The following is a 72,089-nucleotide window of genomic DNA, read 5'->3' as shown; positions in this document are numbered from 1 at the left end:
ATCCCACTGCTGTCCAGGGCGTCTCCAGACATGGATTCGACCTGGAACCTCATTGACTGGAGTGGAATTGTCTTCGGTGACGTGTTCCACTTCGAACTGAAACCCGATGACCAGCGAAGAAGTGTCTGGAGGCACTGCAGACAGTGATGGAATACCAATCTGATTGTCGCCCACCCAACAACCAGGAGTAATATGGTCTGGGATGCCATTTCGTTTCATAGCAGGATCCCTTTGTTTGTCATCGGTATGTCGACGATATTCTGTGTCCCCTTCTGTTGTCCTACATGGCAAGCTTTGCTGGACCTAGATTTCAGAAAGATAATGTCCGCTCGCACACGACGGAAGTTTCTACTGCCTGTCTCGATATTTTCCCAACCCTACCTTAGCCGGCAAGGTTGCTGGATCTCTCTCCAGCTGAGAACATTCAGAGCATTATGGGTATGGCCGTCCTACCATCTCGTCATTTTTACATTCTAACGCGCCATCTGGACAGAAGTGTACGCGATATTCCTCAAGAGTGTATCGAACAATCCCGTCACTCAATGCCTAGCTGAATAACCGCTTGTATTAGGACCAGAGGTGGGCCAATGTGTTATTGAATTGCTCAATTTGTGGTGCTATTTCTCTTCAAACCATCCGTTTTTTCTGAAATTGTAATTTTTTTTTCTGTACGTGTGCATCGCATTTACAGCTTTCTGTTCCATTCCGATAATTCCTTCATGAGGCAATAGTTTCAGTTTTTTTTTTTTTTTTTTTTTGATGTGTCAGCACACAACAATGTAACAACCTATATGTTCGATCTAGTCCCTGATGCTACCTCTATTACTCTATTACACGGTCTTTATATTGCGATAGCCGCCAAGCCCCCAGACTTTGGCTGATTAAGTCTTTGATTGAGAGCAGTTACCAGCGGCGGTATCTATAGTGACGTCTCAGATTGATGTCTCTGGCGAGTGCTTTGGACGACAACTCGCCTTTCTCCAGTTCGTCACGTGATGTACCGTTACTATTTCCGGTAAACACGAAGAGCGCCCAAATTGCCACAAAAGAGAGTCTTATGCCAGCACTTACCAACATGCAGACTTGTACCCTGATGAGCAGTTAACTTGTGACGCCACCGAGCTGTCGACATCCAGATAGTATTTGTGGCTGGTCGGTCAGTACTTAGGTAATGCGAACAGATAAATGTCCCTTTTCTTATCCAAGGTAGAATTTCACGCTATTTTCCCTCAGTTATATTCGTGCTGAATTGTATTTTCAGCCGATTCAGTGAGTTCAATTTCTTTTTCCTGGTTTATCTCGAGCTACACTTTGGACTAGCGTGTTTTATAGTTTTGTGGTATTTGTCGTATTGCTCTCTCTCATGTATGAGTCCGATCGGCATTCTAGAGATGAGATTAGGTGTGATTCTGAGATACACACGTCCCAATTTGCGTCCCATTCGGATTGTGATGCGCCACTTGTCTGTCTTACAGTGTATATGAGCTCTGACTCACAGAGACTTAAGTTTGCTATATGGCCGAATGACATGGGACACCTTTCAGTATATGCTATACAGGCTGAGCCACCTAACTCTCTAATCTCAGATTACTCTCGTTCCGTTGAAGACAATTGTAATCTGTTTTCATCTATACAAAAAGTCACCAGGGCACATCATGCAGACAGCAATGTGTTCTCGCAACTTCATATATCGACGAGACGTTACACACGAATCTTCGTCTGTTTCGCAACTTCATTAATAACTGGCATTCAGGGATGAGCTTTGTTTTTATAAATGGGAGTAAATCATTTTTGCACCAGACTAATGTACTTCGATAAGATAAATGCTGGTATGTAACTATTTTGCAGATCTACGAAATCATGGGAGAAATGCGTTAGATATAGAGATGTTTTTCTCCTGTTAATTCCACCCGATAGTTTGCGCCACTCACCAAGGAAACTGCTGCCGTTGGGTAAGGCGCAGTGTCATGGGTGTCTGTCGAGTTTCAAAAAGTCGTAAAGGTCGTTATTTTCGCACCAGAGCTTTTTATTGTCAATATTTATGCCCATTTTAGTATTTCGCGTGAACCATACGCTCGTTGTTATGACTACCAGGTACTTGGATACCAGATACTGTTCTTTTGTAAGAGTGGCCAGAAGGACTCGTAATATTCCATGTTCTTATGGAATAAAATTATTGTACCTTCAGAGTTCCGCACTTTCTGATTCAGAAGGAGAAGGGTGATTATGCCCGCAGAACATTACTTTTGATTCTGGTCTTCACTGTTTCTCAGAAGCTGCCACAGGTATGTACCACCAGTTAAGATGTTTTTCAGTGTAACAGCGTCTCTGCGGACAGGTGAACAGAAAAGAAGAACAATGTCATTTCTCAAGTAAGCGCCTTTTTCCGTTGCGCAGAGCAGATACAAAATCCCAAGAACACTCGGTAACAAAACAAACGTCCTCCATTCAAAATGGTTCAAACGGCTCTGAGCACTATAGGACTTAACATCTGAGGTCATCAGTCCCGTAGGCGTAGAATTACTTAAACCGAACTAACCTGAGGACATCACACAAATCCAAGCCCGAGGCAAGATTCGAACCTGCAACCGTAGCAGCAGCGCGGTTCCGGCCTGAAGGGCCTAGAACCGCTCGCCCACAGCGGCCGGCCTCCATTCAACAAACATGATTAAAAGCTAAAGGAACCTATCGTTTACTCAGCAGTTTTCCTCCACCACGTCTTCAGGATTTACCTTCTCAACGAGTACACAGCATTACGTGTGGAACTGCTTTTGGTGTTCTAGGCGATGTGGAACAAGATGCACAATCTCATTAAGATGTTTGTCATTTGCTGAGAAACCTTTAGTGACTTACACACAATACAGCAAAAATCAGAGAAATTAACACGAAATATATAGAACTACCACACCTACGGACAATAGCAGATAAAACTTTTGTCTCTTTGCTGGGTACACGATCAAGTGGAAATCTGGAGAAACTAACAAACCGATAAAGGGGTCACAACAGCAGCACAAAAAGACACAGTGTGCTATTCTCGCTGTTCAGTTGTAGAACGAAGGATACGCAGAAGGAGCAGTGTTTAGCGGCGAGGGTCGATAGGCTGCATTTAGCAAAACCAACTAGGCGCCTTCGGCATGCCTCATACCGGTCACTGCGAGGGATGAAGTGACCGAGACCCGCCCCAACTAGAATACTGATCATATATACATGCTTTCACAAATGACTGAAAGATCCTCCAAGCTACAGTGCTTGTGGCGAACGAATAACTAAAATCTACGTTTTAACTCCGAGCATTTTATATTTTATCGAAACAGTGGAAGCAGACTTATATCAGGAAGAGTCTATTATTTAACTGACGACAAGGAGAACATGAAAGAAATTTGTCTAATGTCAGGAAGGAGGTTTTGATATCTTACAGAGTCTCTAACGCATCTTTGTTATGCCAATGATCATCCAGGAACTTTTTTCTGCTGTATTATGTTAAATCTTTCATCATTAATACGTCATTGTAGAACTGACGAAAAATGTATAGAATATGAGCTCGCGCAGGTGACTGAATATATACACTCCTGGAAATGGAAAAAAGAACACACTGACACCGGTGTGTCAGACCCACCATACTTGCTCCGGACACTGCGAGAGGGCTGTACAAGCAATGATCACACGCACGGCACAGCGGACACACCAGGAACCGCGGTGTTGGCCGTCGAATGGCGCTAGCTGCGCAGCATTTGTGCACCGCCGCCGTCAGTGTCAGCCAGTTTGCCGTGGCATACGGAGCTCCATCGCAGTCTTTAACACTGGTAGCATGCCGCGACAGCGTGGACGTGAACCGTATGTGCAGTTGACGGACTTTGAGCGAGGGCGTATAGTGGGCATGCGGGAGGCCGGGTGGACGTACCGCCGAATTGCTCAACACGTGGGGCGTGAGGTCTCCACAGTACACCGATGTTGTCGCCAGTGGTCGGCGGAAGGTGCACGTGCCCGTCGACCTGGGACCGGACCGCAGCGACGCACGGATGCACGCCAAGACCGTAGGATCCTACGCAGTGCCGTAGGGGACCGCACCGCCACTTCCCAGCAAATTAGGGACACTGTTGCTCCTGGGGTATCGGCGAGGACCATTCGCAACCGTCTCCATGAAGCTGGGCTACGGTCCCGCACACCGTTAGGCCGTCTTCCGCTCACGCTCCAACATCGTGCAGCCCGCCTCCAGTGGCGTCGCGACAGGCGTGAACGGAGGGACGAATGGAGACGTGCCGTCTTCAGCGATGAGAGTCGCTTCTGCCTTGGTGCCAATGATGGTCGTATGCGTGTTTGGCGCCGTGCAGGTGAGCGCCACAATCAGGACTGCATACGACCGAGGCACACAGGGCCAACACCCGGCATCATGGTGTGGGGAGCGATCTCCTACACTGGCCGTGCACCACTGGTGATCGTCGAGGGGACACTGAATAGTGCACGGTACATCCAAACCGTCATCGAACCCATCGTTCTACCATTCCTAGACTGGCAAGGGAACTTGCTGTTCCAACAGGACAATGCACGTCCGCATGTATCCCGTGCCACCCAACGTGCTCTAGAAGGTGTAAGTCAACAACCCTGGCCAGCAAGATGTCCGGATCTGTCCCCCATTGAGCATGTTTGGGACTGGATGAAGCGTCGTCTCACGCGGTCTGCTCGTCCAGCACGAACGCTGGTCCAACTGAGGCGCCAGGTGGAAATGGCATGGCAAGCCGTTCCACAGGACTACATCCAGCATCTCTACGATCGTCTCCATGGGAGAATAGCAGCCTGCATTGCTGCGAAAGGTGGATATACACTGTACTAGTGCCGAGATTGTGCATGCTCTGTTGCCTGTGTCTATGTGCCTGTGGTTCTGTCAGTGTGATCATGTGATGTATCTGACCCCAGGAATGTGTCAATAAAGTTTCCCCTTCCTGGGACAATGAATTCACGGTGTTCTTATTTCAATTTCCAGGAGTGTATATATATATATATATATATATATATATATATATATATATATATATATATATATATATGTGTGTGTGTGTGTGTGTGTGTGTGTGTGTTTGTGTGTGTGTCGCACACGAATACTTTTTATGCAATCATTATTATAGCTTATATTTAAAGCGCTATTGTCTTATTCCTTAAAACCGCGCTCATCTCGTAAGATTAATGTACTGGTGTCCTGAGATCTGTGGCTAAATAAGTATATCATCGTCAGCATGATTATCATCATCATCATCATAACCATCATCACCACAATCAATCACCATTACACATTAAATCCGTTTAGAAGTCTACATCGGAATTTTTCTGCAACACGTGAGACATCATATGCTGTTAGCTTCTTCAGCCTGATGTTGCTTTTGAAACATCAGACCCATATCAACGCAAACACTGCAGATTAACTAGAGAATTTCGATTTCGGTTTAATTCAGTTTCGAACGATGTGCTTTTTGGGGTCAGTGTTCACAGGAAGAGCTGCTGCTTACTAGAACGAAAATTTGCTCCTGCACTCCGTAATGAAACCTCCTGAGAAACTGAGTGTGTGCTTTGAGTCGCGACTCAAACCTAGGCCTTCCCTTTGTCGACACAGAGTTCTGATCTTGGAGAGGCGTTCGACAAATTGTTCTTCTAGCATGGAGCCACTTTTCGAAACCCGTTTGCGCTAGTGATTTAATTGTGTCAGCGGGAGACTTTGGTTGTTAGCTTTTGTAACCATTTGAAACGTTATGTCAACGGTATGTTTTTCTGAGAGGGGGCGAGATACCAACGTTTTTCCGAAATAATTTTTTATATGAATCCAGTGCTGTACAAAACCAGAATCAACAAGAAAAGACACACTTCTAATAGATCTAAACATGTTTTGAGTGACTGCTTAAATTGAAAACCATAGACAACGTTACACTAAATGCATTCAGGATAACTACCGCTGGAGTATCAGTCGAAAGTACTGGTTAAGGGCCAGTGGGCTGGAACAAACAAGTGTATGTAACTTGGAATGAGGATATGGATAATCTCTGGTATTTTTTCTGTTATTAATTTATATTTGAGTGAACCCCTGGCCCATGACACAAAAAGCACTACAGATCACAAGATATCCAAAATTTTTAAAAAAATCTTTATAATATGAATCTATACTACGCGGTTTCAGTTGAAGATAATGAGTATATATTCTATTATCACACAATAAAACTGACAAAGCGAATACTTTATTATTCTGTGGAGAACGAAGCCAAGGGGCATGCTGTTGCATCTTTAAGAAGTGACGATCGAAAACGAAGACTCCAGGAAGGAACTTGGGACACACAAACGTTGATGTGAGAAACCACCGTTAAAACCTGGCAACACGTGGTCTGAAGAAACAAAGCAGGTTCACTGAGAACGAGAGTTAGAATACTTGGCCCAAGTTAACTCTCAGGGATGACGCACGTTAAATGAACATACAGGAAAAGTGTGTACTCTTTAATCCATATTGAACCTGGAATGGTTTGATACGTCCAGAAAATAATCCTAATTTGCTTGATAATCTACCCTGATTCCTCTCCACACACTGTAACAAAATTAAGTTAACTTAAAGGGCTCTTATATAATGTTGTTTACTACTTTATTCATTACAGTGTATTGCATACCCGTAATACAGTAAAGTTCATATTAGGTGTCTCCTATTGGATTTCGTCTCAGGATGCTCGCTTGGCGTCCATTTGATGATTTTATTTATTTTTTTTTTTTTTTTGAGACTCGCCAGCACGAGTGTCTCGTATTGTCATAAATTCACCCTTCATTGCTGGTGGCCGACTAGAGTCAAGACCGCAGCTGAACATTATATGTGCCTTCGGTGTCGACGGCTCAAGATCTTTTTTTGGTCATTCCTACGGTGGTTATCTCCTTGTTACATGAACGGCCACTGGAGGCAGGAGTCTCTGCAGCAGACAGGCTCCATTTTCCATCAGTACATCACTAAGCTGTTTCGTGCATGTCTGAGCCCAAGCTACTTTATCTGTAATGTCGATTTCTATAGAGAGTTGGAGGGCATCGCCATTGGTAGTCCACTTAGTACTATGGCTACCAATTTCTTCATGAATCATTCCGAAAGTCAGGCGCTGGACTTGATACCTTGTAAACCTATGGTGTGGTCCAAGCACGCCAACTACCCCTTTGTCATGTGCACCAATGTTGAGGAACAGCTCGGTGACACTAAGATATCTTAACAGTCTTCAAGACGACAATGAATTTACTATGGAGGTAGAAAAGGATCATCATCTACTCTGTCTAGAGATTATCCTAAGCAGCAATGCCGGTAACCTGGGCGACAGTGTGCATCGAAAATGTACACACGCGGACCGATACACGCACAATCTTTCAAATTATCACCCCAGCCCAAGCCACAAGACGAATAAATGAGCCGAAACGCCTCTTAAGCGAGATGCAACACCTCGAATGCCTTCCGGGGAACAATCGGTTCCGCACTATCTGAGCAAGAAGTGTTACGAAACCTAACATTCAGTGAACTGATACATCAGAAGAAGAACTGGGGGGTATGGTCTTTTTGCCATACATCCTTAGGAAGGCGGACAGGGCCGCCGTATGTTACGCAGTCATGACGTAGAAGCTGTCCGCCCCGATAGCTGAATGGTCGGCGTGACGGACTGCCGTCCTCAGGGCCCGGGTTCAATTTCCGGTTGGTTCGGGGATTTTCGCCGCTCAGGAACTGGGTGTTGTGTTGTCTTCATCATCATTTCAATACCATCCGGCGCGCGGGTCGCCCAATTTGGCGTTGGCTGTAGTAAAACCTGCACCAAGGCGGCCGGACCTGTCCCGGCCAATGACGCTAAACGCTCATTTCCATTTTTCCATGGCGTAAAAGCTATTTACATACTGATCGAGAACTTCAGAAAGTGTCTCAGATGGGCAAAGGACGGAAAGGAGTCTCTCACATTGTCGGGTGGACACCGCATGACAAGTACGTATGGATAAGTGTACAGTAAAATTAACGGACGATCCATCAGTACCAGTATCATCGAACATAATCGGCATTGCGGGCTGGGACAGGTGGAGAAATCGGCCGTGGCAGCACACGCACTGTTTGTAACCAGCCGCTGAAGAAAACTCGGTGATGCAGGTTCTCACTGTGGAGAAGTGCTACCACACCTCCATGTTCAGGAGAATGATTTAATAAAAAGAAAAAAACCGCAAAACAAACGGATCCTGATTGCTAAGATGCAACTAACTACCGTTTCAGGTCAGAAGGGAAAAGCCTCAGCGGTAATAAGCAGGAAGAGCCCTCAGATGTCGCGAAATGGCTGCATATTACCATGGGCTGCTAGAAAGATCATCGGTAATCCTCCATGTGAGCGTGATTTTCTCTTATTTTCCCACTGTGATCATTTAGCGGTACATGTGTGGGAGGAAATACACTACTGGCCATTAAAATTGCTACACCAAGAATAAATACAGATGATAAACGGGTATTCATTGGAAAAATATATTATACTATAACTGACATGTGTTTACATTTTCACGCAATTTGGGTGCATAGATCCTGAGAAATCAGTACTCAGAACAACCACCTCTGATCATAATAACGGCCTTGATAGGCCTGGGCATTGAGTCAAACACAGCTTGGATAGCGTGTACAGGTACAGCTGCCCATGCAGCTTCAACACGATACCACAGTTCATCAAGAGTAGTGACTGGCGTATTGTGATGATCCAGTTACTCGGCCACCATTGACCAGAAGTTTTCAGTTGGTGAGAGATCTGGAGAATGTGCTGACCAGGGCAGCAGGCGACAATTTCTGTATCCAGAAAGGTCAGTACAGGCCTGCGATATGCGGTCGTGCATTATCCTGCTGAAATACAGGGTTTCGCAGGGATAGAATGAAGGATAGAGCCACGGATCTTAACACATCTGAAATGTAACATCCACTGTTCTAAGTGCCGTCAATGCGAACAAGAGGTGACCGAGACGTGTAACCAATGGCACCCCATACCATCACGCCGGATGATACACCAGTATGGCGATGACGAATACACGCTTCCAATGTGCGTTCACCGCGATGTCGCCAAACACGGATGCGACCATCATGATGCTGTAAACAGAACCTGAATTCATCCAAAAGAATGACGTTTTGCCATTCGTGCACCCAGGTTTGTTGTTGGGTACACTATCGCAGGCGCTCCTGTCTGTGATGCAGCGTCAAGGGTAACCGCAGCCATGGTCTCCGAGCTGATAATCCATGCTGCTGCAATCGTCGTCGAACTGTTCGTGCAGATAGTTATTGTCTTGCAAACGTCCCCATCAGGGACAGAGACGTGGCTGCACGATCCGTTACAGCCACGCGGATAAGATGCCAGTCATCTCGACTGCTAGTGATACGAGGCCGTTGGGATCCGTGTTACCCTCCTGAACCCACCGATTCCATATTCTGATGACAGTCATTGGATCTCGACCAACGCGAGCAGCAATGTCGCGATACGATAAACCGCAATGGCGGTAGGCTACAATCCGACCTTTATCAAGGTCGGAACCGTGATGGTACACATTTCTCCTCCTTACACGAGGCATCACAACAACGTTTCAGCAGGAAATGCCGGTCAACTGCTGTTTATGTATGAGAAATCGGTTGGAAACTTTCCTGATGTCAGCACGTTGTAGGTGTCGCCACCGGCGCCAACCTTGTATGAATGCTCTGAAAAATTAATCATTTGCATATCACAGCATCTTCTTCCTGTCGGTTAAATTTCGCGTCTGTAGCACGTCATCTTCCTGGAGTAGCAATTTTAATGGCCAGTAGTGTAACATATAGCCTGTCATCTTTTGTAAAACACGCTCTTGGAATTTCAACAGTAAACATCTCTGTGATGCACAACGCCTCTCTTGTAGCGTTTGCAAGTGCAGTATGACGAGCAGCTCCTTACAGTTCGCGCGCTCACCAAACTATTTGGTGACGAAGCGCAACGCTCTTTTCTGTCTCCTTCACTAATCTTACCTAGGTAAGATTTACAGACTGACGAGTAGGGCTCAGTAATCGGTCGAGTGAGGATTTTGGAGGCTACCTCTATTCCTAGCAACGTTTTCCGAAACTGCTGCGAAGTACGACTAATACATCATTATAAGAGGTGACGCCCTGTAACCTGTCCAAACAACAGAGATAACACATCCGTCTAAGGACGTGTAGGTACGAGAGCGAAACGGAAAATGAGTTTTCTCCCGAACACGTGTCCCTGGACAGCCGTCACCTCGCCTTCGGACATGACTGATCAGGAACACGGGCACCTTCCTCCTGTCGCGGAGCGGTTGCGAAACGTAGCTCTGCGACAAACATATCCCGAGAAAATATTAACATAAATTAGATTACAAAACGGCAGATTGAGATTAAATGTCAAGTACAGCTCGTTCGTGTGGGCCCCCCATGCACTTCCCGTCCTTGGTGCCCCGCCAGCGGGAGGGTCAGTGGTTGGTCACTCCTTGGCGTGCTGCGGCGGAGCGGGACCTAGGAGGACCGTAATAGCTCCTGGGCACCGCCTCACCAAGGCCGACTGGTCACAGCAGACAATGTGTGGAGCCAATTACGGCTCGGGAACGTGTCATTACGAAACTGTTTGGACAATTGCCCGGAGCAGATAATTTCAGAATTAATAGTTGAATTACTGGCGGAATAGCTTCACGTCGTCGTTTTACCTTACGGTTTCCAATGTTTGTGGGCGTGTCCGTCCTTAGCGCAGTGTCGCCGCTCGACTTACTGTGTTTGTACAAAATTACAGAGGGTCAACAAAGTAATGGGAACACTTGAATATAATGCACTTTTATTTTGGTAAGTTTAGCGCCACTGTTACTAAAGCTTTGCATTGGCTGATCAGTCCAAAGCTTGTCCTCTATTTGTTAACGCGTCTTCCTCTAAATCGGGCGGGGCAGTTGACGGTGGGGGGGGGGGGGGGGGGGCTCGGCCGGGACGGAGATCTCTTTCGCTCGACGAATGGGTGTTTGTGTTGTCCCAATCAGTTCCTCTCATCTTCATCGAAGTCGGCGAACTGACGTCAAATAGAAAGTGGAACTATATGGTTACACAGGCCATTTCAAGTCTCAAACATCTGTGATATACTGGGTGATCAAAAAGTCAATATAAATTTGAAAACTGAATAAATCACGGAATAATGTAGATAGAGAGGTACAAATTGACATACATGCTTGGAATGACATGGGGTTTTATTAGAACCAAAAAATACAGAAGTTCAAAAAATGTCCGACATATGGCGCTTCATCTGATCAGAATAGCAATAATTAGCATAACAAAGTGAGACAAATCAAAGATGATGTTCTTTACAGGATATGCTCAATATGTCCACCATCATTCCTCAACAATAGCTGTAGTCGAGGAATAATGCTGTGAACAGCACTTGAAGCATGTCCGGAGTTATGGTGAGGCATTGGCGTCGGATGTTGTCTTTCAGCATCCCTAGAGATGTCGATCGATCACGATACACTTGCGACTTCAGGTAACCCCAAAGCCAATAATCGCACGGACTGAGGTCTGGGGACCTGGGAGGCCAAGCATGACAAAAGTGGCAGCTGAGCACACGATCATCACCAAACGACGCGCGCAAGAGATCTTTCACGCGCCATCCTGCATAAACATCGTACGTTCCAGCAGGTGTTTATCAGCCAGGCTGGGGATGATGCGATTCTGTAACATATCGGCGGACCTCTCATCCGTCACGGTAGCAGTTATAAAACCAGAACAACGCATTTCCTCGAAAAAAAAGGCCCGATAACGGTAGATGTGGTAAATCAAGCCCATACCGTGACTTTCTCGTCGTGCAATGGAGTTTCCACGACAGTTCTGTGATTTTCGGTAGCCCAAATTCTGCAGCTGTGGGCGTTGACAGACCCTCGGAGCGTGAAACGAGCTGCGTCGGTCCACAACACGCTACTCAACGAATCGTCATCTTCTGCCATCTTTTGAAACGCCCACACCGCAAATGCCCTCCGCTTCACTAAATCGCCAGGTAACAGTTCATGATGCCGATGGATTTTGTACAGATAGCATCGGAGAGTACGCCTAAGTGCCAACCAAACAGTAGTGTATGGAATTCCGGTGCGACGTGCGACTGCACGACCGCTGACTTCCCCGTGCATAGACGAACCCGCAACAGTCTCCATTTCGTTCTGAACTACCTCAGCAGCATTACGCCTTGTGCTCGGTCGGCCACTACGGGGTCTATCGTCTAAACAGCCCGTGGCTTCGAACTTCGAAATCCTTCTCGCCACAGCTGCATTTGTCACGGACCTTTACCCGTTCGAATCCCCTTCCTATGGCGATAGGATCGTATCGCTGAACTAGCACATTCCCCATTCTGATAATACAGCTTCACTAAAAGCGCCTTTTGACGTAACTTCAACATGCTGCGACTGCTGGCGCATCTGATTCTCTCTCTTTTTTTTTTTTTCCTTTATTGTATTTCAATTCCCCATCGGGGCGGGCTGGCAGCAGCATATGCGCTGCTCTTCAGCCGAAAGACATAGAACAAAACAATAGAAGACATTTAAAAACAGCAAAGGAGAGAAGAAGGCGTTTTTTTTTTTTTTTCCTTTATTGGATTTCAATTCCCCATCGGGGCGCGATTCTCTCTCTCATTACAGCTCCTTTTATACACGATTGTCACGGGCAGTCACTGACGTTTTGCTGTCCAGCGCCATCTGTCGGACATTTTGTGAACTTTGTTTGTTTTTTGGTTCTAATAAAACTCCATGTCATTCCAAGCATGTTTGTCAATATTTACCTCTCTATCTACATTATTCTGTGGTTTATTAAGTTTTCAAATTTATACTGACTTTTTGATCACCCGGTATGTATGCAGACTGAAGCGATGAATGAAAATTTGTACCAAGGTCGGGATTCGAACCAGGATCTCCTGCTCATTAGGCAGATGTGCTGACCAGTACGCCACTCTGACACGGTGGCTTTGCACAGCTGCACTGATTACCTTAGCACGCCTCCCTCATCAATCCAAATATCCATTTATACCTCAGCCTACTTGGTATTCCACCTAAACTCGAACAGTATTGCAGAGACTCTCCGGGTAAGCTGGAATACCACCTCAGCGTCCAACGAAACGGTTTACACCTCCTGAAAGACAGAAAGACAGACATAGGCGATGTAATCAAATGAGACTACATGATTCCAGAGACATTTTCAAGTCTCAGATATCTATGATGTATATACGCAGACTGAAGTGACGAATAAAAATTTGTGCCAAGGGTGGCATTCGAACCTGGAGCTTCTGCTCACTAGGAAGATGCGCTAACCACCATGTCAGCCTGACACAGTGGCTCTGTACAACTGCACTGACAACCTTTGGTCGCCTGTCCCCTCAAGTAGTGCTTAGCGCGTCTGCCTACTGAGCAGGAGACCTAGGTTTGAATTCCGACCTTGGTAGAAATTTTCATTTGAAGGCTTGCACCAGGCTGTCGAACAACTCCGGACTTGATCTCCCGGTCAATAATGCCATACTACCATTTCACTTCATGGGGTGCTTGAAAATGTAGTGAAAGTTATATTTTCCAATTGTATATGTAGTTCTTCATTAACCGTAATGCAGCTGTGGCATATCTGCTGAATTCACATCGCCTATGAAATAGTTGGTGCGGGGAGAGAATGAACTGGAAGGAGTCCGGGGAAATAAAATGATACTGCAGATCAAACGCGAAAACGTGTCAAATATTGAGTACTCTATCCATCAATAACATTTGAGTACTAAATCGATTACATACATGCACGTTATCCAAGTTGTTTCTTCATTATTACGTCTATGGAGTCGTGTTTATTTAATCACCACCAGCTGAAGGTTATCAATATGCGCATTACGCGTGTGCCGTGAGGGTAATGAAGAAAGGTAAATCGAAAAATGTATTTTATAATCTCTGGCTGGAAAATGAAGATTAGATGGAGGTTAAGGGAAACACCTTTAGTAACCTAGTTTTGAAAACCACCCCAAGTCGCATTTTCTATTTTTTACTGTACGGTTTCGCTATTCAAATGAACAAGAGCATCAACATAATACACAGTTTTAACTTCGCTGACAGCTATAAAGATTAAACTGGTTGTACTATAGTGCTTATACTTACGTTTAAAGTACGGTAAAGTACAGTAGTAAGTGATGACATTGGCAGCGCCAAGATGAAATCTTTGACGCTGCCAGTGTCACAATTTACTTCTGTACTTTAACATATTTTAAAAGTAAGAAAATCGCCTTTAAACTGTATACTCTGATGAAGCTCTTGTTCACCTGAAGAGCGAAACAGGTCAATAAAAAATACAAAGGCTTACTGTGTCTGTTTTCAAAAACTTATTTTTAACAGCCTCTTCCCCCCAGTAGGTAATGCCTGCTCTTGGCACCATTAGTAACATGAAGGATTTTATAAATATTCTTTTCTGGAATAAAGTATTCTGATTAACGCTCGTTTCATTAAAACTAATTTATATTACTTTCCACACCACTCATAAGTTTGTTATTATAGCATGAGTTAACGATGAAAACCTAAAATTATATGCGGCTACACTTATGTAGTATTAACATCAACCATGTTAAAAGGAAATACATAGCTAATATACACATTAAAATATTTTTGCTTCCGATATTAATAAACTCATCTTTAGTTTCAGGCGACAATATTATATTATTAGCCCACAAAATTAAATATAGAGTTGTTACTCGTGTTAATTCATTTAAAATTGATTTGCTTTAATTTAAAATCTTGGCGTGGTTCTTCATTCAGATAATTTTGCCGTTAGGCACACAACAAATTATTTATACTTATAATTAAAATATTGCCGAACTTGTACTCGGTAATTACATTTGGAGTTACCGTGACGCTAAATTAAGCTCGAATCACCAACAACCAGCATCATACCGTTCGATAAACATAAAATCAATCAAACTGATGAAACCCGTCCTATACAATCAAGCTGAAACATTATTTACGTTTCCTACAAGTTCCACAAATCACTTCAGTCGATTGTCGGCAAGGTTCGTTCACAAGGCCGTAGCCACAGCCAGTGCAACTGGTGACCATGAGTACTTAAATTGTAGCTCCCTTTCTTCCATACCCAGATGTGTCCCGCGTTGCAAATGAATTGAAAATAGCCCTTTTGTGTCATAATCTCTAGAGTTGGGTATAGTTGTTAATAGTAAATGCTTGAGCATTGCAGCCTTCTTCTTGCCCACTAACCTAGGAAATTCTCGTTCGACTGAATGTCAAGTAGTTATTCTAATGTGCTAGAATTGCCCTACCAACAAAAAACAGCGCCAGTGACACTGTACTTTAGTATACATTTTATCGTACCTCCTTTAGTTACATGTTTTCTTGTAACTGGATAGCCGACGGTGGCTGCTGTTGTGTTTCTGCACACTTCTTACATTTTCGTAGGTCGTGACCGAGTTTAAGTCACTCTTCTTGTTGTTGTGGTCTTCAGTCCTGAGACTGGTTTGATGCAGCTCTCCATGCTACTCTATCCTGTGCAAGCCTCTTCATCTCCCAGTACCTACTGCAGCATACATCCTTCTGAATCTGCTTAGTGTATTCATCTCTTGGTCTCCCTCTACGATTTTTAACCTCCACGCTGCCCTCCAGTACTAAACTGGTGATCCCTTGATGCCTCAGAACATGTCCTATCAACCGATCCCTTCTTCTAGTCAAGTTGTGCCAGAAACTCCTCTTCTCCCCAATTCTATTCAATACCTCCTTATTAGTTATGTGATCTACCCATCTAATCTTCAGCATTCTTCTGTGGCACCACATTTCGAAAGCTTCTATTCTCTTCTTGTCTAAACTATCTATCGTCCATGTTTCACTTCCATACATGGCTACACTCCACACAAATACTTTCAGAAACGACTTCATGACACTTAAATCAATACTGGATGTTAACAAATTTCTTTTCTTCAAAAACGCTTTCCTTGCTATTGCACTTTATATCCTCTCTACTTCGACCAGCATCAGTTATTTTGCTCCCCGAATAGCAAAACTCCATTACTACTTGAAGTGTCTCATTTCCTAATCTAATGGCCGCAGCATCACCCGACTTAATTCGACTACATTCCATTATCCTCATTTTTCTTTTGTTGATGTTCATCTTATACGCTCCTTTCAAGACACTGTCCATTCCATTCAACTGCTCTTCCATGTCTTTTACTGTCTCTGACAGAATTACAATGTCGTCGGCGAACCTCAAACATTTTATTTCTTCTCCATGGATTTTAATAGTTACTCCGAACTTTTCTTTCGTTTCCTTTACTGCTTGCTCAATATACAGATTGAATAACATCGGGGAGAGGCTACATCCTGTCTCACTCCCTTCCCAACCACTGCTTCCCTTTCATGTCCCTCGACTCTTATAACTGCCATTTGGTTTCCGTACAAATTGTAAATAGCCTTTCGCTCCCTGTATTTTACCCCTGCCACCTTCAGAATTTGAAAGAGAGTATTTCAGTCAACATTGTCAAAAGCTTTCTCTAAGTCTACAAATGCTAGAAACGCAGGTTTGCCTTTCCTTAATCTTTCTTGTAAGATACGTCGTAGGGTCAGTATTGCCTCACGTGTTCCAACAATTCTACGGAATCCAAACTGATCTTCCCCGAGGTCGGTTTCTACCAGTTTTTCCATTCGTCTGTAAAGAATTCGCGCTAGTATTTTGCAGCTGTGACTTATTAAACTGATAGTTCGGTAATTTTCACATCTGTCAACACCTGCTTTCTTTGGGATTGGAATTATTATATTCTTCTTGAAGTCTGAGGGAATTTCCCCTGTCTCATACATCTTGCTCACCAGATGGTAGAGTTTTGTCAGGACTGGCTCTCCCAAGGCTGTCAGTAGTTCTAATGCAATGTTGTCCACTCTCGGGACCTAGTTTCGACTTAGGTCTTTCAGTGCTCTGTCAAACTCTTCACGCAGTATCATATCTCCCATTTCATCTTCATCTACATCCTCTTCCATTTCCATAATATTGTCCTCAAGTACATCACCCTTGTATAGACCCTCTTTGTACTCCTTCCACCTTTCTCCTTTCCCTTCTTTGCTTAGAACTGGGTTTCCAAGTTAGCTCTTGATAAAAATACAAGTGGTTCTCTTTTCTCCAAAGGTCTCTTTAATCTTCCTGTAGGCAGTATCTATCTTACCTCTGGTGAGACAAGCCTCTACATCCTTACATTTGTCCTCTAGCCATCCCTGCTTAGCCATTTTGCCCTTCCTGTCGATCTCTTTTTTGAGACCTTTGTATTTCTTTTTGCCTGCTTCATTTACTGCATTTTTATATTTTCTCTTTTCATCAATTAAGTTCAATATTTCTTCTGTTACCCAAGGATTTCTAGCAGCCCTCGTCTTTTTACCTACTTGATCCTCTGCTGCCTTCACTATTTCATTCCTCAAAGCTACCCTTTCTTCTTCTATTGTATTTCTTTCCCCCATTCCTGTCAATTGTTGCCTTATGCTCTCCCTGAAACTCTGTACAACGTCTGGATCTTTCAGTTTATCCAGGTCCCATCTCCTTAAATTGCCACCTTTTTGCAGTTTCTTCAGTTTTAATCTTCAGTTCATAACCAATAGATTGTGGTCAGAGTCCACATCTGCCCCTGGAAATGTCTTACAATTTAAAATCTGGTTCCTAAATCTCTGTCTTACCATTATATAATCTATCTGAAACCTTCTAGTATCTCCAGGGTTCTTCCATGTATACAACCTTCTTTCATCATTCTTGAACCAAGTGTTAGCTATGGTTAAGTTATGCTCTGTGCAAAATTCTACCAGGCGGCTTCCTTTTTCATTTCTTAGCCCCAATCCATATTCGCCTACTACGTTTCCCTCACTTCCTTTTCCTACTGTCGAATTCCAGTCACCCATGACTATTAAATTTTAATCTCCCTTCACTACCTGAATAATTTCTTTTACTCATCATACATTTCATCAATTTCTTCATCATCTGCAGAGCTAGTTGGCATATAAACTTGTACTACTGTAGTAGCCGTGGGCTTCGTGTCTATCTTGGCCACAATAATGCGTTCACTATGCTGTTTGTAGTAGCTTACCCGCACTCCTATTTTTTTATTCATTATTAAACCTACTCCTGCATTACCCCTATTTGATTTTGTATTTATAACCCTGTATTCACCTGACCAAAAGTCTTGTTCCTCCTGCCACCGAACTTCACTAATTCCCACTATATCTAACTTTAACCTATCCATTTCTCTTTTTAAATTTTCTAACGTACCTGCCCGATTAAGGGATCTGATATTCCACGCTCCGATCCGTAGAATGCCAGTTTCCTTTCTCCTGACAACGATGTCCTCTTGAGTAGTCCCCGCCCGGAGATCCGAATGGGGGACTATTTTACCTCCGGAATATTTTACCCAAGAGGACGTCATCATCATTTAATCATACAGTAAAGCTGCATGCCCTCGGGAAACATTACGGCTGTAGTTTTCCCTTTCCTTTCAGCCGTTCGCAGTACCAGAACAGCAAGGCCATTTTGGTTAGCGTTACAAGACCAGATCAGTCAATTATCCAGACTGTTGCCCCTGCAACTACTGCAACTGCTGCCCCTCTTCAGGAACCACACGTTTGTCTGGCCTCTCAACAGATACCCCTCCGTTGTGGTTGCACCTACGGTACGGCTATCTGTATCGTTGAGGCACGCAAGTCTCCCCACCAACGGCAAGGTCCATGGCTCATAGGGGGGAGGTAAGTCACTCTGTTCTTTCCAAAACAAGTCGGTTATACAGTTAGCGGACAAACGTCTAGCATTATCTACAGTGCCTTCGTCGTTAGTTTAATAACATTGAACATTGTTTTTATCCTCGGATTTTAAATGCTAATTTCAAATGCCTCATGTCTTAGAAGTGAGAAAAATACCAATTACTGAACTCAAACTTTCTTTTTATTAGCATGAGAGTGACATTTTGGACGTTATCTATTTTAGATCTGGACATGACATTACGAGGGCGAGCTGATAAGTACTGCCTCAGAATTCTTTATTCTGTTCTCAATGTCGGTTGATGTATTACATGTAAAGCGTATTAGTCGGTCGATTTTCCGCTCCGCTGATGCAAGTTGCACTCACGGCCGCTAGAGGGCTCCGAATTGAAGCGTCTAAAATGGCGGTGTGCAACATAAGTTGTCGGTGCATGAAAAACAGCATACTGTAATCGAGTCTCTAACCGCAGAAAACCGCCTAATGATTCTGATAACTACGCATTGTCCCAAAGCTCTCGATGAATTTTAAAGCTCTTCACAGTTCTCAGGGATTGAGGGCATGTGACACTATACACGGTGACCTACACGTCATACTGGGAAAACTAAAATGAACTGTCCTACGGACGGTATTCGAGAGGAGCAGACTATGTGCCAGCTCTGGGTTTCTCGCTCTCCCGTCTCTCATCATCATGCAACGCAATCTTCATACCACACTATCATGATACCACATTATCCACATTCTGATTACAGTCATTTGCACTCAACAGAGACACATAAGATGGAGAGGGATCATCTTGAGTGAAGGAAAAAAGTAGTTTCCGGTTTGGTGTCTGAATGACTACTCACGGTTCCCCACGCAAATACATCAGGCGACTTTTTCTTCCTTTATCATTTATCTGTAAGTTGTGATATCCTATGACAACTACATTTACTGTCAAGTGAGGGAAACAAAGGTGTCCCATCCGAGGGTTGGTTTCAACATTGTCAGTGCTTAGTTAAGCCTCTCTCTCACTTTGGAATTGACTTGCCCAGCACACTAACGAATCGTTACTACCAACGAAAGAAGCATGAGTGAAGACAAAATGGCAGAACCACCTGGGGATGCCCCTCGACCTTTGTATTTTTAATATTATAAGAAGCGCGAGAACTTTCATAGAACATTAAATCTTTAACGTCTCCACTACGGCTCTGGACACTAATCAAAAGGAACTGTTCTTCGTTGCTGTATCAGAGCCAACATGAGGAGAAATAACTCCATTTGGGTTTACAATAGCTTCCACAAATCCTAGACCGTTAGCGTAAGTGGACATTACAATTCCTTTTCAAGTAATAGAAGTCATAGGAGGTTTGCCTTCCACCTATCAAGCATTCTCATTAAAATGTCAAAAGATATAACACTGCCAATCTGATAGGTAAGTATATCTATCCATGTACACACATCAAAAAAGGTTTTGCATCACCTTGGTTCTGAGAGTTTCGGACCCTGTAGAACAAATAGGATTAGAGATCAATATAAACATCATTTCCACCCTTTTTATTGCTCATGAAAACCACGCACTGTATGTAGTACCAGACCTTCAAAGGTGGTGGTCCAGATTGTTGTATACACCGGTACCTCTAATACCCAGTAGCATGTCCTCTTGCACTGATGCATGCTTGTATTCTTCGTGGCATACCATCCACAAGTTCATCAAGGGACTGCTGGTGCAGATTGTCCTAATCCTCGACGGCGATTCGGCGTAGATGCCTCGAAGTGGTTGGTGGCTCACGTCGTCCATAAACAGCTCTTTTCAATCTATACCAGGCATGTTTGATAGTGTTCATGTCTGGAGAACATGCTGGGCACTCTAGTCGAGCGATGTCGTCATCCTGAACGAAGTCATTCACAAGATGTGAACGACGGGGGCGCGAACTGTCGTCCATGAAGACGAATGCCTCGCCAATATGCTGCCCATATGGTTGCACTATCGGTCGGACGATGGCATTCACGTATCGTACAGCCGTTACGTCGCCTTCCGTGACCACCAGCGGCGTACGTCGGCCCCACATACTGCCACCCCAAAGCATCAGGGAATTTCCAACTTGCTGCACTCGTTGAATAGTGTGTCTAAGGCGTTCAGCCTGACCGGGTTACCTCCAAACACCTCTCCGAAGATTGTCTGGTTGAAGGCATATGCAACACTCATCGGTGAAGAGAACGTGATGCCAATCCTGGGCTATCTGTACTGCACTGCATGGATTCGTGGTTGCAAAGATGGACCTCGGCATGGACGTCGGCAGTGAAGCTGGGCATGCAGCAGCCTACTGCACACAGTTTGAGTCGTAGCACGACGTCCTGTGACTGCATGAAAAGCATTATTCAACATGGTGGCGTTGCTGTCAGGGTTCCTCCGAGCCATAATCCTTAGGTAGCGGTCATCCACTGCAGTAGTAGCCCTTGCGCGGCCTGAGCGGGGCATGTCATCGACAGTTCCTGTCTTTCTGTATCTCCTCCATGTCCGAACAACATCGTTTTGGTTCACTCCGAGACGCCTGGACACTTCCCTTGTTGAGAGCCCTTCTTCGCACAAAGTAACAATGCGGACGCGATCGAACCACGGTATTGACCGTCTACGCATGGTTGACCTACAGACAACACGAGCCGTGTACCTCCTTCCTGATGGAATGATTGGACCTGATCGGCTGTCGAACCCCGTCCGTCTAATAGGCGCTGCTCGTGCATGGTTGTTCACATCGATGGGCGGGTTTAGGGACATCCCTGAACAGTCAAAGGGACTTTGTGTATGATACAATATCCACAGTCAACGTCTATCTTCGGGAGTTCGGGGAACCGGGGTGATGCAAAACGTTTTTTGATCTGTGTACTTCACTGGGTGATTTAAATAGGCGCAAATATAGCATCGTCTAAGTAGCCCGTTATACCACGCGTATTCGTGGGTTAATTTAGAGTGGCACCAAGACTGATACAATAGAAAAACGTCTCTGTTAGTACTGAAAATGACGTACACTCTGCCTTTAAGGGATATGACATATTTTGTTACGGACACGGATATACTGCAATAGATCGAAAATCTAACAGTAACGTGACTGGAATAACCGTAGATAAGAGAAGGGAAAATAAGAGGTGCAAGGGCTCTGGGAAAAGGCTTTGCAGAGCCAAAAATGTTGTACTAGCGATGACGACAGGACCACAAAAAATAGGGGTAATGACAGGGCCGCAGACGGAATGGGAAGAGATGGGATTGAAGAGGTTGGAGTTGAAGCGGAGGAGATGTAATGTTGGCGGTAAGAGGTGAGGGGATGAAAGTCGGGTGGAGGTGAAAGGGAGGGGACATGTTTATGAGTGTAGGGGTGGGGAGAAGAGGGAAGGGGAGGGAAGGGAATGGGTGGCAAACAGAGAAGAGGGGAAGGAGGGGATCTGGTCAGGGTTCTTCTCGAGAGAAAAAAGTTATACTAGAGATGACTACAAAACAAATTGTGGATAATTATAGCATTATTATAAATACCTCCCTACAGTATCAAATGCACTCTTCTTTGATGCCTCATTGTGTGTTTTATCACTCGAACCCTCTCTAGTCAGGTTAGTTTTGTCATGGCTGGCTCGCTCAAGGACCTCAATAACTTTGAGGGAATGTCGTCTACTCCAGGGCATTGCTTCCACTTAGAGATTTCAGTGCTCTGTGAAGTTCTTCTCGCAGTATAACATCTCACATCTGATCACCACCTCAAGTTTTCTTCCCTTATATAAAGCCTCTACATTTCTTCCACTTTTCAACTTTCTCTTTAATTAAATTCTACACATTCACATATATAAAATTGAATTCTGCTGTTGATAATTTATTCAGATTATTATTTTTCGTCTTGGTTTCCATTCGACTAGTGGCAAAGACTCTGTGAGGCTTCCTTTAGCTCGATCATTGTTTTCTGTAGTGAGCCTCTTCTTCTGCCAATAAATGTTACTTCATCGACATACCCACCTACCTAGGTCTTTGTATCTATGTAGACAGATATTTTGAGTTTCCAAATAGTTGTTTCCACATTAAAGCTGTAGAGCGTTGTAGAAATTGTGTCCCCTAATCAGACTCCGTTACCGATGCTAAATTAAGAACTTAGTGCATCGTGGTCAGCGACTCTCCATATTCTGTATGTTGTTTAGTAGCTGAATGTAAACAGAAACTTGTGGCAACACTTGGACATTCTTTGCCACGTGAGTTTAGCGCGATCGTATCGCTCACGTATTAGAGTATAGTCTTTGCCGAGGTTGGCATAGTGACTTAGAGTTGTTTATGTTTATCGTTGTGTTTTCGAGTGTGAGAGTAATAAAAATTATTCTGAACAACTACGTATTATTTTACAGTTCGGGCATACTAGAAAGTCGCCACAAACTAAACCTTATAATGAAATTCCTTAGCTTACTCACTTACGGGAAACCTTCAGTTCAATTCGAAAAGAAAATATTAAATCTCGTATATGAAGAGATTCCCTATCCTTTCTGACATTTATGTTCTAATCTTTATTTATCATCTGTTAGTTTCTATCTATCTTTTTTTTTAATTTGACGCAATTTCGTGATTTTCATAGCTAAGAACGTATCGACTGCTACCGTGCTTTTCGAGCAACATCTCTTTAGTTGTGAATATTTTCTTGCCACTATAAACGCATTTAATTTATTAGGAATACGTTATGTATTGTGTGTATATAAAGACAATATAGGCTTTAATTTTTTGCCTTTTAAAAATGATTTCATCACACACAAAATTTATATATTTCAGTTTTGAATTTTCTTCTTTAACAATGTTAGATAAAAATTAGAGTTGTTTCTAAATATTTTCTTTTTTCAATAGAAGATTCACCTCAGGCACAGGGAATCTACAGACAATAGGCAACAGCAAAGACATACACGTACATCACACGTTATCTTTGACAATTACGTTTATTTTGCTAAAATGTTTTGTAAGTGCGCAGTGTATTGTCTCTGCAGAGCGCTTAGCTTCATGTTCCATAAAAATGTGCTTTTTGTTCATTATTTGATGAATTGCTTCGTGAAATTGTGAAATTCAAGTTCATAGGCTATCCATATCGACATACGCCAACCACGGTAAGTGCAGGTCGTCCATTTGTATATCTCATGTATTTACCAGTAACAGAACAGTTTTTTTAGCATTTTGATACGGAAAGCGAAACCATCTACCTTGGTCAGAGCATTAGAGAGCATACCGTATTTATGTCATCTATTCTACTATCTCACAATGAATACTACTCATGCGAAACGGGTAACAAAAACGAGTAAGAGTTACTTTGAAACGTGAGGGCAGCTTTTTTGTAATATTTCATATGTCAAGGATATGTCATATTACTAGTGCTATACATCTTCTAGCCAGATAGGGCTCTTCTTAGACTATAGATTAGTCACCACGATTGAGTAGGAGATCTTTTGACTTACGGGAAGCATCACTTTATCTTGAAGTACCTAATGAAAGTAATTATTCAGTTTGGTTCACAATGCATAGCTCGATGCAGACAATCAAAGAGCTCTGTCTCAATGTAATTGCTCTCTTACCCATAATTGTCTACGGTAAAATCACATCCGGTAATTTCCAAGAATGATTGCCTATCGAAACCGGGGGGTCCAAACGATACATATCGAACGTGCAATTGTAAATCGGTCATGCGACTCTGGTGGCGAACGTTATGAGTATGTTTGCGGTGGTCATTGCTGCAATGACTGCTTCTTTTCTAATGTTGTTCCTATAAATGTTGTCTTCTCACGTAGATGACGTGTTACTACCGAAACTTTTATAGAACAACAATGTCCAACAATGTTGTTGCCACTCTAATAACCTGCATATAGAGGCACAGAAATATGTATATTTAAATACCATGTAAAATTTTACTGCTGTTTCTGCTCATATAATAACTTAGTTTGTAAACGAAGATTTAAGATACAACTATTATTGTATAATGAGATTATTTTGTGAAAAATAAATAATAGCACATTGCGGTTGCAACGCCATCTCAATCAGTTTTCGGAAAAAAAATTATGTTAGAATTACTTGTCACACGTTTTGTAGTCGTCTAGATGTGAAATAAGAAGATCTTAGACAGGGCACTTCTTTACTGTCTCTAGTGCAGTGGTTCCCAACCTTGGCGTAGTTATCATCCTCTGAGGACTAAAATGTAGTTTTTTGTATGAGTAAAAACAAAAGAGTTCAACTGTATTTCGGCCACGAAACTATTTTTTTTAAAAATGTCATTACAATTATCAGTATTTATTAAGTCTGTAATACTGATTATTCACTTCGCATCACGAACTAATTGACAGCAAAACATAATACCTACTGCGAATATTTCATGGCTACTACATTGTTGTAGGGCTTAAACTGCATTGTTGTTATTATTATGGTTATCATTATTGGCAATCGTCAGACAGAAAGCATTGCTAGCCTGAAGTTTTCCAATTTCTGTCAGTTCAGAAGTAAGAAGTCCAGTAATCATGTGAATAATGAACTATAAGCATAGTGCACACTTCTGAACTTATCAATATTGGATGGGGCACAGGATGTGGGTGAAAGAAGTTTTGTGAACAAGTGTGAACCATCAACGTGGATAGTTGTCTTTCGTTTCTGACAAGCTCTTGTAGGTAGCAATAGCGATTCACTGAGAAATGCTGTTAGTAATACCGGTTGTCTCATTGACTCATATTTCGTGGTTCAATAAAACACCTACAAACACTAAGTATCATTTATCAAAGAGTTTTCAAATTGCCATTATAAAATTTATTTAGACGCTAATATTGATGATGATAGGGGGAGTGGGGGGAGGTACTAGCTACTGTCTGACTGTGTTCAGAGGTAATGGTCTCAGAGAGCTTAGAAACCATGGCGCTAGTGATTGTAAATACTGACACTTCAACACATTAACTGTACTGCTTCAGGGATGCACAGTGACCGTTAGTGAACGATTTTTGTTTTGTTTGACATTTTAGCCTCAGATCACACAAGCAGGTATCGTCATCATTTTCTTATGTCATCAGATGATCTTTTGCAAACGAAAGAGAAAGTGGAACGGTAAAATACTTGAAAATAAAATTACAAAATAAAAACAATTTCTATATACAGCTATACGTGTTTGAGTACAGTTGAAGAACTTCGAAATTTTACTAAAAAGGGTGCCCACATCATATGTTAAATAAAGAAAGCAACTTTTGTGAAACATTCTTCGTAGGTCTAATTTGTGCCTTCCTGGAGATGTCCATTCCTTTACTTTGTGAGGTATTCTGCTACCTTACATGTGTCTCAAACGGCCATACCACACTAATCTTTCCCTTTTATCCACGGTACCTATGTTGATTCTGTTTTCATCATTCGTTAGGTGTTTTCATTCCAATTCCATGTCCATTATTACGGTTTTGTAAACGTTCTCTAACATAGTTTTTCCGTTGCGTGGAGGCTTTCTTTCATTTTCTTTGTCACTGCCCACACTTCTCCACATGTGCAGTCATGTATTTGTAACTTCTGACGTACTGTCATCAAAAAGGTGTGATGTATTGTTTCACGATTACCTTTGCTTTCCTCAAATTATTCTGCACATTTTGAATTTCCCTACCGGTTAAATGTCTCATCACATTACTCAAATGAAGTTTCATTTTTTATAATTCTCTACTCGGATTTCAAGTCGCGTCTTTCCGCTCCTATAGCCACATACCGCGTTTTCCAAATTCTTATCTCCGTACGACACTCTTTGTATTACTCCACAGTTATTGTAAACAGGTAAGCTGTGTGTTCTTCATCCTAGCATGCAATCACTCGGTCGTCCACGTTATTGCAATCTCTACTTTCGCTGTTATTATTTTTGTTATTATTAGTACATATAACTCATATACTATGTACATTGCAAAGTCAACTGTAAACGAATCTCTAAGAATGGCTGATAGAATGTAAAAGAGGTGCAGACCGCCCAAACTTTGCTCCGTACTCACTGTAATAAAAATAGAACACATTTCACGATTAATCGACAACAGTTCCGAACTGTAGACAAGCGATCCGATTTTTTGCTTCGTTTCGTGTTCGTCAATGTGAGTAACCATTAAACTTTGCAACTGTTTTTTTGTTTAGCTTTTTGCGCATTAGCCTTTCTGTGTGTTTATTAACTTTTATAGTCTAAATTTTTTGTATTATTCTATTATTAATTTCCTACTATTAGTAATTTTATTGTACAAACAGAAGGATGCTATGAACACTACAGTGTTTTATAAGCGTGATGCAAATGCAGGTGGTATGCCTTCGTCTTTCGTCAATTTTGAACTGACTTACGCAGAGACAAACCTACAGTAGTCTGCAGGCCACAGTGGAACTCGTTGTTTCTTTTTTTTTTACACTAACAAACATTGCTAGAGTTAAAAGAAGTGGTAAGTACAGATAAACACTCTAGGACTGACCAGGTATTGAACACAAGACCTTTACATCTGTAATCTGACATTTACATTTTATCTTTTATTTTCTACAGGGTGTTTCAAAAATGACCGGTATATTTGAAACGGCAATAAAAACTAAACGAGCAGCGATAGAAATACACCGTTTGTTGCAATATGCTTGGGACAACAGTACAATTTCAGGCGGACAAACTTTCGAAATTACAGTAGTTTCAATTTTCAACAACAGATGGCGCTGCAAGTGATGTGAAAGATATAGACGACAACGCAGTCTGTGGGTGCGCCATTCTGTACGTCGTCTTTCTGCTGTGAGCGTGTGCTGTTCACAACGTGCAAGTGTGCTGTGGACAACATGGTTTATTCCTTAGAACAGAGGATTTTTCTGGTGTTGGAATTCCACCGCCTAGAACACAGTGTTGTTGCAACAAGACGAAGTTTTCAACGGAGGTTTAATGTAACCAAAGGACCGAAAAGCGATACAATAAAGGATCTGTTTGAAAAATTTCAACCGACTGGGAACGTGACGGATGAACGTATGGCAACCACAGAGGGCAACGCGCAGCTAGTGCAGCAGGTGATCCAACAGCTGCCTCGGGTTTCCGTTCGCCGTGTTGCAGCTGCGATCCAAATGACGCCAACGTCCACGTATCGTCTCATGCGCCAGAGTTTACACCTCTATCCATACAAAATTCAAACGCGGCAACCCCTCAGCGCCGCTACCATTGCTGCACGAGAGACATTCGCTAACGATATAGTGCACAGGATTGATGACGGCGATATGCATGTGGGCAGCATTTGGTTTACTGACGAAGCTTATTTTTACCTGGACGGCTTCGTCAATAAACAGAACTGGCGCATATGGGGAACCGAAAAGCCCCATGTTGCAGTCTCATCGTCCCTGCATCCTCAAAAAGTACTGGTCTGGGCCGCCATTTCTTCCAAAGGAATCATTGTCCCAATTTTCAGATCCGAAACGATTACTGCATCACGCTATCTGGACATTCTTCTTGAATTTGTGGCGGTACAAACTGCCTTAGACGACACTGTGAACACCTCGTGGTTTATGCAAGATGGTGCCCGGCCACATCGCACGGCCGACGTCTTTAATTTCCTGAATGAATATTTCGATGATCGTGTGATTGCTTTGGGCTATCCGAAACATACAGGAGGCGGCGTGGATTGGCCTCCCTATTCGCCAGACATGAACCCCTGTGACTTCTTTCTGTGGGGACACTTGAAAGACCAGGTGTACCGCCAGAATCCAGAAACAATTGAACAGCTGAAGCAGTACATCTCATCTGCATGTGAAGCCATTCCGCCAGACACGTTGTCAAAGGTTTCGGGTAATTTCATTCAGAGACTACGCCATATTATTGCTACGCATGGTGGATATGTGGAAAATATCGTACTATAGAGTTTCCCAGACCGCAGCGCCATCTGTTGTTGACAATTGTAATTACTGTAATTTCGAAAGTTTGTCTGCCTGAAAATGTACTGTTGTCCCAAGCATATTGCAACAGACGGTGTATTTCTATCGCTACTCGTTTCGTTTGTATTGCCGTTTCAAATATACCGGTCATTTTTGAAACACCCTGTAGCTGCTGCTTTCCCATATAGTCGTTCTTCTCTCACCAGCTTCGCCTTTGGCAGTGTTTTTTTTCATCTTTTTATGTTTCTATATTTCTAATTTATCTTCTCTAAAGACCTTTCGTTGTGTGTCTGGAATTGTGGGAGCCATTCACAGCCTTAATGACACCTCGAAGTAAGAATCTGATCTTATATCACCCTTTTATGCTTCGGACCGCATTCAAATGTCGTCGAATGGTTTTGAACGGTCCCTAGTGGTTCCAGCCTGTGCACGAGAGCAAACATTGCGGCGCTATGGACTCCAAATGGGGTGCCATCACGTCCAGTGGGGATGGAGCTGCAATTACTAGAGAAGGGTTGAAACGACAGTTTTTTATAATTTTTATTTTATTTTATTTTTTTACTCTGGGCCCTAGCCATTGATCACACCTCATTAACTAACTCCCGATTCTGAGATTACTACGTGTCATATTTGACTGCGGCTCCCATAACTTGCACTTTTCCTATACACAATAGCTTTTTATCTGTATATGGTAAAATAATTTGGGTCATTTTCACTTCATACTTTGTTTCTTGATGATATAGGATACAAACTTGCCTCTTAAGCATAGGACTGAGTGGTTGTTATTTTCAGGATGTGTGGGATTAAAGAAAAAATGTGATTTTTGTTTTTAAACGTTTATTTATACAACTTTTCCTGTACTCAGATATCGATGCAATACTGAGTAACAGATAAGCTATAATATTTGCGACAATTTATCATACACAACAGTTCGTAGTAAACAAAGCTACAGCACTTTCCTCTGCTTCCACGATGGACTGTTAGTAAAACGTAACAGTGCCACCAATCGCATGTGGAAACACTTGAGAAACTAAAGCTGTCTCATGTAATGACTTGTTTATGAATCCAACTTTAGATCCACGTTCGTTGTACTGTTTATCTAGGTGGGCGTCATGTACGCAGATCTCGTTAAGGAAATCTGAGAACATAGGAGTAAGGAAGAAATTATCCTAAAGTGTAACGTGTACTGCTTCATTTACGGGAACTGTAAATGTAAATCAGAAAATGGTTGCTTTTTTGTTCGTCGAGAGAAGCTGGGAGTGTAGCAGAGTAGAAGGGGGGAGAGAAGCGAAGAGAAGAAGGTAGGAGGAAGGGGGAGGGACGAGTGTTGAACGGCGACTCGCGTCCCGGTGGTGTGCGTGTGTGTGTGTCTCGGTGTCCGTAGGCCGGTCCTCGAGCGGGCGAGGGTTTGCGGGGCCGCAGCGGGGCCCCTAGGAACGGGTGGGCGGCGCCGCCCCTGCTCAGCCGTAGTACTGCTGCTGGCCGGTGGCGCTCGCCTGCTGGTGGGCGGCGGCGGCGGCGGCCTTGGCGGCGGCCACCTCGGGGGTGTCGAGCGGAACCCCGCCGGGTCCCAGCACGATGTTGGCCGGCGCGTTGGGGGCGTAGTTGCCGCCCGAGTACTGCTGCGGGCCGCCGCCGTACGACGGCGCGGGGTTGTAGGCGCCCGTGTTGTACGCGCCCGGGTTGTAGGCGCCCGTGTTGTACGCGCCAGGGTTGTAGCCGCCCTGGCCGGGGGCAACGGGGGCGGCGTTGCGCGAGTACGCCTCGAAGTGGGCGGCCTTAGCGGCAGCCACCTGCAAACGTTGCGTCACTTGTTAGGAGGCTGGCGAAGCTGGTCCAAACGGGGCGGCGCAGGCTGTAGTGTTCGAGAGCCTGGACGACAACTTAGAATCTCTATAGCAGAAGATTATACTAGCAAGAAGGGTTGGGTTGTTTGGGGAAGACCAGACAGTGAGGTCATCGGTCTCATCGGATTAGGGAAGGACGGGGAAGGAAGTCGGCCGTGCCCTTTCAAAGGAACCATCCCGGCATTTGCCTGGAACGATTTAGGGAAATCACGGAAAATCTAAATCAGGATGGCCGGACGCGGGATTGAACCGTCGTCCCCACGAATGCGAGTCCAGTGAGGAAGAAGGGGAAAGGCATTATGAAAGGGCTGTACAAGTGAAAGGAACTAGATGAGAATGTTATGCAGGATGATACCGTGATGCTGTTACAAACTTTCACTAATAATGGAGTGTGGTAGATGTATCAGTTAGAGGTACAGCGACCCTGGTCTGGGGGAGAAAATGGCTCTGAGCACTATGGGACTTAACTTCTGAGGTCATCAGTCCCCTAGAACTTAGAACTACTTAAACCTAACTAACCTAAGGACATGACACACATCCATGCCCAGGCAGGATTCGAACCTGCGACCGTAGCGGTCGCGCGGTTCCAGACTGTAGCGCCTAGAACCGCTCGGCCAACTCGGACGGCGGTCTGGAAAAGATCTAGCTGAAAGCTATAAGTCAAAATCGTTCCGACACCTCTGACAGTGGGATACACGTACCAGTATTTTTGTTGCTCCGATTGTTGGGTATTCAGACCCGGCCAGCACTTGTCATTCGTCATCGGGCGTCAATGAATGACCGTATGGCATTGATGGCCGGGAGGCCCCACCTAGGGAAGTTCGGCCGCCGAGTTGCAAGTCTTTTCAGCTGACGCCAGAATGGGCAACTTGCGTGTCAGTGATGATATGATAATGAGAACAACACAACACCCTGTCCCTGGGAAGGAAAAATCTCCGACTGTGCCGAGAATCGAACCCCGGCGCGCTGCGCGGCAGTCAGACGTGCTGACCACTCACCTAAGGGAGTGAACATCGGATGTGGTTCCAACATGATGGAGTCCCACCTAAGTTTGGACTGAGGACTCATGAACACCTGGGTCAGACATCCCCTGAAAAGTATATAGGCAGAGGAGGCGCCATAGCATGGTCACCACGTTCACCTGATCTCACCCCACTTGATTTCTTCTTGTGGGGTCTTGTGAGAAGTCTTGTGTATGAGACGCCTGCCGAGACTGAAAAGGATCTCCTGGCAATTCTCGCTGTCTTCTACACTGCTCTAACGTCACCGGGAATATTAAAACTGTTCAATAGACCTTTCTGCGACGATGCCATGCTTGCATTGTTGTTGTTGTTGTTGTTGTGGTCTTCTCTACAGAGACTGGTTTGATGCAGCTCTCCATGCTACTCTGTCCTGTGCAAGGTTCTTCATCTCCCAGTAGCTACTGCAACCTACATCCTTCTGAATCTGCTTAGTGTATTCATCTCTTGGTCTCCCTCTACGATGTTTACCCTCCACGCTGCCCTCCAATACTAAATTGGTGATCCCTTGATGCCTCAGAACATGTCCTATCAACCGATCCCTTTTCTAGTCAAGTTGTGCCACAAACTCCTCTTCTTCCCAACTCTAGCCACGCGGGATTAGCCGAGCGGTCTCAGGCGCTGCAGTCATGGACTGTGCGGCTGGTCCCGGCGGAGGTTCGAGTCCTCCCTCGGGCATGGGTGTGTGTGTTGGTCCTTAGGATAATTTAGGTTAAGTAGTGTGTAAGCTGAGGGACTGATGACCTTAGCAGTTAAGTCCCATAAGATTTCACACACATTTGAACATTTTCCCAACTCTATCCAATTGATTGAAAGCATTGATGCTGGGGGTCACGAATTTTAACAATTTTTCTAAATGTAGTAGATTGTCAAGCTTGCGCACGTAAACGGAATTCATTGTTACTGTACCGTCGACTTTGGATTTTCGGTCTGTCTGACATCATGTTACACGGACCGTTATCAGTACAAGAGGGGAAGTTATCTCATGTTATTGAGGAGTATTCATCGGGAATAATAACCATAGTTCAGAAGTTGGGGGTTCTTAGTCCTAGCGATGTGCAAGGCTAAGACGGAACTTGAACAGATTTTCACTTATACTCTTAGACTCAGTTGTTTCCCTACTAGGGTCCCTTATCTCAAATTGATTCCTTTACCCCTCTCCGTTTTTCCTGAAACTTTGTAACATTGTCACGGAATCACCTGTAGAAAGGGAAGAGTAAGCAGATGAACGTGGGATGGGAAATATGATACTGCAAGACGAATTAGAAGTTATCTATAACTTGGGCAGAATCCAGACTTCAAGGTAGGACATCGAGCCCCGAACGTCAACACCTACCAAAAAAGTTGAGGTCCACATTTCCGGCCTACCATTCACATATTTCTCCATGGTTTTCCTGAAAACATTCAGCAGGGAGTAAGGGAGTAAGACAGGGTTGTAGCCTCTCCCCGATGTTGTTCAATCTGTATATTGAGCAAGCAGTAAAGGAAACGAAAGAAAAATTCGGAGTAGGTATTAAAATTCATGGAGAAGAAATAAAAACTTTGAGGTTCGCCGATGACATTGTAATTCTGTCAGAGACAGCAAAGGACTTGCAAGAGCAGTTGAATGGAATGGACAGTGTCTTGAAAGGAGGATATAAGATGAACATCAACAAAAGCAAAACAAGGATAATGGAATGTAGTCTAATTAAGTCGGGTGATGCTGAGGGAATTAGATTAGGAAATGAGGCACTTAAAGTAGTAATGGAGTTTTGCTATTTGGGGAGCAAAATAACTGATGATGGTCGAAGTAGAGAGGATATAAAATGTAGGCTGGCAATGGCAAGTAAAGCGTTTCTGAAGAAGAGAAATTTGTTAACATCGAGTATTGATTTAAGTGTCAGGAAGTCATCTCTGAAAGTATTCGTATGGAGTGTAGCCATGTATGGAAGTGAAACATGGACGATAAATAGTTTGGACAAGAAGAGAATAGAAGCTTTCGAAATGTGGTGCTACAGAAGAATGCTGAAGATTAGATGGGTAGATCACATAACTAATGAGGAAGTATTGAATAGGATTAGGGAGAAGAGAAGTTTGTGGCACAACTTGACCAGAAGAAGGGATCGGTTGGTAGGACATGTTCTGAGGCATCAAGGGATCACCAATTTAGTATTGGAGGGCAGCATGGGGGGTAAAAATCGTAGACGGAGACCAAGAGATGAATACACTAAGCAGATTCAGAAGGATGTAGGTTGCAGTAGGTACTGGGAGATGAAGAAGCTTGCACAGGATAGAGTAGCATGGAGAGCTGCATCAAACCAGTCTCAGGACTGAAGACCACAACAACAACAACAACATTCAGCAGCATGACGAAACGGTGCCTTCAACAAGGAGACGTATACTGCCCTCGGCCCTCTTCAAGTGGACCTTTTCTCCGTCTTAAATGACGATGATAACGAGAGTTTAAACCCGTTAAGTTCAATGTTTGAAACAAAAAAATCACCGTTCCAGCTAAATAAATACTTTTCTTACTACAACCAGTTTCAAACAGTGGGCCACTCACAATGTTCTGCTATTGCCTCAGACCTTAGGTGTCTTGTTCTGGGTTCTTCAGTGTTCTTGAAACAATATGCCTCTCCTCAAGCGTCAGCTTTCAGACCTTCAAACATGTGCCTGAAGTAGATGAGTTGGAGGCACCGAAACACGATGAATGAGTGAGGAACTATACTGGTGCTATGGATAAACTGAAAAGCAAGCGAAGATGGAGGAAATTATATGCCAAGTAATGCACAATTTCTGTAAAATTTAATGATTTCTGAAGATGTTTAAGATTAGGGTTTTGCCATAAATTGCCCTACTGGAAATTCGTCAGACAGGTTGGAATCTAGGTTACTTACTAATTGACATGGTATGAAATTTTCCACCTGAATCAGGTTTCTAAGTTGTTTTCAACATTTATTTGAGGAAACACCAAAAGTTTCTGTTTGAGTGCACCCAATTTGCTACACTCTGTTAGACTTACGATACCTTTGAGCAGTCATTCCCCCGGTGAACTGTTTGGAGTTAGCTATAATAGCCAACGTACGACAAGAGATGCCAATTTCAGTTTTTAGTGGTTTCAAACACCATACAAGTTGACTTAGAATCCACAAAAAATGTAGGATTAGAAGTAATTGATGATGGCATTGAGACTGGCCAGAAGGCTTTTTCAGGAATGTGACGATGTCCGCGTATGGGAACCAGTGGGGATGAAGTCACTCGGCTTGTTGAGCAGTAGGTTAACATTTATACCGGAAACGGCACATTTTGCTCCCACCATAAATCTTTAAAACAAGAAAAATAAGACAAATGCCAATTTTATTGTTTAATACTCGGAATTATAGCTCTCTGCTGCAGTGAAAGATTAATGCGTACTAGCTGAAGTGGAATGTGGAATGACCTATAGATACAAGCGCTAGATTAAACACGGTGCAACAAGGACACATTACAGACTGCCGGTCAGTTGCCCGCCTTCTTACAAGGAGCGATTAATAACGCAGTGGCTGTCCGCAGGTGTCCGTGACCGCCGGAGAATGTGCTAACGAGGCTATGCCCGCTAAATGTCGCTCCAAGTGTCCAGCTTAAGAACAGAGCAGCACGACCACTACGTTACACCTGCTGCACCTCGCACGAAGCGTGGAGCGGTGTCTGTGAAAGCTTGCGACTGCTTCCGCAAGTAAAAGATGCCGATCGGCACTGGGCATCGACCTTGGTTGCACAGGCTGTCGGAAACACTGCAGCCATGGCTGTTAGATTTCGAACGGTCTTCCGAAACTGTATTCCTTCGAGTTAAAGTCGTTCTTCACAGCAAAACAAAGTGCCTTTGATGGGTGTGGAAAGACAACACGCCACAGTCTCTGCGACCTCTCTGATGTGAGTAGTACATACCATTTACCCTATGAAGAATGCCCCGTGCGATTAATAAAACATCGTTGCGCCGACGTGGGCTGCCTGCACATACCGGATCCGCACTCTGGAGAACCAGATAGCGAATTCCGGTTCAGCCATACCACTTACGGGCTAGCCAGATCTCCTTAACCAGTCGAGCTCAATGTAATCGTGTGTTAACCGAGGCCATTACCGATTTCTTCTTCGATTTCTTGTTCGATGTGGACAAGCGTTCCACCTGTAACTACGATGCCGTCTACGAGGCGGTAAATACTAGCAAATAAGAAATGGCTACGGATGATAAAATACGTTTCCAATTGGTCTCTTCCTGGATAATTTGCGAACCGATGTTCTTTTTCTATTTCTGTTTTATTTTTGAAATTCGTCTCATCCAATCGAAGTCACTACCAACGCAATATGTGTCAGAGATCCCCGTTCTGATTCATAGTCGTACTAAAATCAGTATTTAACCCTATTCAAACAATTACCATACGAAGAGGGTATGCTGCCATAACATATTCTTTTTCCGGCAAAAACAACTGACAGTAAAAAACACTGTATCTGGACGTGTGAATACAAGATTTTCATAAAATATTATCTTATGAGCTATCCATAAGCAGTTTATATTGAGCAAGGAGAATTTAAGTTCCCATACAATGTAGATAAAATAGGATAAGACGGAACACGTGAAATCCAGGCTGTGAACGGTTTTGAACGTTTCTTTACGACCTGATGGCAATCCAGCAACTACACCACAGATCGCTGAGAGTAATAGCTCATTAACGAATCCTTCAACTGCTTTAATAAGGCATTGATTTTTATCTTGCTTACATGCTAAAGTGTGACAGTCGGTATTGATATCACAAGTGAAATAGTTTTTATCGTGTTAGATCGGTTTCTTAAGCAATCATCATAAGGAGTGTGGCAGCAGTCCTGCATTTCATAGGCGAAGAGAAACAATTGAACGTAGTGGTTAGACAGAACAATGTGTTGGTGCATAATAAATTTGCTAATGGAATTAATTAACGAGAGGAGGGTGTACGTGATCTAAGATGTTGAACAACTGTAACAATGTCACCCTTCCGTCTTGTAAAAGTGATATTTAAAGTGATTTTTTAAGTATCTGTTAACTTTTATCTTCAAGTGAAGTGATATTTGGTCGGTGGTCAGATCAATGAACGTATCTTCAAGATAACAAATGATTAAAGAATGGAACTTTTGGTTCAGAAGAGCCCTTTAGTTCGAGTCACCAAAACAGGAGTATTTTAAATTGATCGCAAGCACTTGACACCTTCCCATCACTAAGAATTACTGTTATTTGTTAAGCACATCTGGTCAGAATGCATGGTTAGTGAGTGCAGGTGCAGTACAGTGCCTTATTTATAAAGTGGAGTGGATGGTACTAGATGCCAGAAAATAGAGTATTTTCCTCCAGCACCATCAATGGGGTGCCACCGAGTCTGATGTCCCCCTTCGATGGATAGACTTCATTCAGCAGTGTTACGTGCCTCTATGAAACAATCTTCAGAAGTTTTGCGATATAATCCAGGAAGTTGGCGGATAAAATCAAGACCTGCACGAGCACGGTTTGTTTTTAACGTCTCGCTGACAATGAAGACAGAGCAAACAGAAAGCACAAGCCCGATTTAGGCTTCGTTGGGGAAGGAAATCGTCTGTTGCCTTGTTTAAGAATCTACCGTGGCATTCGCCAAAAGTTATTAAGAGAGATCGTAGGAAATGTAAATAGCGCGTTAGGCGTGGAACTGAAATCCATTTATGTCGATAAAGAGTCCACGGTGCTACCTCAGGCAGTGGTGATCTTACCGAATACCAGTGACAATTTCAAACTCAAAAACTCGGACCACAAGACTGCCTCAAGTCCGCACGGAGAGGACGCTCGGTTTGAGGCACCATATCACGGATTGGGCGGTCCTCCCGCCGGAGGTTCGAGTCCAGCCTCGGGCATGGGTGTGTGTGTTGTTTGTAGCATAAGTTAGCTTAAGTAGAGTGTAAGTCTAGGGACCGATAACCTCCGCAGTTTCTTGCCTTAGGAATTCACACACACTGCCTCAAGTAAGCTGACAACGCGCGAATCACAAACAAAACCCACACGATAATCTTCAATAGGTGGTAGTTTTTACAACCAAATCAACCTCTACATTTACAACTTTGACAAGTTACGGGACCGAGACCGTTGGGTGGGAGCAAGAGATATCGTCGGTGCCCACCGTGAACGGAAACTTCCCCACTGCTAACAATTCCTTGCACCCTTGCATGAACTGCCGCCGTTGGCAGCGCAATCCACTGGTAACCTTAGACTGTCCCAGGGGTTCTTTCTCTCACGGCTTGCCTTAGTACTTCTTCCATTTCCTGCACACCACTATCAAGTTTAAATGCTTCTGTCTACTATCTCCCAGGTACCAGGTGTTCACACCCACACCTGTGGACAATGTTACCGAATGCATCCTTTGAATTCTAGCTAAGAATGTGTTCCTTTCGTGGAGGTGACTGTTAAACGCTTTATGATGGTCGCTATTCAGGTGCGAAATTGGAGGGACTCTACTTCTTCTTAAAAAGAAGAAAGGGTGTTCAAAAACCGTACACTAACATCTCTGTTCCACCACCCCCTTGTCAGTTAAACTTTGGCGATGGAAATCTCTTTCACCGCCGGGAGGCGAAATGACTGTTTCCTCGTCGAGCAGCAGTCTTCAGGTTTGCTTGTGTGGTCTCAGTTGATGATATGGTTATCTGATGGCAATATCAAAATCTCACTTTGCTGAGAACGTAAGCTATGATCGATCACTGAAGTGGCTGCCAATGCAAAAAATCTGGATAAGTAGATAAAAGGGATGATATCATTTGTGTGAAGTGTGTTGGGTGAGGCAGTCTCATGTTAGGCGGTAAGGTATAATCGCCTACGTCATGTCGTCCCAGTTTTTGAGTTGGAACTTGTCACTGGTGTTCGGTAGGATCACCACTGCGTGGATCGATTTCGGTGGACTTCTGCATCTACATGACCTTATAGTATGTGTGTCGGCGGATATTCTGTGGATCATTATTGTCCCCCCCCCCCCCCCCCCACACACACACACACATGCAAACAATTTTTTTTCCTATTCCAATTGAACACAAAATAAGCAGTCTTGCCTATGCGGATGACCTAGTTGTGATGGCAGATTCGATTGAAAGTTTGCAAAGTAATATTTCAGAGCTGGATCAGAAATGTAAGGACTATGGTATGAAGATTAGCATCTCCAAAACGAAAGTAATGTCAGTGGGAAAGAAATATAAACGGTTTGAGTGCCAAATAGGAGGTACAAAGTTAGAACGGTTGGACGGTTTCAAGTACTTAGGATGCATATTGTCACAGGATGGCAACATAGTGAAAGAACTGGAAGCGAGGTGTAGCAAAGCTAGTGCAGTGAGGGCTCAGCTACGATCTACTCTCTTCTGCAAGAAGGAAGACAGTACCAAGACTAAGTTATCTGTACACTGTTCAATCTTTCGACCAACTTTGTTGTATGGGAGCGAAAGCTGGGTGGATTCAGGTTACCTTATCAACAACGTTGAGGTTACAGATATGAAAGTAGCTAGGATGATTGCAGGTACTAGTAGATGGGAACAACGGCAGGAGGGTGTCCACAATGAGGAAATCAAAGAAAAACTCGGAATGAACTCTATAGATGTAGCAGTCAGGGTGAACAGGCTTAGATGGTGGGGTCATGTTACACGCATGGGAGAAGCAAGGTTACCCAAGAGACTCATGGGTTCAGCAGTAGAGGGTAGGAGGAGTCGGGGCAGACCAAGGAGAAGGTACCTGGATTCGGTTGAGAATGATTTTGAAGTAATAGGTTTTACATCAGAAGAGGCACCAATGTTAGCACTGAATAGGGGATCATGGAGGAATTTTATAAGGGGGCTATGCTCCAGACTGAACGCTGAAAGGCATAATCAGTCTTAAATGATGATGATGATTCCAATTCCGAATAGGAATTCCAATTCCGGTAGGGTGTCACCTATTGCTGACGAGTGCTCCGATGAGATGTCCTTGGAGTAGACACACACACACACACACACACACACACACACACATCTCCCCGCCAGCTCCAGGGCAGGCAGGCGTGAGTCAGGTGCGACCCGACCCGGCGACCCACTCACCTCGGGCGTGTCTTGTGGGACGCCGTTCACGGGCGGCGGCGCCGGCACGAAAGGCCTGGGCGCGCCCTGGTAGCCCTGCTGCGGGGGCGGCGCCGAGTACTGCTGCGGGGGCGGGTTGTAGGCCCCCTGGTAGCCTCCCTGGTAGCCGCCCTGGTAGCCGTCCTGCTGGGCCGCCAGCGAGTTGGCCTGCGTCAGCGCCTTGAGGTGCGCGGCCTTGGCCGCCGCGACCTCGGGCGTGTCCTGGGGAATGCCGTTCTGCGGCGGAGGCGCGTAGCCGCCGGGCTGTGGCCCGTTGTAGTAGCCGCCGCCTCCGTGGTACTGCGCCGCCACCACGGCCACCAACGCGCTCAACACCACCTGCCGAACAGAGACCAGCGCTCATGTCGTGGTACCGCGCAGCCACGGCTGGCGCCAACGCGCTCAACACCAACTGCGGGGGAGTCCAATCTGTGCGTCCACAGTCCTGGAACCAGCCCCACATTGTTCCATGCTTCACATTAGATGTAGCGCGGATTCTTGCCGAGGCTCGGTTTAAATGGCAAACGACCGCGGTACGAACATATTATCCCGCTGCAGTTCAGTCAACGACACTAACAGTGGATCGTGTTCTGTGGACTTCTCCATCTACATCACCTTATAGTGTGTCGGAGGATAATCTGTGGATCATTATTGATCCCCCTCCCCCCTCCCCCCTACACACACATACACCAAATTTTTTTCCTATTCCAATCCCGAAAAGTCTTCAAGAAGAAAGAATGCTGGTAATCCTCCGAATGAGCTTGATTTATCTGCCTTCATGGTCTTCCCGCGACATTTATGTTGAGGCCAATTGACTCTTCAAGGAAAGTACGTTCTCGAAATTCTGCTAATAAAATCTCTTCTAACTTCTGCCACTGGAGTTGGGTGAGGATCTTCGTGACGCTTTTGGGTACACTAATGGAACCAAAGCCGAATTGTAGCTGTTTTTTGGCTTTTGTATGTTACCTTATCTATTCTATGTGGTACGGAGCCCATATTAACGAACAGTATTCAAACTACGGGCCGAAAATGGTCTTCCAACCTGCCTCCTTCGTAGATGGGATACATTTCTTGTGGATTCGCCCCAAGAGTGAAATGAAATGTCGTGTGGCTAGGACGAATCGTCGGGTAGACCGGTCCCCTGCTGCAAGTCTTTTGAGTTGACGCCACTTCGGTGACTTGCACGACTATGCGGATGACAACACAACACCCAGTCCCTCAGCGGAGAAAATCTCTGACCCAGCCGAGAATCGAACCTGACCCCGTAGCATGGCATTCCATTGCGCTGAGCGCTCTGCTATCGAGTCTGGCACCTGCCTTATCTTCCCATTAGTGCTATGACATCGTTCCTCCTGAAATCGCTCCCTGCGCTTACTCCCAGATATTTAATGGAAGTGACAGCTTCCAGTGATTGTTATGCAATCGTGTAATCATACTTTACTGGCTCTTCATTTACCCAAAATGCGCCACATTTTTTATGGTGAGGCTCAACAACTAATCCCTGCAACAGCCGTCGATCCCCTGCAGTCCTTTCTGAATTTCGCTTCAGCTTTCTTAGCGTTGGGATACCTCCTTTATCCACTGGATCATTGATAGATGTTGTGAAAAATAATGACCCTACAATGCTCCCTTGGGCTTAGGAAGCGTTTCGTCAACAGGTTGTTCCATCATAATTAGTGGACAATGTATTGCTTTTGCAGAGGCGTTACCACCCTGAAACCGTTGTACGACCTGTTCTTGGATACTTCTGGAGTACTTAGGATCCCGATCACGTCGACATGAAGTAACAGGTTAAAAAATGCAGAGGCGCGCTCCCAGGGTTGTAACTGGACGACTGGACACTGTAGTCAGACCGAATGGGTGGAACGGGAAATCGCCCATGGAGTTTTCAATGGTATCATCGCAGATACTATTTCTCAGTGTTTTTCGTCAAGTGACCCTTAACAGATCGTGGGAAAGCTGCCATTTCTTCACAGGAGAGCGCTCACAAGGTACTGTAATTCCACCGTTAAGAACTTCATCAGGTCTACCTGGCAAAAAGAATCGTAGAAATTGAGTGCTGTTCTGACTGTCATAACAATTAATTATACATAGAGGGACGAGAACTTTTTTGTTAAAATCTTTCGTCCAAATTTTCATGGAAGTTTTCGACACCGTACAATCATCCTTCTGTACCCAGTAACGTAAGCTTTTTTGACGAAGGGCGTTCAATTTACTCATCGTCTAAATGCTCAGAGTACGGGAAGGTCAACAGCCTGATTTTTTTCACTCCGAATACGAGAATGAACTACGTTCTATGACAGATTTTCCCAGCGATTTACAAAACTAGCTGTTCAGTGTTTCATTTTATAGGTTCACGTGTATGTTACATATATGTTGAAACATGCACAGCCGGCCGCGGTGGTCTAGCGGTTCTAGGGGCGCAATCCGGAACCGCGCGACTGCTACGGTCGCAGGTTCGAATCCTGCCTCGGGCATGGATGTGTGTGATGTCCTTAGGTTAGTTAGGTTTAAGTAGTTCTAAGTTCTAGGGGACTGATGACCACAGTAGTTAAGTCCCATAGTGCTCAGAGCCATTTGAACCATTTGAAACATCCACAGAAGCTTTCACTCATAGTTTACCCTGCTTGAAGTGCCTGATATTGTGAGTCCCCCCCTGAACTGTCTAACGATGAGAATGTCGGTAACGATCTGATATGATGTTTACAATGGTCAACCACTGTTCACTAGTTTCTTTTTTAATTTCAAATACAACGAAATAATTTATTGGGCAAAGGTAACAGCATGTAGTGTTTCACGTTCATCATTCAGGCTCATTGACTAAATGCGTTCTTCAAGGATTTAAACTGAAGTTTGCTTTGTGAAGTAGTTGTTTGAGGTTTAACCTCCTTGTAGCCTTGTATTTGACAACACAGATTTCTTTTTCACAGATCTCGTTGTTTCGTTGCCTTCTGCATCCGAAAACATTTGAGACGAGTAGGGATAGTTGTTAAAGAGTAACAACAAAAATTCGTATGAGCTGAGTTCTGCAGCAAGACGTTCTAAATTCTCCGTTTGCAAGCTATCAATTTTGTTTGAGTAGTTCAGATTTTAGTTTATTATTAGACTGCCGTTGCTGGTCCGGCCTTCGATAAGTATATTTATTTTCAGTTTTTTAGGGGTTTTCATAGTTTTGGTATTTTTCAGTCCACAGTTTTTTCGACATTTCACAGTGCCTTCCATTTTTTTTTTTAGCTTTTCCGGTTTCTCTGTTTCGTTAGATGAGTACAAACTTCATCGACTTAAGTAATCGATGATGGTGACTTCAGTGCTTATCTCAATGTATGAACACCATTGAAGTAAATCTGCTGAAGTTCTTACTAGTCCTTACACAGCATCTCACTTTGGGTTCCTCGTATAGCGTTGGTTAACAGTCTACTCGTATTTTTTTACTTCTTCTCTGTGATCTTACAGTTCTGGAATAATCATTTTTTGAATCTGATGAGAGCTAATATGTAAGTGCACGTAAGAGTTGTTGGAAGCGAGACTTCACCATGTAGAATGATTTTTTCTTTCCTTCTCAGGAGCTGATTAACAATTATAATATGATTATTCAGCCCATATTAACATCCAGAGAGTACCTCCAATTCTTCTCTGAGTGTATTGACGTTGACAAATGACAACTATCACGATGTTTCGTATGAAGTTAAAATAATCGAAGTGTGTTCCATATAAATTCTAGTATCTTCGCACAGTATATACCAATCGTTCTTTGGTATTAATGGGAAGTATTACAAATGATTACAATATTTCGATGTTCCCATACTCAGTAAGAGTGTATAGTGGCGCAATATAGCTCTTTTCCACTTTATTCTCTGGAAAATTGGTCCTTTAAATTAAATACTTTGCCTGTTGTTTGTGTTGTAACGTGTTGAACCCGGTTTCTGCGAAACGTTGAATAATAACGGAAGTAATACTACACGAACTTGAAAATTAACGACTGAGGGATTGGAATTCTACGTAAACATTAAACTGAATTCTGTATCTCACGCTGAACAGTAATTTGGTCGTCTGTTGTGAAATTCCTGTCTTTTTCCAAGTATTCATAGCGATAAGGAATTCTCAAAATACTAATACGCCAAAAACGTTAATGATATCAGAATTACGACACTGGCGTTTCGTTGTCTTTATGTAATCATATCGTTAATCTACATCTATATCTACATAGATATTCCGAAATCCAACGCACGGTGTGTGGCGGAGGGTACCCTGTGTCACTAGTAGTCATTTTCTTGCCTGTTCCACCCACAAATACAGCGAGGGAAAAACGACTATCTATATGACTCCATAGGAACCCTAATTTCTCTTATCTTCGTGGTTGTTGCGTGCTGTGTATGTTGGCGGCTGTAGAATCATTCGACAGTCAGCTTCAAATGTCGGTTCTCTAAACTTTCTCAGTAATGTCACAGCGGAATCGGGTGGCCGGAAAAAGCAACCAATAATTAATTTTGTTTCACCTACACCTGTTACACGCGACTAGATAACTTCCTTATTGCACTCCAGTTCGACATCAATAGAGACAATATTTTTGGCAACTGCAATGAACACTCCCCTTCCTACGTCCTCTAATCCGTCTTTCCGATATACGTTCCACGGCTCGCTAGCTAATCAGAGCTCTTCGGGCTTCAGTAGCTCTCGGTCCCAAGAATGGTTTGGGCACGAGAGCTGTCCTCTTTGTTACAAATACTTCGACAGCTTACTGATAAAATTTTGACAGTCGAAGTGTCTTTACTCTGAACGCGGTCTGACTTCCCTTTCTGCGTATCGACTGGCGAGTTTTCATCAGAGTACCTCAAACTACCGTCTATACGTCAGTGTATGGAGATTCGAAATTTGAACGAAGAAAGAGATGGTATTTAATATTTTCAGGCCAGTAATCTTAATAAGTCATCTTCAAATGACATCGAGTGAGTTCTGCAACTAAAAGAAAAAAAGGTGTTTAGTGCAAAAAGTACTAAAATTAAAACGAGGTTTCAGTTCTGTCATGCTTTGTGTGTGGCCTCTATTAAATCTCAGCATTAATTAACAAGAAAGGGGCAACAGCTTTCTGCTTAATGCAACAGCTAATAGACCGTAAACTGCTGTGAGCGATCTCGGAAACTGATAACCATGCAAATACAGTAGCAGCGTGTGTCGGAAACCGTGGCGCTGCCAGCGAGCGGCTACGTCGGCCACGCCCCCGCCAACGGAAAGGGGCGTGTCCCTGCCTGCGTCCCTGAAACTACTGCTGTTAGTCTATTTAATCCAGTTTCTAGTCTGTAAGTAACACTTCCGCCTTCCACTCCATCTCTACTGCAGTTTCAGAGAACTGCAGGTAGCCGGTCCCGTGAGTCTTCGTTCGACCCTCCGTAAATGCCCTACAGTCAGTGTAGGGTTATTAAGGGCTGCAGTTCACGCGACAGGGGCGGCACCAAGAAGGCGGAGTCGTATTAGTTCTAGTGATCAAACACGTTAGTCCCATCAAGAAACTGTGCAGAATAATCACAGACTTATTTGTTAGAACTAATGCAGCTGTTGCTGTTTCAAGTGTCGTTCAGTGAAGCATAATCACAGTTTTCATTTAAGGTAATTCAAACTGTACTGCCGTGTCATGGTGTGAAATAGTTAAAACATTAAAACAAACAACGTTTCGGCTGTAATGGAGGTTCTCCTTCAGCGTAGAGTCGCTGCAGTACGTTGCCAAATTGGCTAGTTTAGCGTTAAATACGATATAATTGTCGAGGCCACTACTGAAAAATAATTGTCTTTTATTTTCTTACAATACCCGATACCGTTCAGTCGTTTCATTTTGAGAACGATCTGTTTCAGATATTATCAATAATACTTTTCAGATTACTAGGCCTACAAATATGACAACGCTTGTACCTGTATTAATAATATTGCAACACTGATCTGAAAATGGGTTTAGACAGCACCTAAAATTAGTTATTGCAAAATAACAACAATGATTGATATGATATGTATCATCAGTCAGCCGACTACAGCACGATTTTACTTCAACCTGGTTTGACACCCACCATGGGTGTCTTTACCAAAAAATGTAGTAAAAGATCAACAGATTTAAGAGCAAAATGCCGTCGTAACTTGAAATACTTCAGAGGAAGATAATACTTTAAGCATATAAAATTAGATAGTGAAACTGACATAAACTTGCTAATCATCAGTAAAATTATAACGACACAATGTATCTGCTCAAGAAAGGCACGTGGCTTTAATTTTACTGACATTTGCAACTTTAGGGCAGTTTAAATGTCTAATTTTATATGGTTTAAATACTATCTTCCTATGAAGTATTTTATATGCCGACAGAATTTTGTTGTTAAATCTGTGCGTCTGTTCCTAACTGTAATTGTTTCTGATGAAGACGTCCATAGTAGGTGTCGAGACCAGAGTAAACTAAACTCTTATTGCAACTGACTGGCTGTATTATACGTATCATATTCTTGTATGGTTGCTGTTTCAAATCCATGTTTAACATTGCCAGTGATTGATTCCAATAAGAAGCGAAGGAACCTGGAAATTAAGAAGAAATTATATCAAAACATAGAGAAAACAATAGAAACAATAACGAGAAGAGGACTCGCTTTTTTTGGCGTTTATTCAGGATGAATGGCAACGTGCTGAGGAAAGAAATCTCAAGTGTATCTGGGAAGAAACTCTCAACAAGGTAGATCCGAGAAGTTAAAAAAAAAGGTTTAGGAATGAACAACATGAAAGCAGAAGAATCAGAGATATTTTCTGAAAGAAAGTGTTAAATATAGGAGGATTCCAAGAAAGAAAAAGTAAGAGGCGTGAAGTGGTGTGAAGACAGTAAAAACGAAACGAGATGAGGACAAGAAAAGAGAAAATGAGAAAGAATTGAAAGTGTCACGGGGCCCTAAAGGGGCCAACGCGAGTTGAAAAGGAAAACAGCAGAAAATGCCATCAGTTGCAATAAAAGAAAAGAAAATGTTAAGTGTGTTATTCTATAACAGGCTAGTACATGTCAAACGATTTTAATGAAAGTGGAGATACAGGTGGGGGGGGGAAAAAATGTGAAACAACGAGTGAAATGACAATATTATCTGAGCTAGAAACTCGACGATGTGAAGACCAGTGTGGCCTGTAATAAATGGCTGTCTGACGTAGGTATACGGAAAAGTAGAAACGGAGTCGGAAGTGGTCAGTGCAGAGAGAAAGAGAGAGCGTTGTTTACGTGTGGCGGGGCGTCGTGGGCGGCTACTCACCAGGGTCCTCATGCCGATGTTTGGCTGCTCGAGTCGCTGCGCCGTCAACACTTGCCGCAGTCTGCGGCGCGCCTCCTATATATACCTGCCGCCGGCGGCCACTGCCGGCTGCCTCTGACGTCGCGCGCCCGCCGCCCTCCACGCTTCCCCCGGCCGCCCGCGTCCCTATTGTAATCACCTCCTTGACATTTACCCGCACCGTATCGGTCAGGGAGGCGGAGCAGGTCGATCATCGACCTTTGCCACCGGCTGGGCGGCGGCTGCCCGCTCTCGCGCGATCCCGGGACACCCCTGGACCGCGGTGCAGTTCCCGTGGCACCAATCTGGACGGGCCTCGTCCCACGCAGGTCGCACCCGGTGGGGCGGTGCCAGCACCTCGGTGATGCCTTTCCAAGGTCCCCGCGTAGGCTCTGCAGCGTCCCCGGTCGCCCATCCCCTCCGCTCTTCGCTCGTCGTCCACCTGTGCGAGGCCCACTCTTAAAAGCGTAACCCGTTCTGACGGGTCGCGTCTTATTCGTCGTATTTCGCGGAGAGCGCGATTATGCCGGCAATTAGTGTTGATGGACTTTCTGGACGAAATTTAGCGTCGGGGAGGATGACAGACGCCCGGAAACAGCCTGCCAAATACGGCAGCTCGTCAGACTGCTCTATTACCATAGGTCAACCGCTGTGGCCATCATCTCACGAGCCGACGGGTGACATCATGCAGACACGTGTCGGAATGCTCTATATAATGGCTGTTCCTATCGCGCAGTGAGTCTTTTCCATCTCCGTTCATCGTCGAATGTAACGAACGGAACTTTCAGAAAGCCCAAAGTGAAGGACATGAGATATTCATTTCAACCCAACAAACGAAGAGCAGACAACCGCCCATTACTGCACATCACTTAGCGGATCATCACTGGGAAGATTATCCACGGAAGATAATGTTCAGTGAATCACTTACTCTACAAGGTGTACACATACCGATGTGTAAATCGTGTTTCTTCAGTGTCCGTGTCGCAACACACCAGAAAACGGAGTGGTGATACATTACGTTGTGTTTTCGTCTAACATAGTAAGGCACGCACAGATTCTGCTGCGGGATAGTGATCAGTGGAACACATTACTCTGTTATATACTTCGGAAGCTAGGGGTGGAAAGTGCGAGAAAAGGCGCCACATTTCCTATATATGTTATCGATTTATCGAAGTCATTCCGGCCGGCCGCTGTGGAGGAGCGGATCTAGGCGCTTCAGTTTGGAACCGCGCTGCTGCTACGGTCGCAGGTTCGAATCCAGCCTCGCGCATGGATGTGTGTGATGTCCCTAGGTCAGCTGGCCGGTCGGGGTGGCCGAGCGGTTCTAGGCGCTACAGTCTGGAACCGCGCGACCGCTGCGATCGCAGGTTCGAATCCTGCCTCGGGCGTGGATGTGTGTGATGTTAGTTAGGTTTAAGTAGTTCTAAGTTCTAGGGGACTGATGACCTCAGAAGTTAAGTCCCATAGTGCTCAGAGCCATTTGAACCATTTTTGAACCTTAGGTTAGCTAGGTTTAAGTAGTTCTAAGTTTAGGGGACTTATGACCTCAGATGTTAAGTCCCATGGTGCTCAGAACCCTTTTGGAGCAGTTTGAAGCATCTGGTGAAACAGCGACGGTGTGGTGTACTTCGAGCCATTTTTTTAAAGTCATTCCGGGTTGAATGTTGCATGGTATTAAACATCTAAGAACCAAACACGCATACAAATGGACCTATCATGTTTCATTGCACCAAGCTATGTGCCGGCATCTATCGTTCGTAACCAATCATTATCAGTCATACAACACAGGCATCAACGGACGGTATTAATATCTTTGGTATCATTGACATTATAGTCATTAGCCAGTGGTCTAATAAATGTTTCAGTGTGTTAGGTTTTATCTCTTATAGCAGGTAACATCCTCAGAGGCTATAAAGAGACAATTTTGAAACGTAAGCTTGTTTAGCATACAGTTGCTTAGTTTGAGCTGTCTAAACAATTTTAAATTTCAAAATTAACTTATTACGCCTTTATAGCCTCTGAGAATGTCAGTTGCTGTGGGAGATAAAAAGTTTGTAGGTGAAATATGCGCAAGACCGTGGCTTGATGCCCGTAAAATCAGTGATCCATTCACTGCGTCTACATAAAAGACTAATGCCTCATTTTCCAGTGTCCACAAGCCATATCCATTCTCAGAATGTCGTATTAACCGTGCTAATGCACTGATTAATCATTTAGGGCGATAATGTTGAATTGACCCTCTAGTACAGAAATAACAAAGTTAATTTATCGTCTATAACTGACAGTCTCCAAGATGCGACTCACCAACTGGCCTCTCTTCAACCAACAGGTATTCCTGAGAAGGACCTTACACCCTTTATTCCACGTACAAATTTTGTCACAAATAAAAATCTTGAAGTTCTGTCTAGCAGACTGCCGGCCGCGGTGGTCTAGCGGTTCTAGGCGCGCAGTCCGGAACCGCGCGACCGCTACGGTCGCAGGTTCGAATCCTGCCTCGGGCATGGATGTGTGTGATGCCCTTAGGTTAGTTAGGTTTAAGTAGTTCTAAGTTCTAGGGGACTGATGACCACAGTAGTTAAGTCCCATAGTGCTCAGAGCCATTTGAACCATTTTGTCTAGCAGATTAATATCCTACATGGCTGTATTACTGTTCTAGAAATAACAATTTCATTTCGCTTAAACATCGAGATTTGAGAGTTGAATTTCGTATATTATTTATCAATTTTTCACAGCTGCAACCTTATATCGCACTACGGCCCTGAATACCGTCTTGTACCGAGCGAGGTAGCGCAGTGGTTAGCACACTGAACTCGCATTCGGGAGGACGATGGTTCAATCCCGCGTCCGGCCATCCTGATTTAGGTTTTTCGTGATTTCCCTAAATAGCTCCAGGCAAATGCCGGGATGGTTCCTTTGAAAGGGCACGGCCGACTTCCTTCCCCGTCCTTCCCTAATCCGATGAGACCGATGACCTCGCAGTTTGGTCTCTTCCCCCAAACAACCCCAACCAACCGTCTTGTATATGTAATGGTGTAAAAGCCTGACCCTGAAATAATAATTGGTTTTTGAAGTTGTCCGTTCTATTCCATGCGTCCTCCTGGTGGGTCAATAGCTGATTTTAGCTGGATGCCTGCTTCAGTATGCCACATACGTGAAGTAACTTTTATATCAACAATTGCGCTGAAATCTCTTCTCCTGAAGAATGTAAAGTCTCATGTATTTACTTGAAAGAAGTTCCAGAGAAAAGAATAATTTATTTCCCAGTTAGAAATGAAAACTGTCTACTGTCTCAAGGAATCGTGACTTGGTATCCGTTGAGTCTGATATTTGATGGTGGAAAACTGATTATTATTGGTACGGAAGTTCCCTGCAGTGTCCATAGATCCATCATAGGAGTATAGGATGTGTAGGGGAATAATCACAACAAAAAATCACCTCAGAGAAGCCGCTTCACGTTAAGTAATATTTGTCAATAATGGACCTTTCCATCGTACAAGTAGTGTTCAGTACCCCTAACATGACCCTGTTTTGCTCTACTACCTGAGTCAAATTAAGCTCACTTTTCGCTGAGGGCGTGAGTGGAACCACGCCCGGGAGTGCTTTAGTTCATTGTTACTGCTGCAGCGAATAGAGGAACAAGTTATGTGACGTGTGGCGACAAGGAATTCCACGTGTGACAAAGAACCTCACGCTAAAGAGCGAGGCGTTTTACGGCGGCGCCAGTTTTTCGCGGCGTCCCCATTTCGCCAGCAGTGTGCCACCACCTTTGTGTTATCTGTGTTTTGCCCCGGCGCCGGGCGAAAGCGGCGCCTGCGGATTGCAGCCCGGTCACGAGCGGCCGCCCGCCCGCGCTGCGTCACGGTCCGCAGCAGACGCCGGCGTCCACAGCGCCGGCCAGCAGACAGACCCAGCAGCAGCAGCGGCGGCAGCGGGTTTAATTGGGCCCGCAAGAAGCTGCCGGCCAGCCAGCGGTCTCCGCTGAGGACGCGACGCGTCGCCGCCGGCTGAAACGCAGGAATGTCCCCCATTGACGGTCTTCTGCGCCGCGAATGCAGCCGTTCCGGTTCTGGCCGTCTTTGTTCCCGACCAGCTGCTTCGCGCTCCGCTCTACACGCGGCTAATTGGAGAGACCATTCAGATTTCTGCCCAGTCCACTTTGGTATTTGTTGACATGTAGCTACAGTAGCTCTGACGCACGATTCGTTTCTCCAAAGGGCAGCGAAGGTCCCTCTCCACATTCCATCTTCAACACTGCAAGCAGCATCGACGTCTATTTTTTTTTAATTTGTGACTGACTTACGATTCTTTTTTGTCTCGCCGAGAGGCACAACCCCAACACACGATTTCTTTTTTCGTTGGCTGGCTGCTTCACAGAATCCTCAAGGTTCCCCCAACAAAGAAGCTCGTCTGCAGTCATTTACGTAATGTACTGGGATGGTGGATAAGTTCGTAGAGTTTTTGGCTCAAATGGTTCAAATGGCTCTGGGCACTACGGGACTTCTAAGGTCATCAGTCCCCTAGAACGTAGACCTACTTAAACCTAACTAACCTAAGGACATCACACACATCCATGCCCGAGGCAGGATTCGGACCTGCTAGAGTACCCATCGCGCTGTTCCAGACTGAAGCGCCTAGAACTGCTCGGCCACTCCGGCCGGCTAGAGTTTTTGTATCAATTTAATAAACTCAACTGATACATATATCGGAGACTTCAGTCATTATTCTCCTTCACTACTTTCAACAGTCCGCCAACACTGGAGCAACTTTTCGTTGACGCGATAGCATAAATCACGTGGTTTTGAGGCGAAGAACTGTCGAGACACGTTCGGAGCGTATTTTCATCCAGAAAGGAAGTTAGTTGAAGGCTCTTCGAAAGAGTGTACAAAAGGTGAAAATCTGAGGGCGCAAGATCAGTTGAACTAACTGGGTGCCGAATGACTTCTCAACCCAGCTACTATGTTTTTTGGCAGTCTAGCAGAACGCGGGCTGGAGTAATCGCGGAGCAGCTTCTCTTCACGTACGCTTCCTGGTCGTTGTTCCTGGACTGCGTCAGCAAGATGTCTCAGTTGTTGACTATAAACGTCACCAGTGGTGGTTACACCTCGGGGAACCAATTCACAGTGCACTACACTGTTGTTGTTCCACCAGATGCTTCAAACTGGTTCAGAAGGGCTCTGAGCACTATCTGAGGTTATCAGTCCCCTAGACTTAGAACCACTTAAACCTAACCAACCTAAGGACATCACACACATCCATGCCCGAGGCAGGATTCGAACCTGTGATCGTAGCAGCAGCGCGGTTCCTGACTGAAGCGCCTAGAACCGTTCGGCCCATACGGCCGGCACCAGATGCTTAACATTATCTTTTGTCCAGGTCTTTGTACGGGAAGTTGCTGCTCTTTTGGGCTCAATCAAGCCTTTCTTTTCCTTATATTAGCATAAAGACACCATTTCTGGTCATCGCTAACGATACAGAATAGGAATGGTCGGTGTTGTTCACGAGTCAATTGATGACGAGCAATCAGAGACGAACATATGGCCGCCCACTGATGGCTTAGAGCATGTGATACCCATACTACCGACTTTTGAACCTTTCCCACTGGATGCAAATGTCAGCAGATTCACTGCATTTTGTGCAGGTGGTGCCTCATAGTTAGTGCTTGAAAAAAAATTGTAGTTATTGCAGACAAGGGCTCTTGGCAGTCGTAAATAAGTCATTGTCATCCAACAGTTTCGACCATTCTCGCATCTTCAGGTATCATACGATTATGTCAATTTTCTTACTGAGATGTGAAATAAAATAAAGACTATCTGGCGTCAGTGACGTGAATAGTAAAACGCGTAGATATCGTTTACTATTTACCGTCTTACTTAAATGAAACAGTAAAATTGTGCAGACAGACGTTTTGCACCAAAGCATGTTTAAAGACGAATGGAGCTTGATTTTGGGAGTGTAAGAAGACTAATAAATTGTATCAATCCATTTTACTGTTGACTGCATAATGTATTTTTCTATTGGCGACAGTGATACAGGGGAGTTTTTATTTTATGCAACGCCACAGTAAGACCATTGCCATACAAGATGTTTTAAATAATTTTGTTGATACCTTGAGATCATCAGATGGTCCGAGATAGAGATTTCTTGCAAAACTATTAATACTTTGGCCGGCCGGAGTGGCCGAGCGGTTCTAGGCGCTACAGTCTGGAACCGCATGCCTGCTACGGTCACAGGTTCGAATCCTGCCTCGGGCATGGATGTGTGTGATGTCCTTAGGTTAGTTAGGTTTAAGTAGTTCTAAGTTCTAGGGGACTGATGACCTCAGATGTTAAGTCCCATAGTGCTCAGAGCCATTTGAACCATTCATTAATACTTTAGCTGGCAAACAAACAATGGAGGATCTCGTAAATTAATCTTAATTAACAACCATCAATTACTTGAAGTATGTATTTATTAGAACAGGTAAGTTTTTTCGAGTTGGTCATCCTTAAATAAAACTGTAGGGCTCTGCAGGTGGAACTTTTGCACCAAAAAACGTCTAGGTACTATAAATCCAGAATGCACTCAACGGATGTTTTGATGATAACGCTTTAATGTTGTCCTAGTTTCAGTATTACTGTTAGATCATTTGGTTTCCCCCACAGCAATAATAAAGTGTACATCACTCATAGTTATTATTGTTAGTCAAGATAATCAAGTATTAAAATTTCAAACATTGCGTAAACGACTTTTTTGGTATCACTTGGCACATTCTGTAAGTTTAGTTTTATGTTCCATAGATCGTATGTACTCCCTATCGTAATGACGTGAAACGGATCATTTTACATTCACATCACACATGCACATGTAAATAATGGTTATATGCTGACTATTTAATTTTTTTTTTAATTTAATACAGATGTGAATTAGCAATTCCTACTGACTATCTATTACATATTACATAAATAGAAATTTTTCTATAAATTAGAGGTTGTGAATTAGAGTAGAGAAACCTTCTCAGTTTATTTTCAAATTTAACTTTGGTGTCTGCCAGACGTTTTATCTCTTTGGGTAGGTGAGCAGACGTTTTGGTGTCAGCATTGTGTACGTTTGTGTACATTACGCGTGGAAGAAACAAATGTGGCTCAGCTGAATAAGATCCGCTTTGATAGCGTTAGGGTGCGTGTTTTCTTTGCTACGGGTCCATTCCTGAGCTTTAGAACGCTGTCTGACGTTGTTTTGTTGGTCATCGAATTACTGGCTTCCCCGTAGAAGACGTAGACAGTGTACATCCATGAAGATCTTGAAGATGAAGTATGTGTGTGTAACAGCTTCCTCTATTTGTCAGCTGAATAACGTAGTTAATATGAGCAAATTTTCAAGTCTCTTACAGAGGATAAATGCAGATTTTTCTTCCGTTGACTCACATCGCTGTAGACTTACTGCTCCATAAAAATTAGTCATGTCTGATTCACTTTGACGTATTCTAGATAGAAAAAGGTATGCGATAGCATCTCACATTGAAAAACTAAAAAATAAACCCCGCGGTCTGAGGTGCCTTGCCTCGGTTCGCGCCGATCCCCCCCCACCGTCGAAGGTTCCAGTCCTCCCTTGGGCATGGCTGCGTGTGCTGTATTTGGCGTAAGTTAGTTTAAATTATATTAAGTAGTGTGTTATCCTAGGGACCGATGAACTCAGCAGTTTGGTCCCATAGGAGCTTTCCATCACCACCACAAAGACTACTGTGTTATTGTTGATCTAACTGATGAGACCCTGCTTTAAAAACCAGCGCACGATTGACCCTAAACATCTACACAATCTCACTGAAAGTGGAATCGAGTTGATCTTTCGATTTTTCACGTCGCTATCTCAAATCTTGTGTGGATCAGCAAGTGAGATGCAGAAATGCAATGTGTCAAATAAATTCTTTTCTAGTCCATCCGGATTAATGGGATTCGTAAAAAGGCAAAAAGAAAACTTTTTCGGGCGATCAATTTCCCCGTTCTAGATCTTTGAGAGTGGCGGCGCAAGTGACTGACAAATAGCACTAACTTTCCGTGGAGAACGTAACCGCGTGCAATTGGACAAGAAAAGTTAACACGAATGTATAAAAATGTCCCGCTGGCAGGCAGAGGATGTTCATGATTCGAATGTCGGGGAGATCCTAATCACTTTGACGTCCATGCTAGAGACCATTTAAGTTATGTTTCTCGCATTCACTACATAGAGGGAAGTGGCTTAATGAATTGCACACCACGCTCATCACACAGCACAATTCTGAATTCGGTTCTGCGGTGGATGTGAAAATTTTCTTGCATTCTGCATTGACTGCCGTACCAGAAGATCTGGCTACTCATTTTGTTGCACCTAAATCGATTAGTTATGATTCTGGTGGCCGCTTTTAATATGCTAAGCACTGAGTTGCATATTTTATTCCGAAATGAGCTCCGTGAATAAATGAGCATACAGCCTGTCCCATATATCATGATCACCTCAGATAACTTTTTGTCCTTAAGCAAATTTAAAAAAAAAATCCACCAAGCAAATGTTGTATAGCTACCAGGGGGACATTAATCAGCATCGTTGCGTTTCTGGTAACTTTGTATCTTTACCAAGATATGAAGAACAGTAAGTCTTTTTTTTAAAAAGGGTCCTATACTTTTTTTTCAGTAACCCACTTCCTCTCTGCACAAGACCTGTTCAAAACCATATCACAGTGTACCATTCACGTAACAAAAAGCTGGCTTTGACTCTACTGTACCAGCACACAGTGCAAGTACCCGGGGTTACGCAACTCGTCCGTTTGCTGAAGTATATAGTAAACGAATGGAAAAACAATGGAAATGCAGACCGATCATTTAATCAACCGTCTTTAGTTGAAGGTTTGTATGAGTACAATGTATACCAAAGAAGAGAGGGTAGATATTCTGTTCTTCTACACACCGGATACAACATAACATTCAAAAGTACTACAGTACCGTACTACAGTAGCCGTGTCTTACATGAGGAAAAAGTAGTGCAGTTACTATTCTTTTACCTTAAGTTCTCCGTAGATGAATGTGACTTTGCTTATCCTTTTATTTACTTATTATCTACTGCAGTAAGTGAACGAGTTACCCTTACTGTGGGTACCTGCGCTGTGTACCTAAACAGCTTTCTTTCTCGTTTTAGTTTGCCTCTGATCCACAAGTTATTTGGGTTGCTCATAATAGATGGAACAATTTTACGTGCAAATACATGTCTGTGACATTTCTTTTGCATAAAATGCACATGTTTTTCAGCCAAAGGTGCCGATACAGAAACTTGTCAACGAGCTTGTTTTAAATCGTGAATAATACAGCTCTCACCAAAGAAAGCCAAAATCAATACTGGTAGTGTAGCGCTTATAGGATTATTGTTGGTGCGAAAAACTGAATTTAGTATCAAGGCTCTTAAGAACAATTTTATCCTCAACAAATCGAGTACGACATGCATAGCACACGAAATGCTTTACAAATGTGCGAAATTTCACGGATACCTGTTTAGACGGGTATTCCGGCGGAATTTCCCAGCTGCTTTGCCACAGTCGAGCGGCAGCGCTCGACTAAGGAAGTACGAGTGGCCAAAGTCAGGGGAAAGCACACCATAGGAGTCGATTGTTGGCTGCAGAAGACTCTGCGGTACATTTGCCTACTTACTGTCCTGGCAGAGATGGGCCCCTGACGCCACACATACAAATCGGTGTGGGTCTGACAGTAGAGCGTCGATCATCTCCTGTGGTTCTGAGGAAGTCTGATCGTCAAAGACTTAATAGTCTTGTGCGGGCGCCTACGAGTGTTATAATGCGACAGTGAAGTGCACTAGACAGTAATGACTTCGGAAACCCGCGTCTTGCACCATTCGTCTTGAACCGATTGTAATCCGACGTTCTACTTACGATGCGCTGCCATGTTCACTATTCATGTCTGTAACGGACTGCTACAGTCGTGGCGTACGCAATACCAACCCCAACATTCAGACGTCATATACGGTACATCTTGAAATGGAAGAACTCTTCCGATGAGTTTTTGCCACTACGTTTAACTGGCTCCCTTCGTGAGGGTGGAAGATCCGTTCACCGAAAAAATACGGCCAGGATGAGTTAGGTGGTAGGAATACTTCCTGCTCATTAGTTTGTGTGCCAGTGCACTGTCTTATATTCGAAACGTCTGAGCATCAAGTTAAGAAATGAGGTGGAAACCATCAATCAAAGGACAGTGATCTGCCAGTTGGAGCGGAAAGTTGCATTTGGTGACGAATATCTTCTTGATGCCGTCGTGTTTGTTCTTTCCCGCCATTTTTTTGCCAATTCAACCTAAGGACTGGGTAGTACAGTACTTATAGACTCGGTGTACTCATCTAGGATACACATCTGGAACATTAACCACAGATAGGAGGAGGGCAAGAGATCTACTGGGTGTTTCAGTGATGCCAGCGGTGTTGGGCTTCAGTGTGGTTCCCGAGACTCACTCATTCGTATTGAATGTACATTTCATGATGCTAGCGTTTCTTAAGAAGGAAAAATAATATTAGATCGATGTATAAGTTCGCAGCGTTTTTGTTTTGCATGTTAGTGTTCCAGTTGCTATTGGTTTATTTATCGATTGTAATTTTTTCTTTGTAGGTAACTGTTGCTGTTTGAATTTGATTATTGTCATTTTGTGATCTGGAGATAGTGAGTGGACCAGTGGAGGCTAGAAAATGGAGTAAATGGTTCAAATGGCTCAGAGCACTATGCGACTTAACGTCTGAGGTCATCAGTCGCCTAGAACTTAGAACTAATTAAACCTAACTAACCTAAGGACATCACACATATACATGCACGAGGCAGGATTCGAACCTGCGACCGTAGCGGTCACGCGGTTCCAGACTAAAGCGCCTAGACCCGCTCGGCCACAGCGGCCGGGAAAATGGAGTACCAATTGGAGATATATAGCAACATTTCCGACGTATTCTTCTGTCTGAGTTCCATAGAGGGGTGACAACAGTGGGGGCAGCCAGAAACACTTGCGCCGTGTGTGGGGATGATTCCACTGGACAGAGCGCGGTAAAAAAGTGATTTTCTCCTTTTAAGGAGGATCATTTTCACGCTACTGAGTCTCCATGTTCAGGAAGACCGTTGGGATTGATGAACATCGTTTAATCGCTTTGATCTAAAATGATCTACGGCGCTGTACTGGAGAACTGGCAGTTGCGATGAACTGCGATCACTCCAGGTTAGTGAGACTGAATCCCACACTTGCGCGGAGAAGCGCGCAGAAGGCGGTGTGTGTGAACGGCTCCGTCCTTGGCTGCCGCTTCCTCTTCTCTGGTCTGGCTGATAGCTGATGCGCCTGTCAGCAGAACGACGGCTGCGTTCCGCCAGAGGAGGAACTCACCGCTCAAGTACGAGCCATTCAGCAATCAAACGGAAAGGCCGTCGCATGTTCCTGGGAGGAGCCAACCTTGACCTATTGTGGGAAAGCGCGTTACCGCCTCTCCGCGCGAGTGACAGGAAAAAATTGGGGCAAGGACATAACCGCGCGCGCTCCGCCTTCCCGTGGGAGTCTGTCGAACAGCGTTGTTAAATGTTGCTCCCCGGCAACCTCGTTTAATGCTCCTGTAGTACTGTTCTCCTGTGCCAGGGTTCATACTTCTGACGTCATGAATTCCTGTCCTCAGCTCTCAGTCTCTCTCTTTAAGGCCACATACTTCTCATTTTCGATGAACCACGGTTGGTGGTGTACTACGAATTAATCTGTGCCAGCTGCTGCAGGGAAGTTGGGTAGTCGTCACATACATCCACGCTGCATCAGTTCACCAAGATATTCTGCAGATCGTGCAATACTTGCGTGAAAACATATTTGTCTATGGACGAGGAATGATATAACTTATTCGGTGGTAGAATGGGAGTACTCAAGTGCGCGTCATTTATTTTGGCGGCCGAGTTTAGGTTCGTTCTGCGCATCTGACGTCACAAAACACAGTCAGCCAATGAACAGAGAACGACGTTGCCAGATCTCGACTGCAGTGCATAGCATGGACGAGTGTCTTCAGTATTAGAAACGTTCAGTCATAAATAAAGTCATAGAACAAAAGCAATGTCTTGATAGCAGACATTCTTTTATTGAAAGTTTGGAAAAAGCGTTCTTTATACCAATTGCTTCATATTCTATTAATTAATTAAACCAAACAAGCAATAAGATTCCTAATTCAGGCGATAGGAAGGAAAGGTGTTTGTATCAATCTCACGAACCGCTATTTCACACTAAAGAAGAGCGGTAATTGTTTATTTCCTATTGTACTTCGACGAAGCGTGAGTAATTCATAGTCATACCAAAAGTGTTTGTCAGTATTTTGCGTAACGTGTTAGACCCCTCACTGTGTTCTGTAGTTAGACGATCTGCGGTAGCGTAATGGTTAAGGTGCTGGACTTCTACGTGAAAGGTTATGAATTCAAACCCTGTGCGGTACTCAATACTTTAATTATTTAAAAACAATATCGAAGTGCCTTACTTCTTGAATTATATTCGTTTGAATGCAATTTTTTGAAATTTCTAGTGCTTTGTCTCTTCATTAACCCTTTCGCTGCTGCAGACACGTGCTCCCCGCATTCCGCTCTGTGCGCAATTTTGTCATCACTGCACTGCTCGCCTGTGCAGACACATGGTGTTCCCACTGCTTTGACACACTTATCATTCGATTTCACAAAAACTATTTGGCCCAAAAATTTGATTTTTACACGTCTTCTTGATTGATACCTTCCCCCCATAAATAACTTAATTTTGTTTCGATGTTCAACGCAGTTATTATGCAGCATTAAATGTAGTAAACCATTGCACGAAATTTTGAAGAGTTTGCAGAGGTAGAAGTCCATAGAGCATACTTTGCGTATGGTCGATTTTAGTTGCCACAATGTTGAGAATGAAATGTGGACAAGATACCTAAATTTCATATAAAATTTACTGTATAACAATATCTCATTTAATTTAAGTACCACATAGGTGTCGTATGTAATATTGAGAAAGATTCCGTCTTTCGTGACTGTAATAAAAGTTTTATTTACACCGGACGCGTTTGGCTTTATTTTAAAGCACTTCAATCAATGAAAGGTAAGGCACATACACAATGGTACTCATGTTCTCTTTCTTGTTTTTGTTCCACAGTCGCAGTTTCACCTATGGTACTGAAATATATTCCTCTTCTGCAACTGTAATAAGCGACTTATTTAGACCAGACGCGTTCTCTCTTTTGAAGCATCTTCAGTGGACAGTATTTTGTCTCCTCCATTGTGAAGTCACCTTTCGTAGTTTTGTGCTGCGGTAACACAATATTCAACGTTTGTGTTGGCTGATCAGTGTTTTAGCAAATAAATGATGTTTGTGTGTGCCACACACAAAAATTATATTTGACATAGCTCAGAGCACTTCACTGATAGACGGTTTATTCAAGTCCTAATGTTTTTGTAAGTCCACAGTTTTGTTTAATGTATTTTGTCTACTTCCTTTTGATTCGTTGAAGTGCTTTAAAATAAAGCCAAACGTGCTCAGTGTAAATAAAACTTTTGTTACAGTCGCGAAAGACGGAATATTACTCAATACTACGTACGACATCTATGTGGTACTTAAATGAGATATTGTTATACAGTAAATTTTATATGAAATTTAGGTATCTTGTCCACATTTCATTCTCAACATTGTGGCAACTAAAATCGACCATACGGAAATATACGCTATGGACTTCTACCTCTGCAAACTCTTCAAAATTTCGTGCAATGGTTTACTACATTTAATGCTGCATAATAACTGCGTTGAACGTCGAAACAAAATTAAGTGATTTATGGGGGGAAGGTATCAGTCAAGAAGACATGTAAAAATCTAATTTTTGGGCCAAATAGTTTTTGTGGAACCGAATGGTAAGTGTGTCAAAGCAGTGGGAACACCATGTGTCTGCACAGGCGAGCAGTGCAGTGACAAAATCGCGCACAGCGCGGAATGCACGGAGCACGTCTTTGTAACAGCGAAAGGGTTAATGCGGCCGTGGTGGCTTGACTTCATGAACTGCGCGCTCGCCCCCTAAACGTAAGCTTGCGAACTATGCTATACTATGGCGCTGCTTCTATTGGCGCGTGCGTCGTGTGCCACTGGCAACGCAGCAATCTGCCGCGTCTGGGCGGGCATGCGCGAGCCGCCAAGATAAAAGAATTGAACTATAGCAGTTTACAAGGTTAATTTTCACAACCATTTACCACAGTCTGTGCCCTTTAGCTGTGACCATAGTCTTACATCGCGCGCACTTCTCTCCCTTTCCTGTCTCAACTGATCTCACCATCGACGGGACGCTAGACCCAAACCTTCCTTCCTTCTCTTCTTTCATTTCCTATTTAGTTTCGGTTCCCCATGTTCTGCACCAACACTCCTATGATCTTTCTTAAATCGCTCACATAAGATCTTCACCCATTGTTTACCCTTTATTTATTCCCAGGAATCTCGACCACAATAATCCTTAAAGAAAGCTACTGTACTTCAGGATGCGTAGAAAAAGTGATCATTAATTATTTTGATTGCTTTGTGTCGTCGTCTGTGTACTTATTATTTTTAGTACCGCATCTTGTTCATCTTTGTCCATCTCCGTAGTCTGAACACTTTTTGTTAGGATCGAACTACCACTGGGGCCACATTGCACGAGAAGACATGCATTGCTAATTCCGCTGCAAGTAGCACCAAGGAGCGTCCTCAAGTCGTAGAGAGACTACCTCTTCTGTTTTTCTGCCTGTCTAGTAACCAATGAGGGCCAGCTTTCATTTACCTTCCCCTCGGTTTTATAAGTCATGCCATAACACGAGCTTTTGCAACGTATTCCTGGTAAAGAAAAATTTTTATTTTCTCCTTCTCCTTGACACATTTCGGCCCTCTTGGATGTTACACCCTCCAACCTAATTAGTTTTCAGTTCGTGGCCAGGCCTCGGGTTGCGAGGTTGCGACCCCTGTCCACTTTGTCCCCAACCACTGCCTCCTCTTTCAGTGCTACAGACACTCATGAGGGGGACCCGGGTTCGATTCCCGGTGCTGCCACGGATTTTTCCTTAGTGGAGGGACTGGAACAGGGTCCATTCGGCCTTGTGATGCCAACTGAGGATCCACCTGATCGAGAAGTAGCTGGTCCAAGGTTGGAATGTCGACAATTACCGAGAGAGTGGTCATCCTCCACACCGTATCCGATGATGAATGGCTTAGGACGACGTGGTGGTCGATCGACTATGACGTGGTCTTCAGGGTCTGATCGCGGGGTTTTCTTGTTCATCCTTACCATCTAGTTCTTTCTGGCTATGATCTTGGCTTACTTGATTTCCATTTCATCTGGGCATTTGCGTCATCCAAAGAGCCAGACCACCTTTCACTATCGGCGATGACAATTCTGTAGAGGTAGAAAAATTGTGATCATCTGAAAACAAAAATGTCCCGCAAATAGTCCATTTTCAATAAATAAATAACATGACTCATCCAATTCGGATAGATGATAACTATAGTAATATGTGAAGCGAGCCCGCCAGGTTGGCCGTGCGGTTTAACGCACGGCTTCCCGAGCGGGAAGGAGCGCCTGGTCCCCGGCACCAATCCGCCCGGCGGATTTGTGTCGAGGTCCGGTGAACCGGCCAGTCTGTGGATGGTTTTTAGCAGGTTTTCCGTCTGCCTCGGCGAATGCTGGCTGGTTCCCCTTATTCCGCCTCAGTTACACTATGTCGGCGATTGCTGCGCAAACAAGTTCTCCACGTACGCGTACACCACCATTACTCTACCACGCAAACATAGGGGTTACACTCGTCTGGTGTGAGACGTTCGCTGGGGGTCCACCGGGGGCCGAACATAACCCTGTGTTCGGTGTGGGGCGGCGGAGGGGTGAAGTGGACTGCGGTAGTCGTCGTGGGGTTGTGGACCACTGCGGCTGCGGCGGGGACGGAGCCTCTCCGTCGTTTCTAGGTCCCCGGTTAACATACAATGCAATACAATAAGTGAAGCGAGTGTAGAAAACTAAGGAAACAGGGTAAGTAAAAGTAACATATGACATGTTAATGAAACTTCAGAGAGTATTGAATGAAAGTTGTTTTCATTTGAAACTGATTTCTCATTTCACAAGAGTTTTCATCCAACTCAACACAATGCGTCCAATGTTATTCTGGCTTGCTAAATCGTACCGTTTGTCCTGCTTTGTTACAAAGAACTTTAACAGTTTACGAAACGCTGTCATCTTCCAGACGAGTAATTGCCCCTACTTCACAAAGACAAAGTGGTCAAAAAGAGACTTCGAGTGATATGATATCAGACTATAGTCCTGTCGGTCTGTTTTGATCACGAAAAATTCAGAAAATTTAGGAGATGAATTATACTGATAAAAAGAAGCTTCGTCTTGTCAAAAATTGTTCAAATGGCTCTGAGCACTATGGGACTTAACAGCTGAGGTCATCAGTCCCCTAGAACTTAGAACTACTTAAACCTAACTAACCTAAGGACATCACACACATCCATGCCCGAGGCAGGATTCGAACCTGCGACCGTAGTAGCCGCGCGGTTCGGGACTGAAGCGCCTAGAACCGCTCGGCCACAGCGACCGGCCGAAAATTGCTCTTCTCGATCAGGTTCTTGCAAATGTGTGAAATAAGGAAGTATAATATGCACTTGTGATCGTTCCTACTTCTTCCAGGCACTCAAAATTTTCGAACTATGGAACACCCAAACCACGACGGTCCTATATGATCAAATGAGTTTTACTTTTTATGCATTTTAGTGAGTTTGTAAGGAAAAGATTCTGTTCCATTCACCTGTGTACGTTTTCACTATAGTGATAACGTTACTCGAAAGACTCACAGGAATTGCAGTTTGGTTCACAGCGTTGCCAGAGCACTATGACGGCTCCCTAGTTATCAAGATGCGTTCCTGCATTGTATTAGAAATTCATTCAAATGAAATGCTTATAATTTCACATTTTTTCGTTTGGTATTCTGTTAATGGAATCTTGATACTCTCTTATTAGGTACCTCAACAACAATAAAATTCAAAGAACTACTTGTGCTTCACATCAAGAGGCAAAGTAGTCCCCGGTACTCGTGATACGTTTTTCTCCAGTATAGCAAAGCTACATATATTTTTCACCCTGTCGAAGATCTCAACAAAGATCTAACAGATACAAACGACCTCTTGAGGAGTATGTAGAAGGAGGTTTCACTACTGACATAAATTGAGCTACATAAATCTAATGTGATCTATCAGTAATCTGTTCGAGTTATGAAACGCCTTCCATAAATGCAAACACATATGTCAAATGGCGGTAAAATGAGAAAATGCTGTAGCAACTATAAATGCGGACAGAATAACGAGAATGACGCTACCCACATAACGTCTTGTGTCAATGCTGAATCGCGAAATACAATGCAGTCGGGATTCTTTGGTAGCAATACTTTGTTACTTGTTAGCCTGCTACAATCCCGAAGAGCCACGATAATTTACATGAGAGTATGGAGTTCGGACCTTGAAGATAGACTCTAATTTCCATCGGGCGACCTTCGTCCAGTTTGCAAGTTATCACGCGTGGCAGGGCTTGTTCGATCAGCTCTTCTGACAGCTACTCGGCCAGTGGCAAAAGTGGTCTCCTTTACATTTGCCGATCTTGAAGTCCCGCGTGTCGGGTTTATTTACCACGACGCGATGCGAAAGATTTCCTCTGACCTTTAAACAGCCAATACGAAGAAATAAAATATTTTGAACAGGCAGTATATATGAGATTACTGAAGTACATCGCCCCAATGCTCCAGAGCTGTAGCTGCAAAGTGCGCGGCTATTTAGTAATGATTTTACTGACCATTTAATGATTCAAACTGACCCGTAGCAAATGAATTAAAGTTAATTTAGCAGCTGCTAGTCGAACATAAGATTTTAAAAAGTTTAGCTATGCTATAAAAGCACTGAGTCAAAAATCCACACGTCACAGATTTTGAAGTCTTCTGTAAAAAGAAATTATTCGTTACTGTTTTGAAAAGTTTAACTTCATATGATTTATGGGTGCAGAATATCTGTGGCGCTCAGAAGGGAAAAACCATGTTTCACGAGTAGAAATGTCAAGGAATAATGCAAAGCTCAAAACCTCTTACAAAGGCTACTTACAAGGTCTAAAATTTGTAACTAAAATAAAGTTTTTTGACCGAAGAAACCTAGTAAAAAAAGTAGAAAAAAACTAGAACAATTTGTTCCACCTACAAAGAAACGTTTAACTTGGGTTGTAGCTGCCAAATGTGTAGTTGGCGCGTTTGAAAATTTATTTGCTAAACGTTTCGGCTAATCAAGCTTATAATGACAGATCTCACACCTAAGATATGATTTCCTGGTACATCTTTCTAATATCTCAATTTTGTGAAAATTGCGTATTTCAGAACCATATTTTGCAATACGCTCTTCTTCCAAACCTTTTGTCTTGGATTCATATTAACACACTTCTACAATCTTGCTAAGTAAATAATTTGACTTTGTTGTTGCTTGTTTGACATATTTTCCAAAGATATCGAATTTTTAAAACGTATTTTGCACCTCACTTCATTATTATCCTTTTTCTCGAAAGACCGCCATAATTGAGTTTCGTTAGGCACCATTCTGTTTGCTTATTCGGAAATCTTGCACTTGAACAGTTGGAAACAATAATAAAAAACAAGCAAATAACTCGAATCGTGATAACGAGGAGATTCCACGTTAACGAACTGCTAAGAAACTTTGCTGGGATTGGGAATTGGCGAAACTTGTCAAATATTTTCGTACACTTTCTCTGTCACTCGCACGCACACCGCTGGTTCTATTGTTGGCCCATCGGTGCTCGCGCTGTCGATAGTTGAAAGTGTTGGAACTAAGTTACGTGGCCAAAATTTTGTATAAATAAAAACGTAATATATTATTACTTGGATCTTTCGATACGACACCTGATGTAAACTGCTGACGCGAGTAAAAGTGTGAGTTGAAAAGGGTCGAGTAAAAAAGTATTGGTGTAGAGATGGAGTACTCGATAACAAGAAATATCGATTCTTCTTCCTTGTCCGTACCAAATCCGAAGGAAAATCTGGCACAGGGTTAGACGGACCCTTAGCAGCGCCTGACGGGCCGCAGTTCGTTCTCCCACTCCACCTGGCGTACGTGAATGCTTAACGCACTGCAATCGTATTCGCGAATTCAAAACACCGTCAAACCATTCACGTATTACGACGAATGCCGGGTTGGTTACTCTCGATTTCCTTTCCCATCCACGTCGTATCCTCCACCAATAGCATTATCTTATAGAGGACATACCTACCATAACACTTTTTAAATTTTTCTTTCTTATTTTCTGTGTGTTATTTACATGCATGAGGTAACTGATCGTCCACCGGTTTATATGTTTGATATTCTTTTCTTTTGCACTAAACTGGACGTGAGTCTATCAAATTGTCAAAAAGAGTTTAGGAAACTTCACAAATATTGACAGTAAGTGAGTAGCATGTTGTAGTACAATTTCAATCTTAACACTAGCATCCATTAAGTTCAGAAAGGAGTATTACGACCGTTGCAGTCTTTTCTTTCTCACGTCGAGCTACCTCACTTGCACTGGATAAAGAATCTGTGTCGAAGTCGACGTCTAAGTTCATTCCACACGAGTTTTGTCCAAAACAAGCTGGGTGATAGTGCTAATAGTATATCAGCGTGACCCCTTAACCTTGACCGCCCCAAATAACTTTGTCACAAGCAAATGTTGTTTCGTTACTAGGAGACACTTAGCGGAATGATTGCCCTTCCTTTAAAAAAAAATGTGTGAAATCTTATGGGACTTAACTGCTAAGGTTTTCAGTCCCTAAGCTTACACACTACTCGAACCTCCGCCGGGACCAGCCGCACAGTCCCTGACTGCAGCGCCTAAGACCGCTCGGCTAATCCCGCGCGGCCTTCCTTTAACTTTGGTCGTTACGAAGATATGAACAAGAGTACCTCTTTCTTTAAACAACATCCTATACTTTTTGATCAATTTCCTCACCACAAGACCTGCTCAAAGACGTACCACGGTGTAGTATTCACGTAAGAGACGCTAATAAAAACGAAAAAAAACTGACTTTTGCTCTGCCGTGCTAGGAGACAGTGCTGGTTCCCGGGGTAACGTACCTCGTCCAGGATCCTTTGGTCCAGCTAAACCTACTACAGACAGGAAGTCATTAACTTCGGCTTTTTTGGACACCATCTGCAGCCATTCATGAACTTCATGTTCCCAAACAACGACGGGATTTTTATGGATGACAGTACGCCATTCCACCGGACTACAGGTGTTCACGTCGGTTGCAAGAACAGTCTGGAGAATTGGAGCGAATGATGGGGACACTCAGATCGCCCGACGTGAATACCATTGAACACGTCAGTTCATACACAGTATGCTTCACTGACAGCACTTTCGAAATACACCTCGGTGTATTTTTTAATGGTAGAAATAGGCAGCTTTCTTGGAAAGAGTCGCTTGCAGCGTGATCAGGTAGGATAATGCCTCCTGAATAAATTTTCACTCTACAACTATGTTTTCGCTGACTGGAAAGTTCCTGGAAGATCAAAACTGCGTGCCAGACTGGAACACGAATCTGGTACATTACTTTCTCGTGGACAAGAGCTGTACCGACTGAGCTTCCCAGTCACTGCTCAGGACTCGGGTCTCGAATCGTGCTTGGATAGCTCAGCCAGCAGAGCACTTACAAGCGAAAGGTGAAGGTTCGAGTTTCGTGTGCCGGTGCTGCACGCAGTTTTAATCTGCCAGGAAATTTCAATATAATTCGTGTTACTCAAAGGAACATAACGTTCCTATTACCTGGAGAAGACTTTCGGTAACCACTGTTTTTCTTACGCAATCAGTGTTATACACCGCAACAGGACGCACCATGTTCCTGTATATCTTCGGCTTAAGATAGATCCCTCCTTACATGTACGACTGGATTGGTTTGTTCATCGCTGTTGGTGCCAACATAACTTTGTAAATAAGACACAAAATTCGAAGGACGTTCAGTAACTAGTTCAACACATTTTTATTCTGAAAGCAGGTTAGTTTTATTCAGTATTTCAGTACATCATTTTATACTCCACCGTATAACCGTATTTTTCCACATAATCTCCGTTCAATGCGACAACCTTACTCCACTTTACTGGGAGGGTCTGTATGCTCGCATGGTACCACTCTACTGGTCGACATCGGACACAACGACGTGCTTCACCAATAACCTCCCCATCATCCACGTAGTGCTTCCCGCCGTGCGCATCCTTCATTGGTCCAAAGTCCGCCACGGTAGCTGGGTGGTCAGCGTGACGGATTGCCGTCCTACGGGCCAGGGTTCTATTCCTGGGGGGAGGGGTCGGGGATTTTCTCCGCTCAGGGACAGGATGTTGTGCTGTCTTCATCATCATTTCATCCCCGTCCGGTGCGCAGGTCGCCCAATGTGGCGTCGAATGTAGTAAGACCTGCACCAAGGCGGCCGGACCTGCCCCGCAAAGGGCCTCCCGGCCAATGACGCCAAACGCTCATTTCCACTTCCATTGGGCCAAGCAGTTGGAAGTCGAAAGGTGCGACATCCGGACTGTAGTGTGGCTGAGGAAGAACAGTCAAGTAAAGTTTTGTGAGCCCCTCTCGGCTGTGGAGAATTGTGTGAGGCCTCGCGTTGTTATGGAGAAGGAGGAGTTTGTTAGCATTTTTGTCGCGAGAAACATGGTGAAGTCTTCCTGGCAGATTAAAACTGTGTGCCCGACCGAGACTCGAACTCGGGACCTTTGCCTCTCGCGGGCAAGTGCTCCACCAACTGAGCTACCGAAGCCCGGTACTCACAGCTTTACTTCTGCCAGTACCTCGTCTCCTACCTTCCAAACTTTGCAGAAGCTCTCCTGCAAACTTTGCAGAACTAGCACTCCTGTTCGAGTCTCGGTCGGGCAAACAGTTTTAATCTGCCAGGAAGTTTCATATCAGTGCACACTCCGCTGCAGAGTGAAAATCTCATGCTGAAGTCGTTTCTCCCAATTTACTGAGGGTAGCACAATATACTTCAGAGCTCGTAGTTCCAACAACGACGACTAATTGACGAGTCGAGGCATTTGATTGGGGTCCGTCGGTCACCTCGATTGAGAGTGTCCACACGTTCCAACAGTGCAGGAGTCACAGCTGTGTGCGGCCGGCCGGCTCCCTGGAGATCGGAGAGGTTTGCGCGACATTGTTGCGATAAGGAGAGACACATTGCCCAATGACTCACCGTGCATTTGTATACTACCAGGTCTCCGTAGACATTCCGTAAGCGCCTATGAATATCTGCGATGGTCTGGTTTTCCGCCAAAAGAAACTCAATGACAGCTCTCTGCTCGGAAAGCAGCTTCGTTACAGACGCCAACGGCCTTGCCGCAGTGGCAACACCGGTTCCTGTCAGATCACCGAAATTAAGCGCTGTCGGGCTGGGCTAGCACTTGGATGGGTGACCATCCGGTCTGCCGAGCGCTGCTGACAAGCGGGGTGCACTCAGTACTTGTGAGCCAAACCGAGGAGCTACTTGATTGAGAAGTAGCGGCTCCGGTCTCGTAAACTGACTGACTGCCGACCACATGCACCTCCTTATCCGCATCCAATGTCGTCTGTAGGCCGAGGACGACACGGCGGCCGGTCGGTGCCGTTGGGCCTTCCAAGACCTGTTCAGACTGAGTTTAGTTTAGTTTTTCGTTACAGACAGTATTTTGAAGGCTGCGCGCGGCCACGGCGCCTATAGGTATTTCGTGAAACTATAGGGGCTGAAGCAGGAATGTTTCACCATGTCATGCAACAGATTCCGCATTTTTTTCAGCCGAAATAGACCGAGTAAAATATGTGTTGTATTATTTACTGAATGCCGGCCGCGCAAGACCTTTGTGTTACAGAACTTTCCAAAAGGGAGGACAAAGTCCAAGTGATTCTCGTATGATGCAGATGGGACGTGCGAGGAGCTCCTGTGTAATCAGCCAGATCGTCGTCAACATCTAATTAGGTACTAAATACTTATCGAGCAGCTTCCCAGTTGGTTGGTTGTTTTAAAGGTGGGAGAAGGGACCAAACTACGAGGTCATCGCTCCCTTGTTCCTAATAAAACAACGCCACAAGTGTGAGAATAAAACCGGCGAAACATAATACACAAAACGGAAAGAAAGCAAAAGCCACAAGAACGAAGGGAAGGCAACGCACACTAAAAGGAACAAAAGAGGACAAGAAAACAACAGAGAGACGTTAGAAACAGAAGATAGTAAAACATGAAAGCAGATTACAATGGCTGGCCAACTACGAGGATAAAAAGGGAAAGCCAGCCACTGTGCAACACATTAAGCCTCCACCCTAAAAGCACTAGGGTGGAGGACACAGAGGGACAAAGGACATGCGCTAAAACCTACATAGAGGTATAAAACCCACTCTCACGGATAAAACGTAAAACTAAAGCTGCTGTGGAGGCATTGTCGCCCAACACGGAAGGCAGGGTGCTGGGAAAGTTAAAAGTCTGCCGCAGAGCGGCTAAAAGTGGGCAGTCCACCAAGAGGTGGACGACTGTCATCTGGGAGCCAAAGCGACACTGAGGTGGGTCCTCGCGACGGAGTAGGTAACCATGCGTTAGCCACGTATGCTGCGGAGCCGGCAGAGGACGACTGATTCCCTGCGAGAGGCCTGCATAGAAGCAGCTTCCCAGTACTCACTCTTTGGGAGATACAGTCTGACTCCATGTGGAGTGAGTCCACGTGGCTCGTATTCCACACCCACGCTTGTAAATGCTGTCCGTCACTAGCGGTCGCAACAGTATACGACAGTCATAGAAAAAGCTCCATTGTGTATTCCGATTCACATCTCCTTCTCTAGCTCCATGATACAGATATATAACAGTTATGACAGTACTGAGCATTCATTAACTGCAACGATCACTAAGCAGCTGTTCCACACGTCAACCTGATGATGCCGTTAAGTAATTGTTCACCCACAGTGTAACAACTGCCATGTGTATCAGATTAATTGTCTGATACACGTTCAAATCCGGTCCCATAACGTGCAGTTCCAATATCCCCAATCTTATATTAAGTACCATCCAACACGGCAGCAAACAAAATCAAAGTGTGACTACAAGTTCATCATAAGTGAAAGGTAATGTACCCCATCAAACTCTAGTCAAGACTAACTTATTAGTGCGCTAAATCTCAGTATTAAATTTTCGACAACTTTCTTGTCATCTTCGGCTGCTTCCAGCTGGACAACAGTTTAGTAGGCTATTTGTTTTATGAAATATTTACTCTTGAGTAGTTTAAAAACAGCGTTAATAAAGGGCGTTTATAAAGTTGATATCAGTGACTGTTACCTATTTTGCTATTAAAAATTTCCATCTGTCTCGTAGGTAGCTCCTACAGCTCTTCAGGTGAGGATGACTGGCCCTCACTCAACTATACTTCTCTTGAAATAAATGAAACATATGTACTTGATTACCCGTGGGGCCGACCATTTGCTGTCGTTACCTGCTGCTCTGCTCTGCTGCCGTGCCAGTAAGTAAGACTCGATAATGCACTCGCAAAGTTAATGTTATTTACTATAAAATAATTAAAATTAATAAAATATCCGGTGCAGTGTGCCAGGAAACGTCAGCAAATTATGCTTTCACATTAGTTGCGCAGACATACACTACCCGGTCAAAAGTATCCAGACACCTATTAGTGGACTTAGAAACAGGGTGTGTCCACACTACGCCTTTAAGGCGACTGTTCTTTCGGACATGTCTGAAAGAACAGACGCCATTGGTGATCTTGCAGCTCTCGAAGAATGAAATCACAATGAAGTCCAGACCATTAGTCGCTTACAGTCGTTGATAAATATCAACAGGGCCAGTTAAAAATGTGTGCCCCGACCGGGACTCGAGCCGGGGAACTCCTGCTTACACGGCAGACGCTCGATCCGACTGAGCCATGGAGGACACAGAAGATAGTGCGACTGCAGGGAGTTATCTCTGCCATGCTCCCCGTGGGACTCACACTTCCAACTTCCCTGTCCTCACACTACATTTGTAGTGCCCCTACCCACTATACTCATTACTCGCGGCAGTCAATCTAACGATTCCCGAAAGAGTTTGAGCAATGTGAGTTCACCGGCACTGAAGAAGATCATTGGCCGGTAAGTCTTATCCATATGAAGATGGTATCTGTTCTTTCGGACACGATCTTCTTCAGTGCGGACGCGCTCACATTCCTCAAACTC

The 72,089-nt window shown here is 44.0% G+C and overlaps 1 protein-coding gene across 1 annotated transcript; it reads right to left on the bottom strand.

Annotated features, from left to right (window-relative positions):
- Window positions 1–29,436: 29,436 nt before the first annotated feature.
- LOC124789878 (cuticle protein 5-like) lies at window positions 29,437–46,984 on the bottom strand. The gene is made up of 3 exons (XM_047257393.1): window positions 46,830–46,984; window positions 39,547–39,903; window positions 29,437–30,409 (listed from the first exon to the last, which is right to left on the bottom strand). The coding sequence occupies exons 1-3, from the start codon at window positions 46,839–46,841 to the stop codon at window positions 30,077–30,079; spliced, it is 702 nt and encodes a 233-aa protein (XP_047113349.1). The 5' UTR covers window positions 46,842–46,984; the 3' UTR covers window positions 29,437–30,076.
- Between the last annotated feature and the right edge of the window lie 25,105 nt (window positions 46,985–72,089).

This window comes from Schistocerca piceifrons, chromosome 3 (assembly GCF_021461385.2).
Source record: "Schistocerca piceifrons isolate TAMUIC-IGC-003096 chromosome 3, iqSchPice1.1, whole genome shotgun sequence".
Taxonomy (NCBI): domain Eukaryota; kingdom Metazoa; phylum Arthropoda; class Insecta; order Orthoptera; family Acrididae; genus Schistocerca; species Schistocerca piceifrons.
This window is presented reverse-complemented; position numbering and strand designations above follow the sequence as displayed.

Bases quoted from the DNA above. Each gene is read 5' to 3' on its own strand.
- LOC124789878 (XM_047257393.1), bottom strand. The intron at 30,410-39,546 runs GTGAGTGGGTCG...CAACGTTTGCAG, and splicing joins TCCCACAAGACACGCCCGAG to GTGGCTGCCGCTAAGGCCGC.